The 66,617-nt window shown below is 63.5% G+C and overlaps 4 protein-coding genes across 5 annotated transcripts; all 4 read left to right on the top strand.

Moving 5' to 3' along the window:
* Positions 1 to 9,627: 9,627 nt before the first annotated feature.
* TH (tyrosine hydroxylase) lies at positions 9,628 to 17,035 on the top strand. Its single transcript, XM_027045900.2, has 13 exons — positions 9,628 to 9,747; positions 11,034 to 11,246; positions 12,303 to 12,477; positions 12,691 to 12,779; positions 13,194 to 13,261; positions 13,560 to 13,610; positions 14,019 to 14,164; positions 14,245 to 14,380; positions 14,518 to 14,587; positions 15,196 to 15,252; positions 15,495 to 15,590; positions 15,715 to 15,848; positions 16,668 to 17,035. The coding sequence occupies exons 1-13, from the start codon at positions 9,658 to 9,660 to the stop codon at positions 16,825 to 16,827; spliced, it is 1,485 nt and encodes a 494-aa protein (XP_026901701.1). The 5' UTR covers positions 9,628 to 9,657; the 3' UTR covers positions 16,828 to 17,035.
* Positions 17,036 to 19,223: 2,188 nt separating this feature from the next.
* INS (insulin) lies at positions 19,224 to 20,191 on the top strand. The gene is made up of 3 exons (XM_027045905.2): positions 19,224 to 19,325; positions 19,505 to 19,707; positions 19,986 to 20,191. The coding sequence occupies exons 2-3, from the start codon at positions 19,521 to 19,523 to the stop codon at positions 20,129 to 20,131; spliced, it is 333 nt and encodes a 110-aa protein (XP_026901706.1). The 5' UTR covers positions 19,224 to 19,325; positions 19,505 to 19,520; the 3' UTR covers positions 20,132 to 20,191.
* A 1,006-nt stretch (positions 20,192 to 21,197) lies between these two features.
* LOC128311722 (insulin-like) lies at positions 21,198 to 31,832 on the top strand. Its single transcript, XM_053202757.1, has 2 exons — positions 21,198 to 21,556; positions 31,595 to 31,832. Exons 1-2 carry the CDS (start codon positions 21,390 to 21,392, stop codon positions 31,803 to 31,805), a joined length of 378 nt encoding a protein of 125 aa, XP_053058732.1. The 5' UTR covers positions 21,198 to 21,389; the 3' UTR covers positions 31,806 to 31,832.
* Positions 31,833 to 39,083: 7,251 nt separating this feature from the next.
* Positions 39,084 to 49,970, top strand: IGF2 (insulin like growth factor 2). Of its 2 annotated transcripts, none has more exons than XM_027045902.2 (4): positions 39,084 to 39,260; positions 44,110 to 44,272; positions 46,114 to 46,265; positions 46,534 to 49,970. In XM_027045902.2, exons 1-4 carry the CDS (start codon positions 39,099 to 39,101, stop codon positions 46,771 to 46,773), a joined length of 717 nt encoding a protein of 238 aa, XP_026901703.1. In that variant the 5' UTR covers positions 39,084 to 39,098; the 3' UTR covers positions 46,774 to 49,970. The 2 variants fall into 2 exon arrangements, with proteins under 2 accessions (XP_026901703.1, XP_053058731.1); XM_053202756.1 differs by having other exon boundaries at positions 44,110 to 44,273; positions 46,106 to 46,265.
* The last annotated feature ends 16,647 nt before the right edge of the window (positions 49,971 to 66,617 follow it).

The following is a 66,617-nucleotide window of genomic DNA, read 5'->3' as shown; positions in this document are numbered from 1 at the left end:
ATTTGGAGAGGGCTGGCCAGCGGGCTGGCCGTCTCCGTGGCCCCCCTGGACTCCCCAGGGGCGTTGTCTGGTGCCCCCAAGCTCCCCTGGGGCCTCTGAAGCAGGTCGGGGTCAGTGTCCATTCCCACTGATGTCCAAAAATATCTGGGGATTTTGTTCATGGGGTCAGGGGAGGCCCTCCCCTGGAATCTGAAGGTGGAAGTGTGCAGGCAGAGGGAAGGGGGTGTTCTGGAAAGGCGTGGCGGGGCTGGTGGGCACTCTGGGCCCGTGCGCCCGATGGGGTCCTGCTGTCGCTAACAGGCACCGGGAGCCACTGGCGGTGCTTGAGCGAGAGTGTGACTGGGGCAGTGGAGTTTGGGGAGGTCACTAGGACACTAGTGTCGGAGGACATTGGCCAGGGAGAGACAGCGGAGCAGCTTGGAGGAGGCAAGACGCCCCCAGGCACGTCTCGGGGTCCCAGGCCACCGAGGGCATCTCACGGGCCCACAGCGTGCTCTGGTTGGTAACCCCAAATGCCTGTGTGGATGTGGAGGAGGAGAAAGACCCCGGGGCCACGGAGCCAATGTGCGGAATGGGGAGAATGAGGTGGATCGGGTGGGGGACACAAGTCCCAGCCACAGGGATCCCCACCCGGGAGAGGGCGAGGCCAGGAAAGGGGGACCAGGATGCTGGCCTGGAAGGTCACTGTCTGTGCACAGAGGAGGAACAGACCCAGGAGGAACGGGCCTGCCTGACCCAGTGGACAGTGGGGCAGGCGTTGGGGGGGGGGGCCGTCCTTCCAGAGGAGGCCATTTGAAGTTCCTGTGTCCCCCCCACCGCCCACCAGAACCCCTGAGATCCGGTCCTGCACGCCCCCAGCGCCGCCCCTAATCCCCCGCTTCCGACAGTGACTGCAAAGGTGGATTGAGTTTCTGCCGCTTTGTGCTCCAGAGCAAACGTCCTTGGGAAGGTAGGTGGTTGCCCGCCTGCAGCCGGCCCCCCAGACGAGCCCCCAGACAGTCTGAGCCCTGGGAGTCCCCAGCGTGGCCCTAGCCGGTCTGGACAGAGTCAAGCTTCTCACATTACGCCTCCCCCCGCAGAGAGGGGGGCACCGTCCCCCCCTCCGTCTTTAGGGGCGCCTGCTGTGTGTCAACGCTTGTCACCCTGACGGAGTTGCTCTGCCTTTTGTAACCCCTGACCTTTTGATAAACATCAAAACCTCAGCATCCGCCCCAGGAGGTTGCACGCCCCCCCCCCCCGCCGCGATATCCCCCTCCACGTCCACGGGGACACAGGGCTGCTCACCCCAATCCAGAAGATCCTGGCAAGCCTCCCGCCTGCCGTTTGTAAAAGGAAAGCAACAGGGCTGAGGTTGTGGAATTCTCATCCACTTAATGGTGAAGTCGGGGACTCCCCCCCAGGGCTGCGGGGGAGGTGGAGGAAGGCTGCCTTTCCCCCTCTAGCGGGCACCACTCGGGGTGGGGCTCCTAGACAAGGCCCAGGTGGCCAGGACCGTGACGGCAGAGGCTGACCGCCCGACCCTTCTGTGGCGAGAGTCTCTGTCACAGGGACAGGCGGGCCGGGCCCCGGGGGAGAGTCCTTGCGGAACGGGGCTGGCGTCCAGAGCCTAGGCAGAGGTCCTCCATCGGGGACAGAAGGCACAGTCCCCAAAGGGAGGGGGAGAGGAGGGGGGAAAAGGGACTGCTCTCGCAGGAGGAGGATGTGACCGGGAGCCTGAGAGGGTCAGGGAGGTTCCTCCTCACGCCCGTCACTTGGGCAAAACACGAAGGTGGTTCATGCGGACTGCTGGGGAAGCCTCGGAAACCAGGTGCTCCGCCTACCCAGAGGGAGCAGCCCCAGCAGCCCCAGGAAGGTGCCGGAGCTCCCACTTCTGCCCGATGAGCTCGGCCTGCAGGGCCAGGCCCCGGGGACCTGAGGGTTTCCGTGTGTGAGCATGTGCGCGCGTGTGTGTGTGTGTGTGTGTGCACGGGTGTGGGTGCAAACTAAACATTGGAACTAGAACGAGCGTGTGACCCCCAGTTCCTCTTCCAGGTATTTACCCAAAGAACTGAGAGCAGGGACTCGAGTGGGTATTTGCACACCCACGTTCACAGCAGCTGAAACACAGAAGTGACCCCGTGTCCACCGACGGACGAGTGGATGGACGTAGTCCGTCCGCTCCCTGGACTGTCGCTCAGTCCTGACAAGGAGGGACGTTCTGACACCTGCCACCACGTGGATGAACCCGGGGAACGTGATGCTCACGTGTGATCCCCTCACACGAGGTCCCTGGAGTCTCCAGGTTCCCGGAGACAGAGAGTGGATGGTGGGAGCCGGGGCTGGGGGAGAGGCTGGGGGTCCGTGTTTCACGGGGACAGAGCTTCTGTTGGGGAAGATGGAAAGTTCTGGAGACGGGGGGGGGGGGGGGGGTGGGGACGGCCGCACAACTGTATGAACGTGCTTAGTGCCACTGAGCTGTGTGCTTAAAAATGGATATATGGTGGGGCCGCCTGGGTGGCTCAGTCGGTTAAGCACCAACTTCAGCTCGGGTCATGATCTCATGGTTCGTGGGTCTGAGCCCCTTGTCGGGCTCTGTGCTGACAGCTCAGAGCCTGGAGCGGCTTCAGATTCTGGGTCTCCCTCTCTCTGCCCCTAACCCACTCGCAGCCTGTCTCCGTCTCTCTCTTAAAAATAAACATTCAAAAAAATGGACATATGATCATTTTTGTTATGTCTACTTTACCATGATTTTAAAAAATAAGGAATTATTTTTTCAAACCCAATAACACGAGCAGCACTTGGGATGGAAAACAGTTGCAGGTGGTGGGGGTGGGGTGGGGTGGGAGGGCAGCGAGGGCGTCCCGAGGGGCCTGTGGGGCACCCCTGCCCGGGGGGTGGGGTGGGCTTCGGGATGGAGCAGGCAGAGTGGCCAGAGCAGGTGTGAGGCCTGCGGGCAGCCGCTGGGAGCCAGGGCTGGCACGGTGCACCCCAACACTGTGGGCACCCCAGCACCCTGGCGTGCCACCACCACCCCCCCTGCCGAACGTCTCTCTTTGTTTCTTTAACAGGCACACAGGGCCCACTGCGCAGGGACTGGGGAAGCAGGGGGCGGATGTGCCCACAAAGACAAAGAGACAGAAGCCTGGAAGGTTCTGTCAATTACTAGGCTCTCGAAGCAGGGACCCGTCGTTTTCAAAGGGCGCCCCAGGAAATGCGTGTTGGGTGTGCGAGCGGGTGAATGTGTGAACAGGCTGGTGGATGGAGTGGTCGGCCTTTCCTGACCCCCACTGTGGGGGACGGGGGGTGGGGGTCAGGGACCTCAGCTTTGGTGGCTCCGCGGGACCTGCCCCTGGTGTGGGAACCGAGGCCCCGTCCAACAGCCACAGGAGAACCTCCACAAGCTCTCTGTCCAGCCCCCGGGGCTGGGGGTGGGGGGGGACATGGGGGCTGTGGCCGGTGGCGGAGGGAGGTGGGCCAGCCAGGACGAGTTTATTAAAAACAAGCTTGAGATCCAGGAGGGCCAGCTCACGTCAGCTGAGCTCCTCCCGGGCCCCGGAGTCATCAAAAATAAGTAATCGCGGATAAACCCTGTCTAAATATCACGGCGAGCGGGGTCAGCAGCGCGCAGCCTGGAAATGTCAGCGGGGGGCGGGGGCTCCTCTGAGCCCCGGGATTAGCCGAAGGCACCTGAAGTCATTGTGCCCCCGGCCCCTGCTGCCCGAGACCCGGGCCGGGAGGATTACAGCTGCCAGGGCCCCGCGGGGCCCGAGACTCGGTTTTCAGCCCCGCTGGCCCCTGGGGCAAGGATGCCTGCTGCAGGGGGAGGGGAGGCCGAGCAGGGGCAGGCCGAGCTTGGCCCAAGAGGGGGACACACGTTCGGGTCGGGCCCGGAGCTGGCTGCCCATGGAACGCCCCCGGCCGGGGCAGGCGACCAGGCTCCTCCTCCCGTGTGCTTGAGGCCGCCTGTTCTGTCTCAGCCTCAGTTTCCTCAGGTGTGCATGCTTGGTTCGGGGCCGGCGGAGCCCCCCCCGCAGTGGACAGGGAGCACCGGCCACCCCTCTCCGGGCCTCCCGTGTAACCGGTGCTCTGGTCCCCAGCTCTGGGCCTCTGGTGCCAGGGGGAGCAAAATGTCTCTCCAGAGGACAGATGAGGGAAAACACCGCGTCTCCTGCAGCTCGCGGGCCGGGACCTGTCGTTCCCCCAGGGGTGGGAATGGCCACCGAGGCCTCATCCCCAAAATGTCTGTGTGGGGACCGAGGGGGACCTCGGAGCAGCCCCCCCCCCCCCCACCTCCCTGAAACAAGACAGACAGCAGGCATGAGCCCAGCGGCCCCACAGGAAGGCCGGTGGTGAGAGCGGGCGGATGGGTCAGGACTCGGAGGCAGCCCTGGCCGCCAGCCCACTGCCCGAAGGAGGGTGCGGGAAGCACTGTTGAGGCACCTGTGGCCCCGGGATGTAGGTGGACAGGCCCCGCTGGGGGGCGCCCTGGAGGCCAGGCAGAGCCCAGGGAGGCCTCGAGGAAGCCACACTGGCTGGTCTGACGTCTAGCATCAGAGCAGAGCACGCCGTCCCCTCCCGGCCACCGCGCCTCTGCTAATGCAGCCGGGGCCTTGCAGGTGACAGTGAAGGGGAGGGGCGCCCAGAGCCGGCCCCCCCCCCCCCCCCCCCCCCGTCGGAGCGGCAGGGACGAGGGACCAGGCAGTTCTCACCGCCAGGCCCGGAGCTGCGGGGCCGTGGGTGGGGCGGGTGGCGGGGACGCGGGGGCTGGGGGCCACCCGGCCCTGCAATTGTATCTGATGGCTGTCAAAGTGCAGCTGCGTGAGTGAGTGACTAATGACAAGGGAGCTGTCCTCTTCCTGCACTTCAGGGGCTAATTTGTCAGCGATTGAGAGCCAGCGGGAGGGGCGGGGGAGGGGCCGGGCAGGCTGAGTCACCGCAGGGGTGGGGGCGGGGTGGGGGGTGCCTGGGGACGATGGGCACGGACCCCAGGGGACCAAGAGCACCTGGCGGGAACCCGGGGCCTCAGCCGTGGCAGAGTGAGGGTCTGGAGGGCCGTGGAGCCGGGAACCCCCCTGTGGATCACCCACCACGGCTGGTCAGGGCTTCCAAGGCCCGGCTGCCCGCCAAGTGCACACGTGAGCACACGGGCACCCAAAGGACACGCACGCGCACGTGTGCACACTCACACACAGACGAGTAAAGGCACAGCTGAGCCCTGACCACAGGCTGCACGCACAGCCAGGGGCCAGCGTCTCCAGGCCCCTGCATCTTCATGTCCCATTTGGGCCTCCAGGTGACAGGGCTGGAGTCCGATGTGAGGCCAGCATCCTGTCTTCGAACGCGCGTGAGCGTAAGGGGGTGCCATGAAAGTCGGGGTGCTCTGCGGGTCGGGAGACACTGCCCCTCCTCCCAGGGGGACGGCCTGTCATCAGGGGCTGCAGAGACCCCTTGCCGCCCGAGGCTGTCTGACTCTGAGGCCTCTGTGACCCTCCCCTCCCCCACCTTCTCCCTGCCTCTGCCCCCACGGGGCCCTCGGTCGCCTGGAAGGAACACCACCGCCCAGTCCCCTCGGCCTTCGCAAATCCTGCAGGCACTGCCTCCCTCCTTCTTGCGGGGTCTGGGTCTGGACCACATCTGGGTCGTGCCCTCTCTTCCGTGCCAGCAGAAGCCTAGCCCGAGCTGCCCCAGCCCCAGGCCCCCGTGGGACGGACCTTGGAGGGGGACCTTCGGGAAGGCGTGGAGAGCTTTTCCAGAGGCCCGAGGGCACCGATCCCTGGTGTCAGTGGAAGCTGGTGCTCCTCGTCCCCGTGTGGATGGGACCAGGGGCCGAGCCAGGATCCCTTTCCCACCCCCACAAAGGTGGGTTGCCAGCAAGGAAGTCTTCCTGGAGGAGGAGGCACAGACATTGGGCCTGAGGGCCTGGCGGGACTTGGCAAGGGGAAGGGAGCCAGGCGGCCCCAGGAGGGGGCGGGGCGCGGGAGACGTCCTGTTCCACTCATGTCTCCTCCTCCAGGTCTGACTTCCAAGTGCCCAATTATCCTGAGTGTGTCGGATCGACCCGTGGGGCGCCGGTTCTGGGTCCGGGCTGCCATACGCTCCCCGCACCCGCCCGCCCAGCTGCTCAGCTCCATCCGATGGCCTCGTTAGGGCTAATTGCTCTGACATTTCAGCTCTGATGGGCCGTGTGACAGGGCATCTTGGGTCTTCTTGCAGCTTGGGGGAAGGTGGGCGACTCCCTCCCTGCCCGTCTCCAGACGCAGGGGCCTGGGCGAGGCCAGAGGCAGGCGGCCGGGGCTGGGCCTCTGTCCTCCACGGGCTGGGTCGCACATCAGGGCCTACGCAGCTGCCCCGGGCAGGAGGGGGGGGAACATAGGCCTCACTGGCCCCAGCAGCCCCCGAGGACCCCAGGGCCCAGGCGTGGACTGAGTGTCCCCCAAATCCTCAGCGGGATGTGTGTGTGCCCGTGAAGGCCCGTGAGCAGGACACTGGTCCCAGCCTCAGGGGTCTGGACAAGGCTTCTCTGGAGTCATGGACGCCCTGGGTCCCGGGGCTGTGTGTGTGTGTGTGTGTGTGTGAGAGAGAGAGAGAGAGAGAGACAGCTGTGCACCTTTCCCGGACGCAGGTGACACCCCTGACAAAGCCCTTCTTGCTGCTCTCGCCGTGGAAGCAGCCCTCGACCTCCAGATTTCTGGAGAGCACGAGCCTCAGGCTGTGTGCATGTGGTTTTCCACGGTGGGGCAACAGGGCAAGGACCCCCAGAAGAGGTGCCACCTCGGTTTCCCTCCACAGCTCATGTCCGGCCTGTGGTCTGGGGAGGAGAGGAAGGGCGGGGGTCCCCCAGGGGCCCCGCGGTGTGCCCAGGGGCGTGGCCACGGAGCCGAGATTGAATGCCCCTGCCCCACGCCAGGCCGCCGGTCGATGCCAGGGGGCGGCACCCTGTCATTATGGGCTATGAAGTCCTCCGGAGGCCCAGGCACAAAGAGGTGGCTTCCAGAGGGAATATTGGCTCAGGGCTGTCTGGTCAGCAGGGCCCCATGCCCTCTCCTGTGCCCACCGCCTCTGCAGTGTTCGAAGCCCTGCCCTCTGTCCCTGGGGCGGGGACGGGTGGTCTCTGTCTGCCCTTTTGATTCCTGCCCTGTGGCCTGGGGACTGACACCACGGAATCCCTGAAAGGACGGTGTCTTGGGAGCTGGGAATCCCGGGCTCAAGACGCTGCCCGACCAGAGAAATCATGCGCCTGGGGCCTCAGTTTCCCCTCTGCAGAATGGGTCTACAGACTCCTCAATGGTCTGCCAGCAGGCGCTCCAGATCACCCTCTGAAGGCTTGAGCCTGGAAGGCCCCGGAGGCAGGGGGACCCATGGTCAGGCCGGAGAACACAGGGTGCTGAGTCAGGAAAGAAGCATTGGCCAGTGTGGACCTGGGGGCATGGAGGAGGGGTCCAGACCGGGCCCAGCATGGCCAGCCAGCCCCGGAGGGCGGCTGTGTGGGACAGGCTTCCCAGGATGGGCCGACATGCACACAGACAGACACCTAGTCAGGTGTAGCTGGAGGCCAGAGCAGGAGGGTGTCCACAGGCTTCTGCCCTCTGCCCACGGCCACCTGGCCCCAGGGAAGGATGCAGAAAGCTCAGCCCCCACAGAGAACTGGCATGCGGGCCCCCGATGGCTCAGGTAGGCGAAGGAATTAAAAAACAATATTTGTGTCAGCGGAAGACATTTGCCGAAAGGTTAAATCCACACTCAGCAAAGGTCCGCACGCCTCTTGCGCGGTATTTAACCCCTGCCCGCGCCCCCTGGGCAAACGGACGGGCCTGGACCACATCACTAAAGGGTCCCTAGCAGCCCACCCCAGAGGGGGCAGATGAGAGCCCTGGGGGGCCTCCTGGCGGCAGGGAGCCTGCCCAGGGTTTCAGGAGGCCTGGATGCCGGGTGGGACCCTGGGGGCTCAGGCGCAGCCACGGAAGCCTGCACCCTGGGGTGGAGCCTGACTCCCGCCCTCACTGCTGGGGTCTCGGGGCAAATTCTTCCACTGCCATCCAGGGCCTGTGTCCACCCCCTGTGGAAAGGCCTCCTCTGGGCCGGGCGTTAGAAGCAGAGGCCACTGAGATGTGTCCTTGAGCCCAGAGGCTAGGAGACCAGACAGGTGGGGGCCTACACCAGGTTCCAGGAGACGCAGTGGGGCCAAGCTGGTGGGCTTCCTGCCCTCAGTGTGTTTGTAGAGCAGGAGGCATGAGCCAGGAGGAGAGCAGAGCAGGGAGGTTAATACCAGAGGCAAGAAAGCATGGCCGTCGCAGGATGAATGGTGGCTGAGCCGGGTTTTGTGGGATGTGTAGGAGCTCGCCGGAAGAAGAAGGGGGTGAGTGTTTCAAGCTGGGCATCGTGGAGCCCCACGCCCTCCTGGAGCAGGAAGTGGGACTGGCCCAGGCTGAGAAGACCAGCGGGGGCGGTGGGAGCAGGCATTTCTCTTCACACTGACTGAGGCTTCAGGCTGCCTTGAGGGGGTGGTGGGGAGCCACAGACAGTTGTGAAGCAAGAGAATGACAAGGTCAGACCAGTGCGGGGAACGGGCCTGGAGGAGAGGGGGCGGCCGGCCACTGTGATGAAGAGTGGGTGGGTCCTGGGCTGAGGCGGAGGTGACCAGCGGGGGGGTTGACTGTAGAGGTCAGGAGGGGAGTCTAGGAAGTAAGTCTGCCTGGACCACCCACCTCCAGTGCACTGTCTCTGGAAGGGAGTGGCCGGGCAGTGGCCTCCCGGGGCGGGGGGGGGGGGGCTCCTCTCCCTCCACCCTGCCCTTCTAGGTGGGCTGTGGTCTAGACCCTCCCTGCTGAGCCCACAACGCCCAGGGCCAAGGGAGGCCGCCGTCCCGGCACGTTGATGTTGTGGGACTCACGCCGGACCGCAGCTGCAGAGAGGTGCCCTCCTGTCCCCTGGTCTCCAGGACGGTGGCACCTGTGATGGGGAGGGAGCAGTGGGCCGTGAGAGGGTGGGCTGCAGGCCGGGGGGGACAGGCCACAGAAACCACGGGGCAATCGATACAGACTTCCCTCACCCGGCTTCCCAGTGTCCTGACACTGGAGGGATGGGCCTTTCTGGAACACTCCAGGTATCACTGGCTGTGCCTGGGGATCCGGCCACAGGGACCTGGGACAAGGGACAGATGAGACTCCTGCTGGGACCCTGTTGGGAAATTTGGTGAAGAATCTTCGGGAAAAGCAGATTGCCTCCCGACATCCTTCCGAGGTTTAGGTCCGGATTTCTCGTCTTGGGGGTTTCTGGGCCACCTGCCACCGAGGTGCGGGGTTTCGTGTCACGGGCGCTCTTGGGGGGCCCGGAATGGCACCTCCCTGTGTACCAGCCAGTCCCCCCACTGGGCGTGTGGAGCTAAGGGGGCCCCAGCTGTCCCCAGCCCTGCAGAGCCCTCCCGCCGGAGCCGAGATGATTCAGAGCGCAGGCCGCTGCCCTGCCGGGTGCCTGCGGCAGGGACGCAATTAGATTTAATGGGACAGAGCCCTTTCTCCTGCGCGACTCGGCTCCCGCCCACCGCCTCCCTCAGGCGGCAGGAGGGGAGGCGAGGAGGTGGGAGGTGGGGGGCCCACAGGGGCCTTGACGTCAGCTCGGCCTATAAGAGGCCGCCTGGCGGAGGGCCGTGGAGGTGAGCCCCGGACGGACGCCCGCACCATGCCCACTCCCAACGCCGCCTCGCCGCAGGCCAAGGGCTTCCGCAGGGCCGTCTCCGAGCTGGACGCCAAGCAGGCCGAAGCCATCATGGTAAGAGGCCGGAATGGGCCGGAAGCGCAGGCGTGTCCCCCGAAGGCCGGCAGGGGCCTCAGACTCAGGGTGCCCACAAAGCTGTGGCCCCAGGCGTGGTGCGCGTGTGACCACGTCCCGGGCCCTGGCGGTGGCTCGTGGTGGGAGGTGCTGGGCCAACAGGCACGGACCCCGGTTCCGAGCCCCAGGGTGGTCGGGGCTCCAGGGCGATTTCCATCTGCCATGTCACCCGTCCCCCAGCCACGTGTCTGTGCCCGCGTGTGACCTCCTGTCTTGAATCCCACCTCCCCTGCCAGCAACCCCGGGCCCCCCTGGCCACCAGGATGGTCCCCAAGGCGTCAGCCACCACCCGAGGGCCCCCTGAGTTCGAGAGGTCTGTACTGGGGATTCTCACCGGGCCAGTACCTCCAGGACCCTCTCGGCCCGGAAGAGGGGCCTTCAGGGATGCCTCAGAACAGTCAGCTCCCCCAACGTTTCAAATAGGCTTTCGTGTTTCGACCTTTAAGGAAAATGGGCTTTGGGTTCTGGAAACGTGATTTGCAGGCGGCCACTGCACCCCCTCCCCCTGCCCCTTGCCCGGGTTCTCAGTGAGATGGCCTCCCCACCCAGGGAGGCCCGGGGACACCCCCAGCCCCCCCAGTTCTGTCCATCCCCCCGAGGTCAAGTGGGGACTCTCGAGGGGCTTCTCCTGCACCCTTACCACCACCAGAACCTTCCTGGAAGTTCAGCTCCAAGGGATGAGCCCCAGACATGCAGCTCCTCCCCCACGCAGGCCTGGGGGCTCTGGTCTTGGGGACAGGCTGCAGCCCCGGGCACCTGGGTCCAGACGAAGGGCTAACTTTGGCCACGTGTCCCTGTGCTGTGAGGAAGGGCCAGGAGGGGACCCTAAGGAGAGGTCATTCCGAGGGGCTGGCCTGGGGGGCCTCCCAGGAGCCAGATGTCACTTCCCTGCCCTCCCCAGCGCTCTGGCCGCTGTCTACCTCAGGGTCCTGAGTCACACCTCCTGTCGCCTCATCCCGTTAGGGCCTGGGGACAGAGGCAAGGCTGCCTGGGGGTGCCGTGGGCTCATCCTCCCGCTACTCTGTGGCCGCTCATCTTCCTGGCTGCCCCCTACCCCCCCCCCCCCCACCATCCGGTGGGGACATAGGCGAGGCCTGGCCTGCCGGTCCCTCCCAAGTGCACAGCCTGTGCTGTGGCACGGTGGGTCAGAGCCTGGGACCGGGGGTGGCCCAAGGGCAGGGGGGTGGCCCGAGGGCAGGGGGAGCTGGCGCGCTCTCTGCCCGTAGTCCCCGCGCTTCATTGGGCGACGGCAGAGCCTCATCGAGGACGCTCGCAAGGAGCGAGAGAAGGCAGAGGCCGCGGGGGCTGCCTCCTCGGAGCCCGGGGACCCCCTGGAGACCACAGTGTTCAAGGAGAAGGATGGAAAGGCCACGCTCAACTTGATCTTCACCCTGCGGGGCGCCAAAGCCTCACTGTCCCGGGCCGTGAAGGCGTTCGAGGTGAGGGCAGCAGGTGACTGGTGTGACCAGTGTGGCTGGTGCGGACCTGGCTGTTTCAGGGGCCAGCCCCGGCTGCCCAGGCCACTGAGGGCAGGGGGGAGAGGAGCCTTTGCTCCCCCAGAGCTCTGGAGACCCCGTGGCCCTCACGGTACCCCCCATGATCTCAGGAACTCCCTGAGCCTGAGCCCTTGGGCTGAGGCCACCAAGCCCCGCTGCCCCTCCCAGCCCCGCCCCCATCCGCTCACACATGGGGTGAGCGGGTGTGGCTCATGGCAGGGCGGCCTGGACAGTAGGGTCCCCTCATAGCCTGCCCCTGATGGGCTTTGGCTAACGTGACGGCCAATTGCATCAGGTGCTGTGAACACAGCAGGCCGGGTGGGACGCTGGCCCTTGGCAGAAATGCCCAAATGATATTACAGCTGGCCTGTTCCAGCTCCTAGACGCCGTGTGGCCTGAGGGCCCGTCGAGACCCGTGTGCCCTTGTTGCTGGGCAACGGGAGGTGGCAGTGGTGAGCAAGCCTTGCTGCCAGACCCCCAGGCTCTCAGCGGGCTTAGTCCGAGAGGGGGGCTGAGCCTCCTGGTCTGGTCACAGTGGGATCTAGGCCCACCCCCCCCGCCCCAGGCCCTGGGTGCGGCCGGTGGCCAGTGGGCCCAGATGAGACCACCAGGGATGGCGGGACCTTCTGACCAGTGGCTGGGGACTCAGGCTGCTTGGGTGTGGCTGAGGGACACATCACGTCACCCACAACACTGAGTTAAGGGGCTGCGGTGACGACTCCCATTACACACACTGGTCAAAATGCAATTCCCCAGCCACAGGCTCGGCCCAGGCCGCGTGTCCGACCTCAGTGTGGAGCACAGCATGGGCATCACTGGCGGCAAAGGTCTAGGCGGGGCCTCCGGGCAGAGCCCGGGGCGGTTCCTCCTTCCCCTCTCCGCCTTCCTCTCCCTTCCTGTGTCTGTCTCTCCCCGTCTCTCTCTCGGTCTCTCTCCATATCTCTGTCTCTCCCCGTCTCTGTCTCTCTCTCTCCATCTCTCTCTCCCTTGTTCCCTAAGACGTTTGAGGCTCAAATCCGGCACCTGGAGACCCGGCCGGCCCAGAGGCCGCGCGCAGGGGGCCCCCACCTGGAATACTTTGTGTGCTGTGAGGTGCCCAGCGCGGACCTGCCCGCCCTGCTCAGCTCTGTGCGCCGGGTGGCTGAGGACGTGCGGGGCGCCAGGGAGAACAAGGGTAAGGCTGCTTCCACTGCCCTTGAGGGCTACCCGTGACCTCGAGATGGGGGCAGAGAAGCTCCCGCAGGGGACCCCCGAGGTGACCGCACGTGCGGCCTGGGGGACCCCCTCCCCGCTGGCTCGGGCCTCCTGCCCCTCTGGGACCCCCGAGAAAGCCCCGGGGGAGGCCCGACGCTCACACAGGCCTGTGTCCCTTCCGTCCTCCTCGAAGTCTTCTGGTTCCCAAGGAAAGTTTCCGAGCTGGACAAGTGCCACCACCTGGTCACCAAGTTTGACCCTGACCTGGACTTGGGTCACCCGGTGAGCTGCCGCCTCCCGGGGCCTCCTGTGTCCCCATACTCGTGGCCAGGGTGGTGGGTGTGGGCCCACAGGCCAACCCTGGATGGGGAGCCTGTCTGCTGCCCAGCTCCTGGCCAAACCACCGAGGCCTGGCTAAGAGCAGCCGCCAGGCACCTGCCGGTGCCTCGGCCATAGTGGGGCTGGTGGGCAGGGAGGGGTGGTGAGCAGAGAAGGGGGCCAGCGAGCTGGGGGGGGTCGGTGGGCGGGGAGAGGGGTGACTGGTGGGGAGGGGCCCGGCTGGGCTGGAGGGTGCAGTGGGTGGGGAGAGGCGGGGCAGCAGGTGGGAGGGGGCGGTGGCAGGGAGGGAGGGGTCAGGTGGGGCGGGGCAGGGCGGGGCGGCGGGTGGCCTCCTGAGCGCGTCCACTGTGCGGGCAGGGTTTCTCCGACCAGGCGTACCGGCAGCGCAGGAAGCTGATCGCGGAGATAGCCTTCCAGTACAAGCAGTAAGGACCCCTGGGGCCTCAGCCCCAGGGACCCAGACCCTGTCCTGTAGCCTCACACTGGCACACCGGGGGAGGGGTGTCTTTGTGTCTTTGACCAACAGTGTCACTGTGGTCACTGGCCTGGGCCCCCAAGTCACGTCGAGGAAACCAGGCAGCTTGCTGAGGCCACATGGCCAGCTGGGCGTCCAGCCCCAAGCCCCCTCCTGTCTGCTCTCCACACGCCCTTTGCGAGGGGGCCCCGTTGACCTCCCCACACGCCCCCGAGGGGGCCCCGCTGACTGCACACCCCCCTCTGCAGTGGCGACCCCATTCCCCGTGTGGAGTACACGGCCGAGGAGATCGCCACCTGGTAAGACCCCGGTGCCCATCCCAGGGTGGAGGGGCAAGGAGGGCCAGGGGAAGACCCCCCCAAGTCCCCACGGGTGATGGCCAGGTGGGGAAAGGACTTCCCAAGGCCCTGATTGTCGGTCTAGAGGGACAAGCTGGTGGTGGGTCAGGCCGTCCCCACGGCCTCTGTCCCTTGGAACCCCCCACAGCCGTGGGCAAAGGCCCCCTCCCAGTGGCCAGGGTCTCCAGGGTCCAGCGAGAGGCCTGCAGTGGGGAACCCCCCCCCCGCCCCCACCGTGGAGCCTGCCGAAGGCAGAGCACAGTGAGGAGGGGAGGGGCCGGCATCCAGGTCGGGGGCAGGCCTGGCTGCCTGGGGACGTGGGGCACCACAGCCAGGCCTGAGACCCCCGCCTGAGACCCCCGCCTGCAGGAAGGAGGTCTACACCACCCTCAAGGGCCTCTACGTCACTCACGCCTGCCGGGAATACCTGGAGGCTTTCCAGCTGCTGGAGCGTTTCAGCGGGTACCGGGAGGACAGCATCCCTCAGCTGGAAGACGTGTCCCGCTTCCTGAAGGGTGCGCGGGCCGTGGGGAGAGGCGCGGAGGAGGGAGGCGCCCACCCTGCCCGGCGCCCTGACCAGCCGGGGTCCTTGCAGAGCGGACAGGCTTCCAGCTGCGGCCCGTGGCCGGCCTGCTGTCCGCCCGGGACTTCCTGGCCAGCCTGGCCTTCCGAGTGTTCCAGTGCACCCAGTACATCCGGCACGCCTCCTCGCCCATGCACTCCCCGGAGCCGTGAGTGTGCACCTGCACCGGGCCCTGCCCCTGCCGCCCAGCCTCCCCACGCGGGGCCGGCAGAGAGGGAGGGGGCCGGGGGCGGGCAGCCGGGCCCCTGGACCCCCCCAGCACCGCCCCTCTCCCCACCCCCACAGGGACTGCTGCCACGAGCTGCTGGGGCACGTGCCCATGCTGGCCGACCGCACCTTCGCTCAGTTCTCTCAGGTTTGCGCCCCCGGCCCCAGGCCGGGGACCCGCTGGGCTGAGGGCTGGGGGGCGTGCCGCCTGAGCCTCAGCACCCTGCCCGAGTCCCTCTGTGGCTGCACGGTGCCCGCTTGGGCCCATGAGGCCTCAGGGAGAGGCATCGTCCTGGAAGAGAGGGGTGGGTGAGCCGCACTGGCTGCACTTAGACCTGTTCTGGGCAAACCGCTTATAAAAATGAGGAGGCTTTGGCGGGCCTGGCGCAGCGGGCCGGTGGGCGGATTCCCACGGCCTGTGCTGCCACCTGCTGGCTGCTTCCTGAAGAGACGTCTTGGGCCCTTGATTGATCCCGGGAGGGTCCCTGCATCCCAGGAGGGCCCCCCACACCTGCATACCTATGGGGTCCTCTCCATCTTGGGAGGGGCCCCTGTATACCTGGAGGACCTTTGCATCTTGGGAAGATGCCCCATCCCAGGAGGCTCCCCGGATCCTGGGAGGGTCCCTGAATCCCCAGAGGGTCCTTGTGTCCTAGCTGGTGTCCAGGAGGCCCCTGGGGTGTCCTCGCCCCACGCAGGCGCCCGTGCAGTGTTGGGCCGAGCCTCTCCCCTCTCAGCCTCCCCTTTCCTCCACAGGACATCGGGCTCGCGTCCTTGGGGGCTTCCGACGAGGAGATTGAGAAGCTGTCCACGGTGGGCGCCTTCCCCTGCAGGGCCTTGGGGGGCTGGCCCCAGGGTGCCTGGCTTCAGGGCAGGGCCCCCCCACCTGGGCCTGGGCCCCCACTTCTGTCCGGGGAGTGTCCCCTTTATGCTGTAACCTCGCCAGAGTCTGGCCGGGCTCTGCCCTGGGTGGGGGGTGCCCCAGGCCCGAGGGTAGGTGGGCCGCGGTGTGTGGGCAGCGGCTACCTCTGCCAACGCTGTGCCCGTCCCGCCAGCTGTACTGGTTCACGGTGGAGTTCGGGCTGTGCAAGCAGAATGGGGAGGTGAAGGCCTACGGTGCTGGACTGCTGTCCTCCTACGGGGAGCTCCTGGTGAGGCCACCCCACCGGGGGACCCTGCCCCACCCGCATGGCCTCCAGGCCTTGGGAGGACCCCCGGGGAGGGGGACGCGGCGGGCCAGGGTGGGGGGCCCGTGACCCCGCGGCCTCCCCCCAGCACTCTCTGTCTGAGGAGCCCGAGATCCGGGCCTTCGACCCGGATGCTGCAGCCGTACAGCCTTACCAGGACCAGACTTACCAGCCTGTCTACTTCGTGTCCGAGAGTTTCAGCGACGCCAAGGACAAACTCAGGTGCCCAGGCCCCCCGGGTGCCCCAGACAGGGCCAGCCTGTGGCAGGCCCGGGCCCGTGAACCCACTGTGCACACCCTTCCCACAGTAGGACCCCAACCGAAAAGTCCAGGGAGGGAAAGAACTGCTGGTGGCCAGGTCAAGGCCACGTGTCGGGAGGCAGGGTGTGACCTTTGTCAGAAGGATGTGTGGGGCCCTTCCCAGCCTCTAAGCAGCTGGTGCCATGGGGTGGGACAGAGGAGAGGGGCAGGGGCAGCCGAAGGCCGGTGTGGAAAGCCTGGGGGGCCTGGAGGGGGCGGGCACTTCCGGGGAGGGGGGCTGAGGGCACGTGACCACTGGCGTCCGGGCAAGAGGGCAAAGCCTGAGATGCGTCCCGCCTGCTCATCCTTGGAGAGGGTCTTATTTTCGAGTCAGGGGAAACTGAGGCCCAGGGGCGCTGTGTTCAGAGTGGAGGTGGGGGGAGGGCTGGATCCCAGAAGCAAGCATAGGACCAGCAACAGAACTGGGGCTCTGCATAGCACACGGCCCGGGGAAGGCCGCCTGGAGGAGGTGTGGGGAGGGATGGGGGTCCGGCAGAGATCTGCCTGGAACAGGCCTGTCCCTCCCCTGTCCCTCCCCCTGCAGTAGGCTCGGTCCCCCATCTTGTCCGAGCAGTTGGTCACGCGGAGAGTTTTGGGGGGTGCAGGCAGCTCTCGCCCTGCGGGGATGAAGGAGGCCGTCTCCTGGGGGCCGCAGACTCTGCCCCTGCTCCTCCCCGTCTCCCCAGGGTCCCCTGAGTCCCCGCCAGGCGACCCAGGGTCCATACCCACTGCCCTCCCTAGGAACTATGCTTCCCGCATCCAGCGCCCCTTCTCCGTGAAGTTTGACCCGTACACGCTGGCCATCGACGTGCTGGACAGTCCCCATGCCATCCGGCGCTCCCTGCAGGGCGTCCAGGACGAGCTGCACACCCTCACCCATGCGCTGAGCGCCATCGGCTAGTACAGCGGGAGAGACCCTTCCCCCGCCTCCCCCGGCCCCTGCCCAAGCGAGCGGCTGGGTCCCCGGGCAGCCCCAGAGCCCGCTGGAGGCCGTCCCTGCTGGAGGCACCCCGCTGACCCCGCCCCGCTGCTTCCCCGCTCGGCCTGCGGGCGTCCTTGTCGCGCCAGTGACGCTGCGCGCTGCCCGCTCCCGATCTCAATAAAGGAGAGAACCCCTCTGAGCACCTCCCCGGCCTCCACGTCTGAGTGCTGGGCTCCGGGGCCGTGTGCTGGGGACCTCACACCCTGCTCCTGGCCTTGCTCTAGGGTTTCACCTCTGTACTCCGCCTTCTCCGAGACCTCGCCAGGCAGCCCAGGCCAGGCAGGAGACCCCTCTGTGCCTGGATGCCCGGCTCACCCCAGAAGACCAGCCTGTGCTGAGCATCCCCCCCCCACCCCGCCCAGGCAGCTCGGGAGGGCCGAGGGGGTCCTGGCTGAGCCTCTTCATCTCAGCACTGTGGCAGCATGGGGGTGGGGCCGGGGGGGGCCGTCCCTGGGGTGGGGGCAGGGCTCACAGCTGTGCGGTCGTTGGCGGGGGGGTGCGCTGTCCGAGGCAGGCCTGCAGGCCGGGCCTTTGCCACAAGCTTGGTGTCCCCCCTAGGAGGAGGACAGGGGCCCCACCCCCACAGAGCAGGGCCTGGGAATTGTCCCCAGAATGTATGTTGACGGAGTGCTCAGTTGAGCTGCTTCCCAGATGACCTCTCTGGGCCTGTGTCCCCGGCAACGCGCCTGGGGCTGGATTCCAAGCTCTACAAGTTGCCCCTCCGCTCACTCGAGGGGTCTGGACATGACCTTCCGGCTCGGACCCCCAGCATTCCCCACGGCTGGCCCAGCCCAGGGTGACCCCTCCCACCCCTACCCCTGGTCCTTGGAGAGAGCGGCCTGGGGGCTTCCCGGGAGACACCAGCCAGTCTCCCCAGGCCCTACTCACTCCTGGCGGCCACTCACCACCACACACCTCCAGGGCCCTCCCTGGCTTTGAGCTCTCGGGACAGCAGGCCTGGCAAACCCCGACTCATCTGTCAAAGGCCTCGAGGCAAAGCCCTCTGCCCCAAGCCCTCCGTGGGGGTCTGTCCGTCCCTCATCTGTGGCTTAAGCACCTTGTCTGTGCCCAGATCTCCCTTACCCCAGTGGGGCCATTTCTGACGGCCGTGAGCCCTGGGGAAGGGCTGAGGGCCAGCCCCGGCCCCCTCCAGCCCTACCGGCCCCTGGGCTGTGCCCTCTCACCTGGCTTTAGCTCCACCCACCCCCTGTCCTGCATAGTCCTCTCAAGAGACCCCCCCCCCCGACCTTCCCTGCTGTGTGGCGGCCTTGGGGGTCATAGCGGGCACCGCCTCAGCATGGCCTGGGCAGAAGTGGCAGTGGGGAAGGTGCCCGTGAGAGCGGGCATCCAGCCTGCAGAGAGTCCCGCATGGGGGGCGGGGCTGAGCTCGGAGCAGGTGGCCAGCCCCTTCGTGGTCCCGTGGCTGCTCCAGGGGTGCACAGCAGGACGTCCTGGGCAGGGGGTCTCGGTATTTCCCAGGCTGGAGAGTGGGGTCCATGCTGGGGGTGGGGGTGGGTGCAGGACATCCCCACCCCTCCTGTCCCTTTGGTCTGAGGCAAGAGGAGGAGGCAGGCTGAGCTCCTTTCTCAGCTGGAAAGGGCCCACAGACTCTGGGGTGCCCAGAGAGGGTTGCAGGTGGCAGGGGGAGGGGAGAGGGTCCTGGCCTGCCTCCTAGTCCTGTCCGGGGGGCTGGGGAGCACCAAGGGACCCAAACCGTGTGGCGGCCAACGGGGCTGATGGTCTGAAAAGGGTCAGCATGGGGAGACGGGCAGGGGCTCCAGAAACAGGGGTGGGCATCCAGAGGATACGTGGGTGGGTCATGTGGGGCCCCACACAGAGGCCTAGCCCCAGAGTCCACACGGTGGCTGGTCCCCAAGCTCAACTCTCCCTGTGGCACCCCAGGGTGCTGGGGGGGGGGGGTGGGTCTCAGCGAGGCTTCTATGCTGAGGTAGGGGTAGGGCCGTGAGCAGGGAGGGGATATTCCCCCATGCACCACTCAAGGGGCCCAGGAGGAAGACTGGAAACTGTGGCACGGGCCCAGGGTCCAGGCAGCATCCCCCTCCCCGGGGCCCCCGCTCCCCTGGACTAATGTGGAAAATGTGGCTCAGGCGAGGCCTGGGTGGGGCTCTGCTCCTGGGGAGACGTTGGCCCCCAGCTGTGAGCAGCCATCAGGCCCCTCGTTAAGACTCTAATGACCCCGTGGCCTGAGAGGTGCTGACGACCGAGGAGCTGTTCCCGCGGACCCAGCACCGGGGAAATGGTCCAGAAATTGCAGCCTCAGCCCCAGGCCATCTGCCACTGTCACCGGGGGGCCCCGATGGGCCAGGCGGTGGGGTCGGGAGCTATAAAGCCAGCGGGGCCCAGCAGCCAGCAGCCCCCCCCGGGACCACCTGCACCCTGACACGGACAGCAAGCAGGTCTGTCCCCACGGGCTCTCCGTCAGCTGAGTCCAGGGTGTCGGGGCCCCGGGCCCGGGCTCTCGAGCCGGCGGGAGGACGAGGGCTCCCAGCACAGAGCATCTGGGGGGCAAGCGCAGGGCGGGGGTCCTGGGTGTGGCGCGTGCCCCTCGCCGGCCTCAACCCTGCCCGTCCCCCAGGTCACTGTCCCCCGCCATGGCCCTGTGGACGCGCCTCCTGCCCCTGCTGGCGTTGCTGTCCCTCTGGACCCCTGCCCCGACCCGAGCCTTCGTCAACCAGCACCTGTGCGGCTCCCACCTGGTGGAGGCGCTGTACCTGGTGTGCGGGGAGCGCGGCTTCTTCTACACGCCCAAGGCCCGCCGGGAGGCAGAGGACCTTCAGGGTGAGCCCCCGCTGCCCCCGCTAACCCCACCCCGGCTTCCCACCTGGCGCCTCGGGGGAATCGGGCTGGAGTTTTAAAAAAGAAAAACCACATTTCCCCTGGTCACATCCCGAAAGGCCATCGTCGGGCACCAAGGGCCCCCGTGTGGGCTCCTGCCCTGGCCCTGCCCTGCGGCCTGGGAGCCTGCGGTGGGGTGGGCGCCCCACGGCCGTCACGTGGGCGGGCAGGCGGGAGGCTCGGTCTGTCCCTGAGCGGCCGTCCGCCTTACTGTCCCGCAGGGAAGGACGCGGAGCTGGGGGAGGCGCCTGGCGCGGGCGGCCTGCAGCCCTCGGCCCTGGAGGCGCCCCTGCAGAAGCGGGGCATCGTGGAGCAATGCTGTGCCAGTGTCTGCTCGCTGTACCAGCTGGAGCATTACTGCAACTAGAGGGCTCCCGGAGCCCGCCGCCCCTGAGCCCCAACCCGTCCAATAAACCCTTGAACGAGCCCCGCTCGCGTGGTCTGTGTGGCACGGGGGCTGAGGTGTTGGCCGGGGGCCGGGGCGGGGGGGGGGGCCCGCAGAGACCCCCTTCCTCCTCTGTCTACGCGAGTCCCTCCGCGCTTTCCCCACGCCCACCGGGCACGGGCAAGCTCCTGTCTGCCCGCCCCCTGCTGCCCTGGGCACCCTCCCCCCCCCGCCCCCATCCCTGGCTGCTTCAAGACAAGACAGAGAAGGGTTTGGGGGGCCCTGGGGGCCGGCTGGGAGCTGGGTCCCTTAATTCAAAAGCCTTGAGCTCTCAGGGCCCCCAGAGAGCTTTCCAAGGAAAGAGAATGAGAACATTCCAGCCGCTTCTCCCCACCTAGCCGTGCGGGCTCTACGTTTAGTGTTTTTTCTGATGGAAGCCCTTGGAAAGGTGGGTGGGGGAGGGGGTCCTGCAGGGGCAGGGGACAGAGAAGGGCACAAGAGGCTGTCCGGGGCTGGCCTTTCTCAGGGCCCCTCCACCACCCGGCTCTGGGCCGGACCGGGGCAGCTTCAGCCCCAGTGCAGACCGAGCCAGAGGAAGCCCTGGAGGAATCAGGAGAAGCCACACGGCACCCCTTGAGCTGACGGATGGACTCAGACCCCGCGGGCACTGGGCAGGGCCCTCAGACTTAGCGCGCAGCAGCATCCCGGCTGTGGCCCCCCAAGACTGCAGCCCACAGGGCCAGGGTCAGGGCCGGTCTCCCTGCCACCCTGTGGCCCTCCTCCTCCTGCTCAGCAGCCCCAGACCCGGCGCTCAGTCCCAGAAGTGCCATCGGGCCTAAGGATGAGGTCACTTGGGGGTCGGGTCTTCAGGGGTTCACACCCCTCCTCCTCCGGTGTGGGTCCGTTGGGCACACCGCCCAAGCCGCCACCTGGAATGCCAGGGAGCCTGGGGGCTGTCTGGGCTGGCTGTGGCCGGGGAGGTCAGCGGGTGACCCTGGCTGCACAAAAGCCTGGCCAGCCTGCCGGCCTCCCAAGCCAAACCAATCTGCACCTTTCCTAAGGCTCCGCCCGGGCCGGAGCTTGGGATGGCTGGGCCCTGGGGCCGGGCGCCCGGGCCCCCCGAGGCTGCAGACCGCTCAGAGGTGGCCTCAGAGCCCAAAGTAGATCCTCCTGCTGGGACCTGGCTGTCCGGCCAGCCTGCCCGCAGCCCCGGGGCTCCCTGCAGGGCCTCCCCCTCCCCATGACAACATCAACACCCCCAGAGCTGTGGCCGTCCCCAGCTAGCCCCGCCCCTGGAGCGGACGGCTGGACACTGGACCCGGAAGAGGAGGGGGGGGGACTGTGCATGGGAACAGCAGGTGGCCCCATCCACAGGGACAGAGGCAGGGGCGTCCTGCAGAAGTTGAGGTACGTAAGTGCCTGTGGCCTGGGCTGGGAGCGGCTGGGATTGGAAGTAGGCTGGTGGGGTCAGGGTGTCCTGGAGACAGCAGTTAGCTAAGCCTGTGTCCCCGCAAGACCCTGGAAAATGGCCCAGGTGTCCCCCCCACCCCCCACCTGCGGCCCACAGGTGCCGGAAAACTCTGTGGAGGGGAGCGCAGGAGCCCTTTAGGGCCCAGGGATACATGGGGCCATCCCAGCTGGGGGGGGACTCCCAGCATAGCTGGTCTTGGGTGTAGCTGGGGCCACAGGGGAGGGTCCACGTTCACGGGGTGGGAAAGACCGCCCGCCCGTGAGACCCGGTCGTGGTCGGAGGCCACCCTCGGCCCTGCTACCGGGGCAGGGCCCTCCTGGTGAGCCTTTCCCCCCAGCCCCCAGCCGGCCATGGCTGTGATCTTGGGAAGGTGCGTGGGACCCTCTCCAGAGCCCCTCCACAAACAGCTCATGGAGGCAGGGAGAAGGGAGGCAGGGAGATGCCCAAGGTCATCAGGGTCTCAGGTGGCAGAGGAGAGGTCAGACCCAGTCTCCTGCTTGGCACCACCCTGGGCACTGGACCTCAGATGCCCCTGCTCCTTGGGGACCCCAGGTCACCCCATGGCAGCCAAGCCCCAGGCCATGCCTCTGCCACCCCATCCGGGCCATGCTCCGCCCCTTCTGGGAAACAGGAGGACAATCGTCCCGTGTCCTCAGACCCTGCCTGCCCTTGGAACCCGGGCTTCCCTCGCCCATGGGGCTGGCGGTGTTGTTGGCCACACCCAGCCCTGTGTGTCACCTGGCATGGGGGGCAGGAGTCCAAATGCCCCCGAGCCCGGGGCAGCAGGGTGTGGAGGAGCAGTCCCCTGACCCTGCCGGGTCCCCCAGCCCCCTCACTCGGGGGCCAGGGCCTCCCGGGGATGTTGTAGCCCCCACACTTGCCGTCACGTCTGTTCTGTGTTTCGCCATCACAGTGCCATGTGGGGTGGGAGCTGTTGTGCCTGTGTTCTTGACGGGGAGACTGAGGCTGGAGCCAGGATGTCTGTCCCTCTGGTGCCCGCACGCTGAGGACATTCTGCCAGTGCAGCTGCCTCCGGCACCGATGAACGGGCACTTCCGCCTGGCCCTTGGGGCAGTATTTGCCTTCTCCTGTCGGCAGTAAATATTTACCGTCCTCACTGTTCTCCGGGCCTGAGCAGACCCTGAGGGGCAAGGGGGTGGGTGCAGGGATGCCAGGGTGGGTCCACTTGCTTTTGAAGGCCCGGTGCCTTGGGGGGAGGGGCGGTGGTGCGGTCCAGAGGGAGCGAGACCAGGAGCCAGTGACCTGAGCTCCTGGCAAGGCCCCCTGGCAGAGACCCGGCTGAGCCCTGGTGAGTCTCTGCATCCAGCGAGGCCGTGAGGGGAGATGCCTGTGTTCCCTTTGAGGGAGCCTGCCCTCGGGCCCGGGCACGGTGAGGCCCCCAGTGCAGGTGGCGTCCCTGGGCACCTAGGCACCTGTCCGAGCCAGGCAAGAGGGCCAGGGCGGCCATTCACAGATATGACCAGCAGAGGGCACCAAAGCCCCACTTTTGATGCATGCGACTCCCGCGGTCCAGGCCCGTGGTGCTCTCTGAAAGGATCTGTGTCTCCCAGTTCCTGCCATTGGGCACTCTCCGGGGCCTCGGGGAATGCCCGATGGGCGGGCCACCCAGGCTCTAGAGGCCTTGAGGTTTAGGAAGGAGACGGGCTGTGTAGTGTCTCAGGCCCCCAGTCTTTCTGGTCTAGGCTTCTCCGTGGGAGCAGCCGGACAAGGTACCAGGTCCCCAACATTCTGGGAAAGTCTCCAGGGTGATCCTGAGCCCCGATCCCCAGAAATGCAGAGCCTTGGGGTGGAAGGGAGGTCTTTGGGGGTGACTTCCTTCAGCCACCCCCTCACACACACACACACACAGTGTGGCTGAGCAAGCCGAGGTCAGCGGAGGGCCAGGCGCCCACCCAGCTGGAGCTCTTGCTGAGGGTCTGCAGGGCTCTGAGGGACTTGAGGCTGGGGGCTGGTGGGTGGCCGTCACTGTCAGGCCAGGTGGTCCCTCCCCGTGCTGGTACCACCTCAGTCCCCGTAGCCCGAAGGCTTACGTGAGGCAGGGGACTCGGGGACCCAGGGGGCCTCCGGAAGGGGTCCGGCCAGGCCAGGTTCCCTCCTTCCCGTGCCACCCCCTGTCCCCGCCGGCTGCTGGCAGGAGAGGGGTCAGTGCCAGAAAGAAAATTTTGGGGACAGAGGCAGACAGGGGTCTGGGAACCGCAGAGATAAACAGGGAGGTGGGGGCCTCCTGCCTCCCTCCCTCCACCCAGCACTATTGTTTCTGGGTTCTTCACAGGGACAGGGAGGCAGATTCCTTCGAACGTGGAGGCCGACCGAAGCGTCTCCCCATGTCCCCTGCAGCCTAGTCAGGCTGTGGTGGTGCAAGCAGCCCCACCCTGCCTCAGCCCAGACCTCCCACCTCCTGCCCGTGTGCAGTTGTGGGGGGACCGGTCCCAACGGTCTCCCTGGGTCTCCCCAGGAAGCTGGGCCTCGGGCCATAGGACAAGGTCACCCCATAGTCCCCACCCTTCAAGGCACTGGGCTGACCACATGGGGTCCTGGGGGCACCGCTGGGTCTGTGGCTACGCTGCACTTGGGATCCATCAGGCCGGGAGTGGACATAAGTCCTGTTCCCCCCAGCTCCCTGTACCCAGAGGGGCTCAGAATTTCTAGACCCAGAGGCCCACCCCCGGACCAGCCACACTCAGGGCTCCCCATCTGTGACCCCACGAGGCGTCCTTCCCCACCGTGCCTGTCTCTGGGCCTTGACAGGGAGGACAGTAGGGCCCCCAGCCTGAGCGGGGTGCAGGGGGGAGGGGGGGAGGGCTGGCCCCGCCCCCTCCAGCCCCATGTGGAAGAGGCTGCTGAGCCATCAGAACCTGGGGGGGAGGGGGCCACATTCGCCGGCCTCACTCTGACCCCCTTCCCAGCCCATCTGTGTTTTTGGAAAACAGAGCCCGCGCCCCAGCAGCCCTGCCAGCTTGTGGCTGTTCACGCTGGGACTCAGAGCCCCCCCTTTGTTCTTCAAAGGCCATCCTCACTTCATAGCTTGGCCCTGTTCCGGCCCAGCCTCCCGCGGGGCCACCTTGCCTGCCCCCCAACGCCCAAGGGAGGACCTTGGAAATTCTCTTCCTTCTTTAGACCTCAGGTTCTGAGCTGTGGCTCAGTCCCACGTGGATGCTCAGTGGGCAGCAAGAATGGGGCTGGGAGGAGTTGAATTTGGGAGGTCCTGGAGTAAAGCTGAGACTCTGAACCTGGAGCTCTGGCTTGCCCTGTCCTCCCTGACACTCTCTGACCCTCTATGGCCCTCCCTAATCCTCCCTGGCCCTCTGTGACCCACCACGACCCTCCCTGACCCTTCCTGGCCCCCCATGGCCCTCCATGGCTCTCTGTTATCCCCACTCTGGCCCTCTCCAACCCTCCCTGGCCCTCCCTGACCATCCCTGGCCCTCCCTGGCCCTCCCTGGCCCTCCCTGGCCCTCCCTGACTCTCCATGGTCCTTCCTGGCCCTCCGTGGCCCTCTGTAACCCCCCTGGCCCTCTCCAACCCTCCATGGCCTTCTCTGGCCCTACCTGCCTCTTCATGGCCCTCCGTAGCTCTCTCTGGCCCTCCATGGCCCTCCCTGGCTCTCCATGGTACACTCCTGAGATCTGCTCATCCTGTCTAAGGAGATCTTCAAGAGTCAGGGGTAGGGAAAAGGTGGAAAGGCCCTCTCCAGGGTCCAGAGGGTGGGTTGATCCTTGGTTGCTCTCTGGGGGTGCTTTCTGGACCCCAGCCCAGCTGTGGGAAAGGAAGTGGCAGAGAGGTCAGGCTCTGGTGGAAGTTAGCTCTAGTCACACAATCAGCTCATAACAGAAGGCAAGCTGGGAGGTTTCCTGGAGGAGGTGTCTTGTGCCCCTACAAAGGCATCTCAACCTTGAGGACAAGTCCATGTCAGGCTGTCGCTATGGGTGGAGCAAACCTAGGCCAGGGATGGCTGTGAGTCAGGTACAGCCCATGCCACTCTCTCTGGAGTCACAGTGACAGCTGTGTTCACACAGAACTGATGTTCCCCAGGCCCTTCTCCATGGCTGGGCATGCACTGGTCCCGGTCAAAAAGAAGGGACAGGCTAAGGTCTGGAGGACATGTGGGCACCTCCCCTCCCCTCTAGCGTCAGCGTGTCGGGGCCAGCTGGAGTGTCGACCTGGGCTGGTGCAAGGCTGAGGGGAGAGAGCTGGGAGGCCAGGCAGGGGTCGTAAGTCCTTGCTGTGCTGCTTGTGGCTGTGTGGCCTTGGGAAAGTTACCCTGAACGTCTCTGGGCCTCAGTTTCCTCATTTATCTGAGGGAAACCAGAGGAGACTGTCCCTGCCTTGGCTGCTGAAGGGTCCAGTGTGGTGGCAAGGCATGTGGTGGGGGTGGGGGGGTGGCGGGGAACCGGTCCCGGGGCCTGCTGCAGCAGTGATCAGCAGGCCTGTCCCGGACACCATCAGTTCCTTCCCCAGCAGGACAGACTTCTTCCAGACCGTGTTGCCACATGATGCACTGTCCCCCATGGGCCAGGTGTGGGGGGGAGGGGTCACAGAAGGCCAAGGCAGGGCTTCAGGCTTAGCGATCTGTCCCGACTCCGCTGCTTGCTCCCAGTGTCCAGCAAACTGCTTGTCTCTCTGGGACTCTGTGGCACAGACACAGTACCATGGATCTGGTTCTCCTCCCAGGATCGTGGGCAAGAGGAAGCTGACGCAGTCCCCACATTGTGGTCCATGGGCATGTGGGGGCCCTTGCCAGGAGGGCAAGCTTCCCAAGGGAGGAGACTCAGGGCTGGGGTCCTGGGGGGCCTACACGGAAAGGAGAATGAGGCCAGCTGAGAGAAATGGAGAAGGGAGAGCAAAGCCACCGTACAACCTGGGGACCTGTTGGCCCAAGACCCTCATGGGGGAGATATCTTTGCAGCTCCTGGGACTCCCCAGACTACCAGCCCTGCCCTGGCTGAGCTCCCTCTCCCCAAACTCCAGAGCCCTCTTGGGTAGTGACTTTTACCTGCAAGGGATAGACAGGCCTCTGGAGGCAGGTGTCCCAGCACTAGCCAGGCCCTGTGGCTTAGCTACCAATGGTCTAGGATGCATCTCCATACAGTCTCAAGAAAGAATATTCTAGTGCCAAGGGTTAGGGGAGTCAGGGACAAATACGCATTCACGTCGGGAGAGCAGAATAACGAGTGTTTATTAGCATTTACCCTGCACCAGATGCTGGTGTCTGGGCCTCTGTGCACCCCCACATGGGACCCATGAGGTTCAGAGGGTGAACCGACCTGCCCACATCCATTGGCAGAGCCAGGGCTTGAACTGGGTCAGCCTCCAAGCCTCCCTTAGCCATCCCTCTCCCCCATGTGAACACATAGCTGTGTGAGCAGTGCAACGTGGCCCCTGGGCCCTGTCAGGCTGGCTCCCCCAGGGCCCTTGTGATGTGACCTTGGGACTTCAAGGCTATGTGCAGCCCCCAGCAATCTCCCCTGGCCTGTCAGACTACCTGCTGCATGGACACGGCAGAGCCATATGGTATCCGACGGTGCCAGGCTCCTGGGACAAAATCTAGTGTGTTCAGAATGGGGCTCCGGGTTGTCTCAGTTCTGAGGTTTGGTAAAGTGACGTAGTTGCCCAAAAGGCTATTACTGATTTAAGGAAAGGTGGGTTTTCTGAGGCTGCGGCTGCACTTCTACAAGTAGCCACAAGGTGTCAGGCTCGGGCCAGGTTTGGAAAGCCCTGCTGGGAAGAGAGCTCAGACAGCAAAATTCAGCCCATCCCTGCTCATCCCAGGGTCTCTGCCTCTGGACGGGGTCCCAACATTCTTCCTGGAGCTTCTCAGTAATCGATCTGATTTTATTCTGATACGAATGTAATACAGGGCCCTCTAGTTTTCAGAACACAACAATGCTTCTGGAAGGTGGTGCACCTGTGGCTTTGGGCATCCACCTTGCCACATCCTTTGGTGTTGGGGAGTCCCCCAAATGGGGGGAATTCCCTTATGCCTCCCTCCACCACCTGTTCTGTAATGCCAGGATGGAGGTGGATAAGAGCCTCAGATCTGAGCACAAAAGGGTAGAGATCACCTGTACCCTGATGCTGTAGGGGGCTCCCTCCATAGACAGAAATATACCTTTGCCCCCCAGCCCTCTCCTCAGAGAGTCTCAAGTTGTAGTGTCTAAAACTGGTGGGCTCTTTCCGCTTTAATTCTAGAAGCGGCCGCCAGGTGTCAGCATGAGGCCGCTCAAGCAGCCGAGTGGAGGAAACCTGGCACTTGGGCTTCCTGGGGGGTGCTCCAGGACTCTCTTGAATAAGTGAGGACCTGGCCAGAGACCCAGGATGGGATGATCTTCTCCCAGGCCTAAAGGCAGGAGGGGCAATGAGGTTATTATTATGAGGTGTCCCTTCCTCCCTGCACTCCAAATTTGTCCCTTGTGTGTTCCCTTCCACTACCTGTATACCCTATAGGCCATGTGCTCTCCTTCCGCCAAGGAAAACAAGTGGAATGTAGGGTTGTGGGTCACAAGCCCCACACCCACTTCCCTGACCCCCAAAACCTCTAGTCTTGTCTCAGTGGTGCCATGGCTTAGCTAGTCCTCCAGGGGTCCTCCCCACCCAAAACCCTTTCCTCTGCTCCTTTCCTCTTGCTTGAGCATTCTGGGCTCCAAGATTTTGATAGACTAAAATAACCCTGCATGACTCTTTTTTGGGCCAGGCCTGAGATGGGACTCCAGATCAAGGCAGAATTCAGATTCAAGATACCGTTTGGGAGCTGGGAGTTTCCACGTTTTCAGGAGTTTGATCTGTGGGTTTGAAAGGCCACTTCCCTTTCAGCCTTTTAGCTGCCCACCTTCTCAGTCTGGTGAGCCTCCCATGAAATCCTCACGTCTGGCTTGAGGTCAGCTCTTCACTCTCCCTAGCCCCACATGTGGCTTGGCAAGTCCTGGCTAAGTTTTCCCATAAGAACCTGGCAATAGCCCCTTGAAACATCTGGGCATCTTGCAGCAGATAGCAGGGGACAGCACAGGATGCAAAGCCTTCAAGCCACAGAGCCCAAAGCAGAGTCAGAGCCCATACAAGCAGGTGACTGCTGCACCACAGGAACTGTGGACTGCTTCACACTGACTCCCTTCTATGTGCCCAGACCTGACTTAAGGCCCTTTAGCATTCCTTCGTCCCTCCCCATCCAAGAGCCCAGCAAAGAGTCCCTCCTGCCCTCTTCCCATGAGGTGGTGTGGCTCTGGGGCATCTGCATCCTTTGGGGCACAGCTGCCAGACCTGAGTACCCCCCTCAAGTCTCTCTTCCCCACCCAAAGTCTTATTCTCTCCATTGGATGTCCCTTCCCTTTGGCTAAGGAAGGGAGTTCAGGTGATGGCTTGAGAGAGAAAGGGAGAGGGAGAGTTAAACCCCAGCATGTGCCAGTAAGCTAGGTAAACTGGGGTGCAAGGGTACTGGGAGGATGGGAGTGGTGGCCTTCTGGGAAGTACAGACGTCTTTGCCTTTCAGCGAGTCTTTGCTCTGTGGTCTGCTCTCCCTGCAACCTTGGGAGAGAGGTTTAAATTCCCAGTGAGATTTAGTCCAGTCAGGGCAGCACATCTGCTGGGCCCTCCCCCAGCTGCTGATGGCTTTGAGGCTGTGCTTCGATTGGAGTTTCAGCCAGACTCAAAGGCTGTGAACCCAGCATCCCACCCAGGGTGTCCGTGATCAAGCAGGACTGGTGCTCAGAGCTGCCATCTGCCATCATGCATGCGGTGCAGGGGGGCCAATCGGGAGTAACTGGTGAAGGGAGGAAACTCCCAGACGAGTCCCCTGCCCTTGAAAGAAGGAGGGACATGACGACGTTGCACTGCAGCTGCCTTGGGAGCACCTGGAGAGAGGTTTTTCTGATCACTCTCGAACCCTGCTTCATTCTGCATATGGCCCATCGCCATTTTACCCGTGCCACGCCCACTGGCATTCCAGGGTGTCAAGTGACTGCCAGGTGTCAATCTCGGGAGGCCCCGCCCACTCTCCACCCCTCCAGATAGTCCCACCTCCTAGCTAAAGGGAGTACTTCCGGTTAATGTCCACGCCCACACACGCCTCTCCGTGGGGTTAGGGGGCTGGCCAAATCTCCACCCCCTAATGCATGTGCCCTGGCGTGAGAAGGTGCCACAGCCAGCTGCCCAGTGGCCTCAGCACCACTGAGTGGGCACAAAGCTACCCAATTTGGAGGGGCTCGTGGAAAGGCGTGGAGGGGACGAGGAGGTGAGGGGCAAAACTGTAATTTCAGTTGGCATTTGAGCAGGTGCCGTGGTCAGCGGTGGAGACCCTCTCCCGCTTCTAGGGGCTGTTAATATGCACACTCTAAAAGTGCCCTTCATCGTCTCTCCAGCCTCAGCCTCGTCCCCCACCTCCTCCTCCCCGTCAACCCGGCTGGAGGGTCTGGGCACCACAGCCAGAGCACCCCCTGCTTTGGCGGCGACTGCTAATATTGACCCGACCAGCAGATCATCGGCCGGGCAGTTTCAGCAGAGAGCTTTGGGCACCAGTGACTCCCCCGTCCTCTTCATCCACCGCCCGGGAGCTTCGGGGACTACGCAGCGACTAGAGTACAGGTGACCGGGCTTCCCTCCCTCTTGTTGCAGCCTCTCAGTGTGAGAGAAAAGCTGTATTCTAAGTGTTGAGGCACGGGTGGGCTGCGGGCTTGAGGCAGCTAAAAGTATCACCGTTTCGCAGGAGGGACACACCTCTGCTGCAGGAGGAAGGGTGAGGGCAAGCTTCCTAAGAACAGCCTCAACTTTGGAGGGTACAGGAAAGACAAGTGGGGAGGGGGCTTTTCCATAGGTCCCCACAGAGTCACAGAGGCTTTTGCAAGGAAAATAGGTTTTCCTTCACTAATCTGCCAGGCCAAGTGGGAGGGGCAGGAGTGGAGGGTAGGGCTGCCCTTCCCAGCAGGAGTGAACAGCTGTTTTTGCAAATGTAAAGGGCATGGCTTTTCTGTGTGAGAAATTTGTTCTTGCTGCACCACCACCGCTCCCACCCCCCTACCCCCCCCACCCCCCGCCTCCCAGTCCCAACCAAAGACAAACAGGACACTGTGCAGAGGGCTGGGGGCCCAAGATTTTGGAGCAGTTTTTTTATACCATTTTAAAAGCAAAGCACCCCCCTTCTCCCCACTCCCTACACCTCCTGACCATAACCAAAGAACCCCACTAAGTATTTGGAAAGGGGAGTGAGAAGGAAGAGGATGAAGGGCAATGCGGCTTGTACCCACGGCAGGATTAAAAGAGTAAAGCTTCTCTCTCCCTGCTGGCGGGCCCAGTTCTCCTGTTGCCTCTCTTGCCCACAGAACTGAGTGGTGGGGCAAGGGCAATTTCCCGGGGGAGTGCATGATTCTGTCCCCTCCATGTGGGGTCCCAGACTCCTCCATACACCCAGTGTGGTGTTTGTGGGGACAGATCTCATTTCCCCAGGGAAGCTCAGTGTCCCACTGTACCTCTCCAACCATCCAGGGGCTTTCTGAATACAGAGCTGTGCCCTTTGTTTTGTTCCTGACCCCCTCCTTCCTTCCACCCAATGTGGGAATGTTGGAGTTGGGGGGGGTCATATTGTGCATGGTGATCCCCCAAGGCATGCCTTTCGTGTGCAACCCCACCCCATGCCCAGGCACAAGTCCACACCAGCCAAGAAGGGGCAGGCCACCCAACAGAAGGGTCTCCTGCCTCTGTGGGCAAGCAACATTTTCAGGCTTGGCTGCTGGGAAGTCCAGCTTTAGGTGAACTGTGGGCCTCTTCCTCCTTCCCTTGTACTTTGAAAGAGGGGGAGCTAGGCAGCCATAAGGACAGGAAAGGAAGCTACTACCCAAAACCCTGGCAAGGTGACTTTCAGGCCTCCTCACTGAACAGCCAGGGGAGGAGGAGAGGACGGGGCTCCGGCTGGCAGAGGACTTGTCTTAAAAGGGTTCATCTCAGGAACACCTTTGTGTTTCCCCTAGGGGCCGAAGAGTCACTGCTGAGCTCCTTGAGGAGGAGGTGGATCCCAAGACCCAGGGCCCGGCATCTCACCCAGCTGAGCCCCCAGCCCAGGCTGCCCCCCAGCTGGAGCCACAGCCCGAGTCACAGCCAGCCAGCGCTGCTGGAGAACCCAGTCCAGAGGTGAGCTGCTGTGGCCTGTGGCCCAGGCGGTCCCCTCGTGCTCAGAACTGAGGCCTGTGGCCAGCCCCAGCCCCACAGAGGTGAGTGTCTTCAGACCCCCAGGGCTGTGCAGAGGTGTCCACGGGTTCAGCCCTCCAAGTGTCAGGGTCTGTGCCAGGGCCTTGTTTCCTTCAGTTCATGGAGCCCCTCTCCCCTCAGGCCCAGGGAAGCTGGGGTGTATTCAGAGTCACACCACAGGCATCTGTGAGTCAGGGGGTCTGCTCCTGGTGCCTGCCTGTCCCTTGGTGGCTCAGGTGTGGTTGCAGCAAGCCCCTTGCCATCTGGGCTCCACAGCCATCCTTGGAAGGGAGCTCCTGGAAGAAGAAGGGCAAGGGAGGTGGACAGGGCAGTCCATGGGAGCGGGCTGGGGGGGGGGGGGCAGACAAGGTGGGGACAGAATTGGAGGAAGGGGAAAGAAAACAGGGAGGGGAAGAGGGAAAACTCATCAGTTGTGAATCAGGAGACCCCAGGAAGGCTGGGCTCAGCTGGGGCACATGAGACCCAGGTCCTCCTTGACCTGGGCTGCTGGGCTGTGGGACCTCACACGAGTGGCTTGACCTCTCTGGGTCCCTATTTGTCAAAGTGGGTGGCAGTCGCAGACCTCCTGACTGCTCAGTTGTGAGAAGAAAGGGAGGTAGTGGCCCAAGGACAGCAGGGGCACTGCAGTGAGGCGGAGGGCCTTAGAGCACCGGTGTCAGGATTCCATTGTGTTCAGCCGGAGGGGCTTCCTGTGTGTGTGTTCGAGTGGGGGTTGGTGGGGGGGGACTAGAAAGCCCTGGGGCCAGAGTGCCTGGGACACTTCTGGAGCAAGCTCCGTGGTGGTGGCCACAGCGGTTCACAGTTCACTGACAAGGTACTGGGGTGGGGGCACACGCTGAGCTGCCCTGGAGGGGTGCTCTGCGCCAGGGTCTTGGGGAGCTTTGGAAGTGGGGGTGGGGCGGGTGATTGTTCTTGCGCTGGACCCACAAGTCACAGAGGCCACCCTTCAGAGCCCTCAGGGAGGGACCTAGCAGGTGACCCCCTTCTAGGCTGGTTTACCCATCTGAGAGAGAGGCCAAGAACATTCTTTTAAAGGGGTCTTTATTCCAGACGCTACATAAAACAGTACAATAGGGGCCTTGCCTGGGTCCTTCCCCAGTGTGCCAGTGCTCAGCCCCCTCCCCTGCGCCCCCCACCCGACCCCTACCTACTTTTCGGCTTTTGGTTTATTGATCTGTGGCCTGTGGTGTCTTGTGCCCTGGGCAGCTCGTGCTGTCGAGTCCTGGTGGTTCCGGGTGGACCCGCTGGGTCCCTGGTCCTCCACTTCCAGCTGGGGCTGTGCCGGCTGTGTCCCTCCCGGAGTTCAGAGCAGGGCCTGGGCCTCGGCAGCTGGCGGCGGGTGCCCTGCGGTGGGCGAGGGAGGGAGGGGTGCTCGGGGGACCCTCAGAGAATGGAGCAGGGTTTGTAGATTGCTGGGCTCGGACCCAGGGAGCAGGAGCGGCCAGCCTGGAGCCAGAGCTGTGGGAGAGAGCAGGGGAAGGAGAAAGGCTGCCTGCTGGGAGCAGGGGAGCAGGGGAGCCGGGAGGAGGGAGGCGGGAGCGAGCGCAGCCCAGCCGCAGGCCTGGCGTGTAGAGGCCAGGATCAGTGGGTCGGTCCGAATCGTGGGGGATGATGATTCTCCCTGGAGCGTGGGTTTGCGATCTGCAGGGGAGGCTTGTGCTGCCCTGGTGCTGGAGCAGGGCAGCGGGGGGTGGGGGTGGGTGGGGTAGGGCTGAAGTTGCGCCAGCCAAGCTCTGGGCAAAAGGGACCCCAGCCCCACAAGGGGCCTGAGCTGCAGCTCCCTTCCTACTGTGGAGGGCCGGAAGTCGGGGAGAGCCTGACACTAGTCCTGGCCAGGGGCGGCCAGTGCCTTTTTTGAGCCCTAGGGTGACCCGGATCTGCCCCCTTCAAGCCTGCCCCTCTAGCCACACTTTTGACTAAATAAGGCGAGGGTTCAGCAGGCAGCCCCACGGGGGGGAGGGAGAGCATGTGCGCTCCCCCCTTGCCCTGATGGCTCAGTCTGGCACCCCAAAGTGGCCTCAGCCGTCCTACCTCCAAGGTCCAGGCAGCAGCTGAAGGGCACATCTCCGAACTTCTCCAAGCTTCTCCTGGCTTCTCCAGGGCCGGCGCCTGTGTGGGCAGAAGGCAGGGGAGGGACCCACTGATCAGCCGCTGGCGTGATTGCCCCCCAGGCACCCCCAGCCAGGGGGAAAGCCCACACTTTGAAAAGGGGCTCTCACCTCAGCACACGCCGCCCCCCACTCCCAGCCCCTGGGGAAGCAGGCCTGGAGGAAAGGTGGAGAACCCAGAGCAGAGCCAACGGGGGGGGGGGGGGGGGGGTGGCTAAATTCGTCCATAAGCAGAGGCCCTCCAAAGGATCCAAAATCTGTTCTGGGCTCCCAGGGACCCCGTTCCTCACCCCCCCAATTTCACAGGTCTTTACGCAGTGGGGAGTGACTTCAAGGCACCTGAAGCTCCCTTCTCACCCTCCCTCGATCCCCAGGCACACCCGCCCAGGCCAGAAAGCCGGGGACACGGGAGGCTGCGAACGGAGGCTGGCGGAGAGGGGAGGGGGCGGTGATGGGTGGGGGGAGACAGGCCAGATGTTCTTGGAATGGGACACGGGGTGATTGATGTGGACTGGAATTTGAAGGGGGAACATTCCCCACGTGCCTGGGGCTCTGGGTGGAAAACGGACTGTTTTTCATGGGGGGGGGGGGTGTCCCTGTCCTGCCAAACTAATGTGGAGGACTGCCTCAGCCCTGACTGGGTCCCCACACCTGTCCAGTGGCGTTAACCCCTGCCCTCCCAGAATGTCAGGCTTTGAGCTGCTCCCCTCTAACTGGGGTCCTTCTGTGGGGTGACTTTGGGTACAAGCGATGCTGTCCCAGCCCCAGGATCCCCACCATTCCTCTGTCCCCAGCAATGCCTTTCTCCTCGCAGCTCCTCACCCCTCAGGTACCCCCCAGGGTCGCTGTCCCCCACCCTCAAGATCGCCCAGTTCCCAGGGGGTGGCCGTGTTCCTGCCACCAGCGCCCTGCGCCTGCGTCGGGTTCAGTACTGGCTTTTAAGCAATGGACTTTCCCGGCAGGGAGAGAGAGACTTCGCGTGCAAATGCTCTTTGAGAAAACGAAAGGACACCCCTGGCACCCTGGCCACCGTGCGGTCCTGCCCCGTCCCTCCTCCCCATGCCGGCTCTTCTCTTGCTCCTCATTCCCTCCCCTCTTTCGAGTTACCCAAGCGAATGGGCTTCGCCGTCGTTTGGGGACCGGGAAAGGCGGGAGCGGCGCTCGCGGAGCGCCCCGGCGCGCGGGGGGTGGCCGTCTGGGGTGCTCCAGGGCCCCCAAGCCGAGCCGGGGACGAGCTTGCCCGCGGCGGCGGCCCGGCCGCGGCTTCGCCTAGGCTCGCAGCGCGGGAGCGCGTGGGGCGCGGCGGCGACGGGGAGCGCGGGGCCGTCCTCGGAGGCGGCCGGGCAGGGAGCCCGGGGCCCCGGGAGCGCCGGGGAGCCGCGCCCGGGTTCCTCCCTCCCTCCCGACGCCCGCTCCGCCGGGCCGCCGCCGCAGGCGCGCTCACCGCGCCAGAAGGCAGAAGAGAGAGAAGCAACGTTCCTTCCGGGGCGCGCGCCCCGGGGGGCCCGGCGCTACCTGCCCGCGCCCGCGCCCCCCGGGGAGGGCGCCCCTGCTCCGCGCGCGAGCCCCCAGACGCGGGGGAGCGCCGGCGGCGCGCCGCCTGCCCGGCACCCGGGGCTCCGCCGCTGCGAGGCAGCCCTCCACTTCCGGGGTCCCCAGTCACCAAGCGACTTCCCTGCTCCCACCAAACGCGGGCATCATTATTTTTTTTCCCCTGGGATCCTCCAAATTTCAGGCTTGCTCCCAGGCCCTCCGAATGCATCCAGCATTTCCCCAGGTCACAAGAATTTTCTTGGACATCCATTTCCGGGGACCTGGAAACACGAGCCCCGGCTGCGTTCCCCCAGATTCACCTAGTGGCCTGGATCCCCAAACTCATTGGGCATTTTCTCCCAGGCTCTTAACAGTTTTGTACACGCTGCTCCGACCCTACCGATCCGCACACCGCCAATGCGGATCCCCCCAAATTTACACATTACCCCCAGGTCCTGTGGTCGTGCTGACCCGTTTGCCTGGCTCCCCAGAAGGTGGACAGTGTTTTTGTGGCACTTAGGCATCGTCTCCAAAACAAGTGAAGCCCTTCCCCTGTGTCTCCATAATTTTGCACGTGAAATTCGGGGTCTCCCAAGCATTCTGTCCCTGCTCTGCTCCCCGACACCGAAGCCCTGTTCCCCCGGTTCACCACAGTTTGGGATCTTCTCCGCCGAGTTCCACAAATTTACTGGCACCAGCCTGGGTTCCCTACATTGTACACAAAGACTCCCAGGTTCCCCCAGCACCACGAGCAATCTCCCCAGAACCCTCAGAGTTTGAACGTGGCTTTCTATTCTTTCACTAAAATGTAGGCATTACACCCAAAGGACACCAAGCCCTGTTCTGAACCGCAGACAGTCTGCTCTTTTTTCGTGCCTTCCACAAAGTTCAGAGGTTGATTTCTGATCCCCAGAACTCATTGACCAATTTGTGTGTGTGTTGGGGGGTGCCATGAAAGATGTGGGAGCGTTTGTTTACAGGGCTCTCCAAGCTCCCTGGCCACTAATCAGGTCCCTTACAGTTTAGACACTGTCACCCAGGCCCCGAAAGCACACTGAGCAATTACCCGAGATGTGCTTCTTGGTGACTGTGGTTTATGCAGGTTCCCCTGGGTCCCACCGTGCACAAAACAGACGCTCGCACAAAGCCCATGTCTCCTTATACCGGGCTCTGTTGGGTGTTCCCAGGAACCAAATATTCTGAATATTTTCTCTGCATCATAAGATTTTGAGTATTAAAAAAAAAAATTCCCTGTATCCCACTGGCTCACTGACAAAAGTCCAGATTTTCTAAAATTCAGACAGTGGTCTCAAATCCCAGGATGACACTGGACCCTTTTCCTGTTCCCTTATATTTGGACATGCTGGGTTCTCCTCTCAAATATTACTTATTGCCTTCCAGGCCCGTAAACACAGGCCCCAAAATTTCTTGGGCCCCAAAGCATCTTGGGCACCCACAAAGTCACCCAAAATGTAAGCAATGTTTCCTGGGTCTCTCACACACTGAAAACTCCTCATAGGTCACCAGTTTTGGACACTGATTTTCTAGGCCTCAGGACCTACGAACTCGTAATCTTTTCCCTTAAAGCTTAGATATTGATCCCCAATTTTCCTGAGGACTCTGAGTAACTCCTCTGGATCCCCAGATTCAAAAATTAGTTTTCTGGGGCCTCCAAATTGAGACATGTCTCCCAGCCCTCCAAGATAAATTGGGACTTTCCCCCCGCTTCCACAAAACAACTGAGCCCTTTTTGGACACTGATTTTTGAGTCCCCTGAATTTACGACCCTTGCCCCAGGTCCCCGTAAATTTAGGCAGCTTCCCATGGGCTCCCCAAAATGAAAATGTCCAGGGATCAAAAAATATCCTAGAAATCCCAGGTCTTATGGGCCTGTGTCCTACAAGCTTCCTGGCTACTCACCAGGGTCCCTGAAATTTAGATCTCTGCCTCCATTGGACAATTCCCATGGATCCCCAAAACTTGGGCCATTGTAGACAGTGCCCAAGAAAACAGTATATTTTTTCCCTGTTCATCAGAAATAAACTAATTGAAATCAAATAGAAAATTAAAATATAAAGGGACATCGATTTTCTGGATTTCCCAGGTGTACTGATCACACCCCAGTTTCCCCCCACATTTAGACAGTACTTCTCGGGTCCCTACAGGACAGTGGGAATTCTCCTGAAAGCCATGACAATTATGGAGTTCACCTCCTTGGCCTCGCAGGCATCCAGGCCACTAACCTGCATTCGTCAACTGTGGAAGCAATTCTGTATTTCCCGTCACCACACTGAGACTTTGCCTAGCCCCCCCAAAGCGTGTTCAGTGTTTCACTTCCCCCAATTTTAGATAACGTGCCTCTTAGGTCCCCCCTGCGTTTCGCGTTGAGAATTTTCCCAGAGTCACCCCAAAACCTACCTCCCACAAATTAGCGTAGGGTTCCCCCCAAGCTTGCTGACCAAGACGCTAGGGCCCCCACATGTTTGACTCCGATTCCGTGGCCCCCGCGAGCCCTGAGCAACTTCCCCTGATCCACCAGACTTCGACCCTGTATCTGGAGTCTCAAATTTAGTCATTGATTACAGCTCCCCACATCAAGGGAGCCTCCCTCGGGTCTCCTACGTCGGGGTACTGGGGCCTTCGGCCGCAAACCACACGGAGCTCTGACTTGCCTTCCGATATCTGGGCATTGTTCCCGGCCCGCCCGCAGCCCCTCGGCAGCTTTCTCGGCCCCGCTCGCGGCGGGGCACGAGTTTCAGGCCTCTCTTCGTCTCCTACGAAAGCCCCCGAGCTGCTCGGATTTGGGAGATTTCTGTCTGCGTTCCCCCAACACACTTGGCCCTGCAGCGTATCCGCCGGGACGTGGGCAGTGCTTCTCCCGCGTCCAGGAAAACGACTGGGCATTGCCCCCAGTTTCCCCCAAATTTGGGCATTGTCCCCGGGTCTTCCAACGGACTGGGCGTTGCCCCCGGACATTGGGGACTGCCCCCGGGGTCTCGCTCACCTTCAGCAGCGTCCACCGCCGCCTCAGAGCGCTCGCTTTGCTGCCTCAGCTCCTTCTGCGCCCGCGGACGCAGCCTCCAGCCGCCAGCCTTGCGGTGAGCTCCCCGCCGCCTCCGCGGCCCCGGCCCGGCTCCCCTCCCAGCCCCGCCACTGTCCCGCCGGGGCCGCCGCTCGCCGGGCGGGCGCAGGAGCCCGCTGAGGGCTTGCGGCTCGGCGGCCGCGCTTGCTGCTGGGGCCGCGCGCCCCGAAACCCACGCCGCTTTCGTTTGCTTTTCGCAAAGCTCACGACCGTGGGGGGAAGGGGCCGTGGCGGCCCCCAGTTGGGGAGGGCCTGGCGCTGGGTCGCAGGGACGCCGTGGAGAGGCGCACCCCGCTCTGGCGGCGCGGCGCCTCCAAGTCCGCCAGGCAGGGGACTCGGGGAGGCGCGCGCGGAGCGCGGGCGAGTGATTGATGGCGGAGCGAGGGGGCGAGCCGGCGCGGGCTTCCGCCGGCGGCGGCCCCTTCCCCTCGGAGAGGCGCGGGTGGCCGGGGGCGCCGAGGGGCGGGCGGGACGCCGGGGCTTGTGCGTGGTTTTGACTTGGTAAAAATCACGACTTCTTACGTCGTCCAAACTCTCCAGGAGATGGTTTCCCCAGACCCCCAAATTATCGTGGTGGCCCCCGGGACCGAACCCGAGTCTACGCAAGTCCAACGCACTGAGGACGGGGGAACCATTCTCCGGATATTTTGGGTGGGCCCCAAAGGCGAGCTGCTTAGACGAACCCCGGTGAGCTCGGTCATGCAGGTAGGATTGGAGCGCCGCTTCCCGCCCTGCTCTTCCGTCCCCGGCCAGGCGCGGCCTCGGTCGGCCCCATCGGCCGGCGCTCCCCGGGAACCGCACCTGGCGGCCGCCGCAGCTGCACCCCGGCTCCGCGCGGCACCGGGGGGCGCTCAGGTTCTGGCTGCGGCGACTCCAGGAGCCGCGCCTGCTCGGGCAGGTGGCGGCCGCGCGCCATGCCCAAGCCCCGGGCTTCCTCCCTCCCCTGCAGCTCCCCGCGGGACTCAGGGACCCCCCGACCGGGCGCCGCCAAACCACCTGCGTCCTCCTCACTCTGGACCGCGCGCGCCCGCCGCGTAGCCCCCGGCCGCCGCTAGGGCTCGGGACACCGCCCACCCCTCTCGCTTCGCGCCCCCCGCGTGCGCGAACCTAGAGACCCCTAGGAATCTAGAGATCCCGGGAACCCGAGCGTCCCCCCTCCCCCCGCCCCTCCCCCCCCTCCCCCCCCCCCACACTTCAGAACGGGAGACTCGGGACTCGGGATTTCTTTCGCATTCTGCCGCTCCCCGCCCCCAGCCCAATCTGGCCCCGAGCACCCCACAGCACCCCCCCCCACCGTCGCCCCCGGGCCGGGGGCCCCCAGCCCGCGGCCCACCCACCACCCCCCCACCCCACCCCCAGCTCGACTTGCGGGGGCGGTCCGGGGGGCGGGGCCAGCGCCCCTCGGGCGCCCATTGGCGCGGGCGCGGGGCCAGCGGGGCCCGAGCGGGCGCCGCGCCGCGGGGTGGCGCGGCTATAAGAGCCGGGCGTTGGCGCCCGCAGTTCGCCTGCTCTCCGGCGGAGCTGCGTGAGGCCAGGCAGGCCCCCGGCCCCCCCCTTCCGGCCGCCCCCGCCTCCTGGCCCACGCCCGCCCGCGCTCGGCCCGCCAGCGCCTCCACCCGGCCGGCGGCCCCGCGTCTTCGCCGCCCGCCGACACGCTGCTGACTCCCGCCTCGGGCGCCGTCGGCGGGGCCGCGCTCCGCCGGGCCTGCGGATCCCCGCCGCCTCCTCTTCCATCTACCTCAACGCCCGCCCCCGCTTCGCCCGAGGAGGCGGTCCCCCCCGCAGGCAGTCCGGCTCGCAGGCCGCCGGCGTTGTCACCCCCCCCCGCGCTGTCCCCCAGCCCTCCCCGGCGCGCGGCCGGCCGCTCCCCCCTCCTCGCCGCGTCCCGAGCGGCTCGGCGCAGCCACCGCCACCGCCACCCCACCCCCGGGCCCGGGCTCGCGACGGCCGAGGGCTCCGTCGGCCCAATCCGAGCTGGGCGCCCGCGGCCCGGGCGCCCTTCCGCTCCGCCCCCCTCCGCACCTTCCCCGGCCCTCGACGTCGCGCCCTGCCCCGGCTTCTCTGTGCTCCCCGGCCCCCTCTCCGGCCTCTGGCCCCGGCGCCCGCTCTCCGCTCTCCCGCAGCCTGCCCTTCGCTCCCTCCCGTCCCCCCCGGCTCCTTGCCTCCGACTCCCTCCCCCTCCACGCCCGCCCTCTCGCCTCGCCGTCCCGAAGCGGATTAATTATACGCTTTCTGTTTCTCTCCGCGCTGTTCTCCCCCGCTGCGAGCCTGCCCGCCTCTCGCTGTCCTCTCTCCCTCTCTCGCCCTCTCTTCGGCCCCCCCCTTTCACGTTCTCTCTGTGTCTCTCTCTATCTCTGCCCCCCTCTATCCTTGATACAACAGCTGACCTCATTTCCCGATACCCTTTCCCCCCCTAAAAGTACAACATCTGGCCCGCCCCAGCCCGCGGACAGCCCGCCCTCCCCAGACGATCAGACGAGTCCCCCCCCCAAAAAAAAGCCATCCCCCCGTTCTGCCCCGTCGCACATTCGGCCCCCGCGACTCGGCCAGAGCGGCGCTGGCACAGGAGTGTCCGGCAGGAGGGCCAGCGCCCGCTGCTCGGTTTGCGATACGCAGCAGGGAGGTGGGCCGCAGCTGTGCCGGCTTCCAGGTAAGCGGCGTGCGGGCCGGCCGGGCCGGGCCGGGGGCCCCGGCGGGCCCCGGGCGGGGGTGGGGGGGAGGGGAGGAGGCCGCGGGTCCGGCTCCCCGTGGCGAAGCCCGCGCTCTCCCCAGCGCCGCGGAGGAGGGGCGGGGGTGGGGTGGGGGGGGCTGGCTGGGGGCTTCGGGAAGTGCCCAGGGAGGTGCGAGCTGTCTGCAGAGGCGACTTCCTGGTCGGCTTGTGGGTGCAGCGGGGTGTTGCTGAAAGCCTGCGATTTGGGCCGTGCGGGGGCGGGCCGTGTCCCCCAGGGTGCCGGGTAACGAGGAGGGGCGCGAGCCTCAGAAACCCACCCTGGTATGTTGACGCCGTGCCAGCAAGACCGAAGGAGGAAAACGGGGTGGGCGGGGCCAGGATGGAACAGGGGGCGAGTTGGCAAAAGGCTCACACCCGGCGCCACATTTGCAGTTGACCCCCTCCTCCCCACGCGCGGGTGCACCCCCCCCCCCCACACACACAGCCCCCTCCCTGTCCCTGTCCCTGTCCCCAACGTTTCCACCAGGGAATCTGGGGAGAGGGGCCGGTGGGAGGCTCCGAAGGGCAAGAGCGTACAGTCTGGAGAGGGTAGCTGCCCCTGCCCAGTGGGGTAGATGGAACTTTCCATGCAAGGGGGTGTAGAGCAGCCCCCCTGCCTCCCCTTCCCCCCACTGCCTGGCGCCTAGAGGGGCTGGGGGTGCAGGAGGAGACCCCCACCCCCACCCCCACCCCGGGGTACTTTGCTGAGGGATGGTCCGGAGCAAGTTGTTGGGGGTGCGGGAGAGAAGGGACTGGCTGGGAAGAGGGAGGGGGCGGGAGCAAAGGGGGCGGGGGGAGTGGTCAGCAGGGAGAGGGGTGGGGGGTAGGGTGGAGCCGGGGCTGGGAGGAGCCGGCTCAGACATAAAAGCCAAAGCACTGACCAGCCTGCAAACTGGACATTAGCTTCTCCTGTGAGGCAGTCCTTCCAGCCTCCTCCTCCTCCTCCTCCTCCAGCCCCAGCGAGCCTCCTGTCCAGCTGCAGGTAACCGGGGCTGTTGAGCGAGGACCCCCGCTGCCCTCTCGCTCCGGCCCGCCCTGCCCTGCCCTGCCCGCCCCCGCTGACGGGGGGGCCTCGGGCCTCAGCCCCTCAGCCCCTCAGCCCCTCCTCTCCGCCTCTGCCGTCCTCCTGGCCCCTGGCCTCCCTCCTCCCCGCCACCGCTGGCTCACCTGGCCCAGAGGGCACGCCTCTCACCCGGCCTCTGCTCTCCCCAGTGCCGGCCGGGACCCCTCACTGGAGTGGCTGGCTTGCAGAGGGTGCAGCTGTGGCTCGCTCGGAAGGCGCCCAGTCACTAGCTGGCCAGATTGTTCTTAGAATTTGGAAGGGGGCAGCGGCGGGGGAGCAGCTTGGGAGATTGGCTGGGGCCCGGTCCAAGGCGGGAGGAGGTGAGGGGGGGCACACTTCACACCCCCCTGTGGAGCTGGCCTCTGCTCTTTAGCCGAGTTGAAGCGGGACTGTGCTCCCTTCTTGGTTGCCTCCTCTCCTGCACGATTTATGGCACCAGAAATTCCCTGGGCCTAGCGTGCAGCGGCCTCGCTCCAGGCTGGGAAGGGGCATGCTGCGTGGTGGCCCCCCCACCCCCCCGCCCCGCCCCGGGCCCACCGGGTGTGGAGCCTGGGAGGGGCACATCCGGGCAGGCTGCCCAGCCCCCGGCTTGGGTAGCCTCAGGGTGCCAGTGGGCTCGGAGGCACTGGGCCGTGACTGTCGCCCCAGAAGGGGCTTGTACCTGGGCCTGTGGAGGGCTTCCAGGGGCTACCTGCCTGTGGTTGGGAGGGGGGGGCTTCCACTTTCTGGAGGGGGCAGGGGCAGCTTGCTGGGTCTAAAAGAGAACCTGAGGCCCCCTCCCAAGCCCTCCCAAGCCTTAAGGGGCCTGGTTAACCCTGGCCCCGGGGCCTTGCAGCCACACAGCCCGTGCAGGGGGTGTGTCCCGAGACGTGCTTCTCGGTCCCGACTGGGCCCCAAGGACCTGGTGTCCAGCTTCCAGCTGGCCTGACTTGTTCTCTCCAGCTCCCTGGGTGGGGTTTGGTACCTCAGTGGGGAGAGGGTCTGATGAACCCACAGGGTCCTTGAGGTGCCTGGCCCTGGAGGGTGGGTGTGATGCCAGGCCCGGAGAGGAGGCCTGGGGCCTTTTTGTGTGTTTTGGGGTGCCCAGGGCAGGCTGGAGTGGGGGACTGGGCGATTCAGGAGAATGAGGCCCCCGGAAGTGTGGCTGGCACTGCATAGTAACCACTGGATCCTCGACCTGAGCTTTGCTCGGTCCCCGGGGTGGGGGTGGGGGGGTGGCTGGGAGGGTGGAAGAGGCTGTGGGGGAGGGGGAAGGGGTGGGATTGGCACAGCAGGACCCCTGCTGCTTGGGGGGGGGGGCGGTCCTCTGGGATGCACACAGCTCTGAGGTGGGGTGGGGCCGTCTGCCATCTTGGCTGATGCGGGGAGGCCGGCAGAGTGGCCACTGCCCTGCGCTGGTCCCGCCCCCCCATGACTTCATAGGACAGAGGCCAGGTTCAGTGTCCAGCCCTGTCCCCTGCGGCTCTGGGGTGTGGCTGAGCCCCTGCGGTGGTGACGGCGGGGGCCATCATCCCCTCGTGAAACTTGGTGCCCATCAAAGATGTGCTTCACACACATCCGCTCAAACCTGGGGCGACTGCGCACCCAGCCTGGGCAGGAGAGCACGCGTTCTCTCTGTCATTAGAGCGGCCACGTTTAGGACATGGCGATCTAAAGCCGTAACCGAACTTGGAATCAGGAGGTGGCTGGGCTGGTGTCTCCCAGAGGCCCCGGCCTGGCGGGGCAGCGGGAGTGGCCTCCGGCCCTGGACTTGGCTCATGGCCTCCTCTCTCCGCCCCTAGATGCCGATGGGGGTCCCAATGGGGAAGTCGATGCTGGTGTTGCTCACCTTCTTGGCCTTGGCCTCGTGCTGCTTTGCTGCTTACCGCCCCAGTGAGACCCTGTGCGGCGGGGAGCTGGTGGACACCCTCCAGTTTGTCTGTGGGGACCGCGGCTTTTACTTCAGTAAGTAGCCCAGTGCGCGTTGGGGCGGGGGTGGGGGGGGCGCACCCAGCAGGTGCTCTATAAATGCTGGAGTCCTCTCTCCCGTCTCCCAGACGCCCATGGACACCTCCTGGGATACCTGGTGTGGGTGGCCAGGCACAGGGAAGCTACTGAGACTCCATGAGCACAGTTGGGACCCTGGAGTCCGCATTTATTGGGCACCTGCAGTGAGCATGGGTGGTGCCCACACCCCTGACCTTCCTGTGACAGGATGAAAAGTAGAATGCTCTCCTCCCAGGCAGGGTGGGATCTAGGTGGGGGCCAGGCCGTAGCAGGTGCGGGTGGGGTGCAGGGTGGGCTGGAGGCAGACCCCAGTCCTGGCAGGGAGGCGGACTTTCCCTCACTGCTTCTTCCTGACCTGCTCTTGGGCGGGCTGTGGGCACAAAAGTTTCCCACACATCTGGGGGTGGGGGGTGCGTCTGCCATGTAGATGGTGGGCAGGTATTTGTGGATTACCTGATTTAGCGTTTGGTAGAACGGATCGGAGACCCCTAAAAACCAAAGCGTGTGTTGCATGCTCCATGGGCTGGGGGGGTTGCCGAGCTCCCCCCACCCCAGGCTTGCAGGAGAGGAGATGAGGCCCTGCCTACAAGACATTGGGGGGCGGGGCGGGGCATCCGCCTGAGGGGTGGGCCTCAGCGTGGGCTTTGGCTGTTTCTTGGGCTTCTCTCTTTCCATGTCCATCCTGGGGCTGGGTTTTCCCCTAGAGCGCTGCTTTTCCTTGCCCCGGGCCCTGGGTGGGCCCCCCCCCCCCCCCCCCGTTGGAGGTGACCTCTTCCTCAGGGGCGTGGGCCATTGCCCTCCCCTCCCAGAAAGCTGGGCCTCAGGGGAGCATTTATCTGGATAGGGGGAGGGACTGCAGAGCAGACCCAGGCTGACCCTGAAGGTGGGGAGCGCGAGCTCCCTGCTGCGGGCTCAGCCACCTCTGTTCCCAACAGGAGCCCAGACGCGGGTGGGGGTGGGGGAGGTAAGATGGTGAGGACCCTGGTGGTCACACCTGGCCCTGCTGCTCCCCAAGCGGCAGCCCCCTCTGCAGCCTCTACTTACCCAGCGGTGGAACGGGCCGCACAGACGCCAGCCTTGGTCTCTCCAAGCTTCTCTTTGAAAAACACTCCTGCTTCTCCATGCTTTGGAAGCCCAGTCCACCCCGGCCTGGCCTGTGCCCCCCACCCCGCCCTGGCACCTGCCTCGTTTTGGGGGCAGGAAGTGGTGCTGTGTAGGGTCTGGTGCCCAGGGAGTGAGGCCCCTGCAAGGAGGGCTGGGCCGAGCCCCCACCCAGTGGGACCTCCTCCCCACTGGCGCCCGTCCTCCCCCCCCCTCCACCTCCCCCTCCAAGGCGAGGGCCCGGACTTTTCCTTGCAGCTGACCTTGGAGCCCAAGCAGCGGAGGGGCGGGGACGACGGGAGGAAAGGGGGGCGTGGTTTCATGCAGGTCCTCACTCCTCCCCTCCCGTCTTCCCCTTCTTCTCCCATGCCTGCCTCGGCGTCTCGAGGGCTACGGGCCACCCAGGGTCCTGCTCTGTTCAGGGAGGACACTTGCGTCCCAGCGTGGCCTTCAGGACGGGACCCTGCGCCCCGCATCGTGGGGGGGCGGCTGGGCCCCTAACGGGCTCACGCCTGCGCACTTTCCCCACCTCCCTGGGCGGTGGACCCTGGAGGCCGTGCCCACCGTCCGTGCGAGGAGGGAGGCACCGCGAGGCCAGGGGGCTGGCGCCCTGCCTCCCCGGGGCCAGCGCCCCCTTGCCCGGCTGCGGTGAACTCGGTGCTCAAGGGCGGCTCTCGTTCCCCCTGTGGGACTTCCAGGCAGGCCGGCGAGCCGCGTGAACCGCCGCAGCAGCCGTGGCATCGTGGAAGAGTGTTGCTTCCGCAGCTGTGACCTGGCCCTCCTGGAGACCTACTGCGCCGCCCCCGCCAAGTCCGAGAGGGACGTGTCGACCCCTCCGACCGTGCTTCCGGTAGGCACGGGCCGCTGCTGCTGCGGGGGGGCGGTGGTGGGGACCCTGCTCTCCTGCCCTCCTTCTGGGGGGACCGGGGCTCCGCCAGCTCCTGGGCTCGCGGGTCCCCCACGCCGAGGACCCCGGCCCGGAGCCGGCCGTCCAGCCGTTCCCCGTGGGCAGGCGAGCCCCCTCCCCGTGTGAGGCCGCTGAGGGGTCCCCGGGGGAGGGCAGGAGCTAGGGAGCGGGGGCCCCCTTGACTGGTCCTCCCCTCCCCCCCCACTCCCAGGACAACTTCCCCAGATACCCCGTGGGCAAGTTCTTCCAATATGACAGCTGGAAGCAATCGGCCCAGCGCCTGCGCAGGGGCCTGCCTGCCCTCCTGCGCGCCCGCCGGGGTCGCATGCTCGCCAAGGAGCTCGAGGCGTTCAGAGAGGCCAAGCGTCACCGTCCCCTGATCGCCCTGCCCACCCATGACCCCGCCGCCCACGGGGGCGCCTCTCTGGAGGCGTCCGCCAATCGGAAGTGAGCCAAACTGTCGTAATTCTGCAGAATGGCACCGTCCACCTGGTGCCCTCCTCCTGACTGGGGGCCGTGTTCCATCGGGTCCCGCCTCCGACATCTCCCGGTACCATTTTCCCTCCGCGGGCTCCCCCACCCCCAGCCCCCGTGCCCCAACCTCCCCATGTCAGGCTCTTCTCTCCTTGGCCTTCTCCATCCGGCCAAGGGGAATGGTAGTAACACCTCTAAAACTATACAAACTCAATTGGCGTTACGTATCCCCCCAAATTATCCCCAAAGCACACGACAAAATACTAGACTATGAAGCCCTGAATGACACACACACGCATGCACATCAGTCCCCTTAAAACGAATTGGCTTTTTAGAAACACCAGAACAGTAATTTGGCTTAAAAAAAAAAAACCAAAAGAAACCCTAAAAATATCAATTGGCTAAAAAAATACTAAAACCAAATTGACTTAAAAATGATTGGCATCATGAAAGAATCAGGCACCCCCCTTCCCTCTCTTCCCCAGGGACCTCGAGTCAGATTGGCCGCGGCTCGGGCCCCTGACCGACCAGGAGAGGGGAAGGGACCCCAGATCTGCAGCAGGCACGTCCTTGCTCTCCAGCCAGCTCTGGCCCTCCACAGGGAGCATTGGCCACCCTATGACAGCACAGCCCCTTCGCTCTGTTTTCCATCCCCGAAAATCACCGTGGAGCTGGTTGGGGGTTCCCAGTAAGACCGAAGGAGGGCAGAACAGAACATGAAAACCAAAATTTGTGAAAATAAGCTTTAATTGGCCCAAACCCCCATACACCCGAAAGTCAACCCTCCCCAAACCCACACACCCCAAATTCTCACATCTCAATCCCCGCTCTAAAAAACAGGCATCCCTGCAGACACCCCCCTACATGCACACACACACACTCTCACACATGCACAGCCCTCACACATTCTCATGTACATGCACACATACACACACACTCTCATGCACACACAGCCCCTCACGCACGCACACCCTCACACGCACACACGCACACAGACGAGTGAACCCAGCCCGGTGCAGGTCGGACCACGTTCTGCCTCGGCCCCTTCTCTAAGCCGTTTGGTGATGAGGTTTTCATGGGCTGCTCTCCCCTCTGGACCCCTGGGATGCACTCCTCGGGTGAGAGAGGGTGTGTCCCAGGCCTAGGTGGGCGACCCCTCTGTCTGAGGTGATGGAGGTGCCTTTGCCCACGACCCCCGTGGTGTGAGCCCCGAAGCCCCCCGGGCCCCACCGGCATCCATGCCCCCTCCCACCGTGTGGCGCAAGGAACGGGTTTGGTGGCACTGGAGGTGGCTATAGCTGAACGAGACGTGCCTTACAAAGTAGCCTGACCCCCTCGGTGTGCTCCGGTGAGAAAGACCTGGGGACCCCCCAGCACACCTAGGGACCATCTTTGCGGGTCCTCTGGGGGCCTCTCAGAAATGGGGGCTCCCAGGAGGCCGGCAACGATGGTGGGGAGTGTGGGAAGTCTGGCGGTTGGAGGGGCGGGTGGGGGGCAGTGGGGGCTGGGTGGGGGGATGCTCTGGAGCAGGAGGTGGTCCTGCGGGGTTTGGAGTAGCGGAGTCAGGAGTGACAAGGAGATTTGCAGAATTACGGATTGAATTAGGAGCCCAAATTGTCGCCAATTGATCTGTACCCCCCTTTAATTGGTTTCTCCTGGGGCTTTTTTCCTTTTTTTTTTTTTTTTTTGACCCCTCCTTAGCTTTTTACGCGCTCACACACCAAATTAATCTTACTCCCCGTCCCACGTAACAGGGGGGCAGTGACCAAGCAACGACGCACGAAGCCACCATCACCACCTCTGCGGCTGAGCCGCACGTCCTGCTCCCCGCCATTTAGCGCCCCGATTCGGTTTTTGTTTTAATCTGTCCCTGTCGCTTGGGTTGAGTGGAGAGAGTGGGCCTCCGTGGGGCGCTGGCCACTGCGCCCCACGGAGAAGCCGGAGGGGAAGGGAGCGGGCCGCTGCCCGGCCTGGCCTCTGGGGACGGTGGCTGGTCCCCTGAGGTCCTGAGGGGCGGAGGAGGGACGGGGAGGTGTCTCCTCGGTGTCAGGAAGGTGCTCGGAGGCCACCAGGAAGAGGGGGCCCCTGGCTGGCTCAGGCCGGCTGGGGGGGAAGGGGTTGCAGGTGTGTGAGTCGAGGGGCTCCATCAGGCTGGAGCAGGTGGCCGCCTTCCTTGCACTTGGGGAGCCCTCCCCCCACCCCTCGGTGACACCTTGCCCACCTCCTCAGTGCCCTGTCTTGTCCCCAGGAGGCTCCGAGCTCTGCAGGGCATCCTAGGGGCCAGGCAGGGTGAGGTCGGGGAGCTGGGGAGGTCAGGAGGGTGCAGGCCCCGCGGAGCAGGAGAGCAGGCGGAAAGGTCCATCAGCCGGGGTTGCTTGGGCCCCGAGGCCCGCGGGTCTGGTGATACCGAAGCAGCCACCACCTCGGTGCCTAGGGCTGTGGCAGGGACCCGGGTGGCTGGGAGGCTTACCTCACCCCCGCTTCTGCCCCCAGTGCAGCCCCCCCTGCACGACAGCCCGACTAGCATTCTAGAGGCCCGAGGCTTCTGGGCCCTGGCGACGGGGCTGGCACGACCCTGGGGGCGGTCCGTGCCAGTCCACTCGAGGCACAGAGGGCCCTTTGGCAGGCGTCCGGGGACTGGGCCATTCGGACCATTGGATGGAAACCCAAAGAGCCAAATCGTCGTAACTGGGACCCAGATTGGCCTGAGATCCAAAAAGACGCGGAGGCACCCTAAATTGTCTGCCCATCCTGCCGGACGCCCAGCCCACCCAGTGTTACATTCTGCCTCCTTTGGGATGGGTGCTCCGGGACGTCTGCCAACGCTCCTCTGTGTCCCCCTGTGAGCAGCTCTCCGAGGGTCCTCAGCCATCCTGACCCGGGCCCCCCTCTGACTTCCTGAGCCCCTGCTTGTGGCTGTCCATCTTTTCTCCCCCCCTCAACTGTCTTCAGCAGGACCCCCTCTTGGGTCCCCCCCCCCCGTGCCATCACCTGAAGACCCCCACGTGCCGAGCACCGAATGTCATCTCGCCCGCTGCCCTGGTCCATCTGGCAGTGGCTGGTGCAGGCCTCCACTCGCCCCCTTTAACATGCTGATATTTCTGGCAAAACTCATTGCTTGGGTTTTGTCTTTAACGTTTACTGCTTGCAATCCCAATAAAGCATTCAAATTTATCTTGTTCTGAGTTCTCTGTTCTTTCACCGGCGCACGGGGTCCGGGGGTGGGGAGGGGCAGGGAGGGAGGCCCCTGGGGGTGCGGGCGCCCCTCTGCTCCCTCACGGCACAAACGGCAGGTCGGGGTGGCCTGGAAGCCTGTGCGCTTTCGGCGGGGACCAGGGCCATCTGCGTGGGGCCAGGGGCCTGGGACAATCTCAGGAGCCCGGTCCTCGAAGACGGGGTGCCCCTGCTGCAAAAAGGGGCTCTGAGGGGAGGGTTTCCAGGAGCCACTGAGGAGAAGGGAAGTGCCTTCAGTGCCAACCCCAGGGGCCTCTTCCAGCCTGGGGGTGGGTGCTGGGGGCCCACTGGGTTCCAAAAAGTTCTGGAAACTAGCTGTTGCCGGAGATGGGGTTTCATGTCACCTGCCCGGCCAGCTGCACGCACACGGGCAGGCTCACACTCTCCCTGAGACAGAGGCCACAGCAGGAGCTCCTCCTCAGACCTGCACCATGTCCCCGATTGCCCTGGCCACTGGCCTTTAGGGTCCCTGGGCTGGAGAGAAGGTGGCAGAGCTGGCATCTGTGATGCTCGAGGCCTCAGCTGGTCGCCTCCCTGCCCGCCCCCCAAGCCCTGGGTCCAAAGGTGTGCCATTGTGGGCAGTGGGACCAGGAAGCATTCCGCCGGCAGACCCGGGGCTCTCGGGCCTGTCTGGGTGGGGGGAAGGCCTCCCGCCCTGAACCCCACCCTTCTTCCCGTCTCTGGTGTTTCCTGGCCTGGTGCTGGGCCGTAACAGGCTCACAGCCAGTCCTCCAAGGTCTCGAGTGGCATCCACACAGGCGGCTGTGGTGCCCACGCTCACTGAGAGTTCCAAGCCGGGGGACCCGGGGGCCGCCTGGAGGAGGCAGGACCGGCCTCCCAGGATGAGGAAAGAGCAAGTTGGATGGGGACACTGGGCCCACCTTGGGGGCTGACGGGGGTGAGGCTGGGGGACCAGGTGAGCAGAGGGCCCAGGGCCCAGCAGTACAGGCACACCCTGCAGTGAACGGCCCTGCCCAGTTCTGCCCACTCCTGAGACCAGGTCAGAGCCCAGCTCCCACCCGCCCCCGAAGATTCACTCCAACCCTGCCCGGTTCCCCTCCTGGGACCCTCGGGGCACTGGGCTCAGGGTCTCTCCTCCTCCCAGCTCTGGCAGCCCGCACCCTCTCCAGCTGCCCCCCCCCCCACCGCCGCCACACCCCAGGCCCTGCCTTGCTGCCTCCTGTCCCTCACTGCAGCCCAGCCCACCTGCACCCCTCCCTGCACTGGCTCTCCCCGAGACCCCCGTGACCTCCCTTGAGCTCCCGGCAGCTTTCCTGGGTTAGCCCAGACCCCACTCCACCGCCAGGGCTGATGCTGCCCCCACCCCAATCGGCTTGGCCCGCTGAGCCCCAGGCGTTCTGGGCTGCCCAGTTCTGCTTCTCTCCCCTCCCTCTGCTCTGTCAACTCTCCGCTCATCCCTGGGGCCTCATTCATTCATTCATTCGTTCACACACGAGGGTGAGCACTCCCGTTTGCAGGGCTCCCCGAGGCTCAGGGTCATGGAGAGAGACGTTGGGGTCTCATGGAGAAAGTTATTTTGGAGTGCAGGCCTGGAGGAGGTGGGGAGCATGGGGTTCTTCTGGAAGAAGGGGTGGAGAGGGGCCTGGGGAGTCCGGGGTTAGGGACGGAGGCTAGGCTGCAGCAGGAAGAGGGGTCAGTGTGAGAGACGAGGTCAGGGCCAGAGCCAGGGCACCGCAGGCCATTGTCACCCGTTCAGCAAACGGTTTACGGATTCCTACAGTGGTGCACTGAATGCTGTTCCCCGCAAAAGACGACGTGTCTACATCCTGAGCCCTGGAGCCCGTGAATGTGACCTTATTTGGAAAGAGGGTCTTTGCAGGTGTCAGCGGAGGATGAGCTCCTCCGGGACTCAGGGTGAGCCTCAGTCCAACCACAGGTGTCCGTGTGAGAGAAGAGAGGGGCGGGCAGGCGGCGAGGGTGGCCCCGAGAGCCCGGGAGCTGCGGTGGGGGGGTCTCGGCCCTGGGACACTGACCGGAGAAGCTGACTTGGGACTCTGGCCTCCAGAATCGGGAGAGAGCGGATTCCGTCCTTCGAGCTGCCCGGTTTGTGGTCACTTAGGAAAATTACATGAGGAGACACCTGCCCGACTGGGTCCGTGTCCCAAGTGCTGAGGACGCTGCGGGGAGCGGAGTGGTGGCGGGGCCCATCCCAGAGGCGCCCCCAGCCCGCAGCCCCGGCGCCCCAGGCCGTGCCCGAGCGCCTCCCTCCAGACCGCTGGCGCTCAGCTCCGCTCCCCACCTCCGTGGAGCCCAGGTGGTCCTTTACAACACGAGGCCGGGCCCGCGGAGGCCAACAGATCCCCGTGATGGCCCCCGCATCTGGGCGAACTCACTGGCGTGTTCCCGCCCCGGGGCCCTGGCACACGCTCCCTGCGGACACCTGCCCGGTCACTCTTCTCACGCTAAGCTCTGCGGCATCGCGCCCACCCAGGGAGGCCTGTCCTCAGCGCTCTCTCACGAGGGCCATCCCTGCTTGCATGTCCCCCACCTGCACCCCGGATGCAGAGGGTGACGCCGGGCCCCGGCCCTCAGGGTCGGAAGGAGGGGTGCCGTTTGCTAAGCTGGACACACGGACTTCCTTTCTGGGCTGCTGCCACCCACTCGGGCCTCCGTCTGGCATTCTCCCCGAGCTGCAAAATGGCTCCTGCCGGGGCCTGTTCAGCTCCCTCCATGTCCTGCGGCCCCCTGACCCCGTGTGCTCGTGGCCACCGCTCGCCCAGCCCGGGGTCCCCTGCCCTCCTCCTGACCCCGTATCCAGTCGGTGGACAAGGCCCACGGCTCCACCAGCCTCTGGACACCACTGCCGTCCAGCTCTAGTGTCCTGTGCGGCCACTCTCCCCTTAGGACCCCGCATGGCTCCCGTGGGCCACTGGGTAGAGTGCAAACCCCAGGCCAAGCTTCAGTTCCTCAGCCCCAGAGTGAACCTCCCACCCCCTCCCGGGCTTCTCCTGTACACGTGCTAGCTGCTCTCTCCTGGGCCCTCTGGTATCTGCTCTTACCCTGGTAACCACACCCCTACAGCACACCCTCCGTTGCTCGGTGCAGCCCCCCCACCTCCACCGCCCCAGATGAGCAGGGAGGCAGGTGCACTGCCGTGCCCGCCCGCGGAGGGGGGGGGGGGTCCTCCTGAGCTCGCCCGCCGGCCAGGCGGCCTCAGCGCCGAGCTGGCCAGCAGGGCCCCGGGTCGTGCCACGAAAGTCTCCATCACAGCCGCCTTTGGGGGCCCCTCGCCCGGCTGCTCTCCCTCTCCTTCCTGGAGGCCTCCCCGCCTTGGACCGCCCGCCTGGCTCTGGCCCCTGGGCCTCATCCCCAACAACCTGTGTCCGCCCGCGCGGCTGGTCTCGGCTCGCAGGGTCCCCGCTCCTCCCTGCCTGGGCCCGGCACACGACCGGTGCTCCCTCACAGGTGTGCCCGGGTCAGGGGGCCACAGAGCCAGCCACGCGGGCCCTGGTGGGCGGCGGCCTCAGGCTTCCTAGCGCAGCCCCCAGCCTCTCTCCCTGCTCCCAGCCCCAGCCAGCCCAGGCCTCAGCCGGCCAGGAACCAAAGAGAAAATGCCTGTTTATGCCAGTTACGCCGAAAGCAAAACAGTTTGTGGTTTGTGACCCAAATTTTTTGCCTTTTTTTTCATAACATAACAAAGCTCAAGACAACTCCCTCCCCCCCCACCCCCCCCCCCCCCCCCCCAGGCAGACAGAAACGATCTGTTTACACTGGCCGCAAAACATTCCTGGCCCGCCAGCCCGGCCCTCTCCCCCAGGCCGTGCCCTCAGCACTGAGCGGTTGAAGGGGTGCAGGGGCCTGCTGAGGGGGAGGCAGGAGGGGGCCACGGGCTGTGGCGGGTCAGGGTGCTTGTCCGTGTAGCTGGACCGGGGAGGAGGCCTACATGTATCACCACACCGTCCCCTCCAAGGCTCCCCTACCCGCGTCTGCCCTGAGCCCCCTGGTCCCTGGGTCGCCACCCACTTGCCTGCCTGCCTTCCAACCCATTCCTTCCTGTCCCAGTGCCCAAGGCCCACATCCCCTGGCCCGGCTTGGCCACGAAGCCCACGAGGGGTGGGCACATGCCCTGCCCAGGGAGCTGGCATCCCACCCTGGTGTAGGTGGGGCAGGTGTAAACCCTGTGATCCCAGCCCAGAGTCAGGGAGAGCAAGGTGGGGCGCCTTCCCCCGCCCCCCAGGACTCGGTGGGGCCAGGCTCACGCTGGATCCCAGGAGTGGTAGCCAGGCGGGACTTCGAGGTACCCTGGCCAGGAGGAGGGACCGGGCCCCTTTCCCATTCAGACCGTCCCCAGGCCTGTCATGGTTCTCTGGGGACTCGCACCCTCCCTGCAGCCTCACTGCCCCTCCTCTTGCCCACTCGTCTTCCCATCACCGCTCCTTTCTGTCTTGGCTCCTTGCTGCACCCCTGCACTGGCTCCTGCCTCATGCGGGGTGCTGTGGAGCCAGAGCCTAAGAAGAGGGAATCCCTGGGCCAAGGGCACCAGTGTTCTAGGGGGGCACACACACAGACTCACTAGTGGGGGCGAGGCAAAGGTGCCCCAGGGACGCCCACACCTGAGGAAGACCACCAGACTGCCTCGAATGGTATGTAGGAGCTGGAAGGGCATTGTGGGTGGAGGGAACAGCATGGACAGTTTGGGAACTAGCTGCCCTTCTGAGAGAACAAGGCACAGGTGTAGGTGCATGGAGAGGGACACGAAGGTGCGTGGTGCGGCCACGCTCTCAGGGCCCTGAATGCCGAGCCAAGAAGATGAACTTGACCTTGAGAGAGCTGTGGGCAGCAGGGAAGGCTTTTCAAGGGCAGAGTGAGCCACTCAGATGCGCATTCTAGAAAGATGGACCAAACGTGGGGCGAACTGAAGCCCGAGGGTTAGCAGGGGGCACAGAGGGCAGAGCAGGGTGGGGAGCCACGTCAGCCGGGAAGGCCCTGCACAGTGCGCCCTGGCGGTGGTAGGTCGGGGCGGGCAGCTCACCCATCCCGTCCCTCCCCCAACCCCAGTGGGCAGGTCCCAGCTCCGCAGTGTGGGGGCGGGGGTGGAGGCAGGGGACGCATCCTGCTGCAGGCCCTGGGCGCAATCCTCCGTTCTGCTCTTATGGGGCTGGCGGCCCCCACCCCCTCGCCTGGCCAGAGCATCATTTTGGAAGGTCTGTACCTCTGTCTCCCTCTCCCCTCAGATCAGGAACAGATGTGTCTCTGGAGCAGGAATTCTAGCTATTTGGTTAACCAGTCACTCAAAGGAGTTTCTGATAAGGAGATTTGGTTCTCAGCAGAGCCAGTGAGGGGGAGGAGCCAGGACAAGGACTCCCCCACCTTCCTTGCCCCAGGGGCCTGGGATGCTCCCAGCCAGGGTGTCCCCGCCAGCTGGGCAGCTCTGGGGAACACTGGCTGCTCCTGTGGGGCTGAAGTGTCCCGGCAGGTGGGGTGGGCTGAGGCTGCCACGACATCTCCCACCCCACCCCCAGCCTGGGTGCAGCCAAGCTCCACCCTCCACGGCACCAGCAGGAGAGTCCCGCTGCCTCCCTGCCCTCCATCTTTCCTTCGTCGTTTCCCCAGCAAACAAGGCCCCAGAGCCATGGAGATGAGGCAGGGTCCCTGCCTGCCCTCAGGACAATCAGACCGTCACAGTGAAGGAGGAGCACTGAGGACAAAGGTGGTGCCTTTTCAAAGTCCTTAAAGACGCAGGCTGGGGAACCACCACTGGGGGCTCCTCACCTCGGGCCCTGGTCCTCCTCCCCTCTAGGCTGCCCCCAAAACAGCAGCTGACTCCCTGCTTAGGCAGGCCCTAAAGCGGACCATCCCTGCTTGGACCTTGGGGGTGGCACCCCCCAGAATTATTCACTCAGATCTGCCAGTTTGGGTCCCTGGTTCCCCAGAACCCAGCACAGCATCTGATCCTGTTCTATTCCATTCACAGCCGCAGACTGCTGGGGCCACTCTGATCCCTTATTTGGTCTTCTAGCACTTAAGCAATGGGATCTTATCTCCCAGCCATGGACCCCAGTATCTAGCCCAGTACCTGGCACAGAATAGAGACTCAGAATAGGGTTCCATGAGTGCAGAGATGGATGAAAGGGTAGATGGGTAGATGTATGGATGGGTGTATGTATGTGTGTATGTATGGATGGATGGGCTGATGGAGGGGTAAGTAGCGGTATAGAAGGCTATACATATGGATGGATATGTAGATGGGGACAAGACAAGTGCAGGGAAACAAATATCTACCTGTGTTGTCGCTTGAGATTGTCCTAGCGGGGAATAAGGGAGGAGAACAGAGAGACTGAAATTTATTGAATGCGTATCCTCATAGAAACTCTATGTGCTGATTCCGATCGTAATATATCCTGCTTTTGGAGTCTGGAACGTAATGTGGGTTGAAAGATATTTGTTGATTGAATGGAATTTAAAGGTCTTGTTTAAGCGAACACATATCTGGAAATTGTCTCTAGAGGATCTAAAAAATCTGAACACGTAGATAAACAGATCGCCGACCGAAAGTCACAAAATCTTACCCTAGGAAAAGGCACAGGGCCCAGAGAGTTTTATAGGCAAGTTTATTTTTTATGCTCAAGATCATTCTTATACAAGATGTTTCTAGAAGGGTAGATGGACACAATTCCAATTCATCCTCTGTGTCCGTATAATCCTGATGCCAAGGTCTGATCATGATAGCTCAAAAAGAGGAAACACCACAGACCAAGCTCACATGTGAAGATGGATGCAAAATTGTAAATAAAAGAATCAGCAAATTAAATCCAGCAGTGTATTGAATTAAAGTAATAATACACCATGACCAACCAGAGTTTACTTCCAAGAACGCAAGGCTGACTCAACATTAAGAAATCCCCTAATATCATCCTGCTAATAGGCCAAAAGAAGAAAAACCATATGATAAGATTGATAGGCGCCAAAAACATATTTCATAAAATCTAACATGCGTTCCCAGTTATAAAATGTGTTTAATAGGCTAGGAATAAAAAGAAACTGCCTTAAGATGAAAGAATACTTATTGCCACCCTGCCACCCTCTATCTCGCCCTGCATCCCGTCATCCTCTGAGATGACTGTCTTCGTCAACCTCGAACATTCCTGCAGCAGAATTCAATAGACGCTTCCTTCTTCATTGGATGTGGGCCCTCAAGAGCATCTGCTGCTGCGGACCCTTCCCCCACCCCCATCCTGAAACTCCTCTTGGTTCCAAGTATGGAGTATGTTTCCCATATGGACTGTTTCTAACAAATCAGCCCTCCTGCAGATAACAACCTTAAACTCTGGACAACAAACAAACAAACAACAAAACTACCCAATGGCTCTAGAGAGTTACCAAAAGTAGTCGTTTGGGGAAGGGTGGTCATAATATGGTGTAGACATCTCAAGTCCCAGTAGAAATCCTGCCATCTTTCTGGATGGAGGGGCCAGGAGAAGGAGCCTGGGGCCATTGAGGTCACTGGAGACTGAGATGGGAATCCCCAAAAGAATCAGACAAGGGAACATCTCAAATTCTGCCCAGGTTGCTGGCATGGGCAGACTGAAAGCAGCCTGGAATGAGATTTGAGCCACCTCTTACCGCGAGTGAGACAGAGTTTGCAGACGGAGCCTCCTCAAGCCAATAACTGATACGCATACATCGGCACTCTTCGGAGAAATGCCACACACCCACGGTCTGCACAGCAAGACGTTCACAGATCCCAGGGCACAGTCCAGAATTACACGGCATATGTGAGGGTCAGCAGCATGTACTTCCCTCCCGGAGGAAAAGGCAATTAACCAAGGCCAAGTCTGAGGACCGGAGGTCAGAATTATCAGACAGAGACTTGCAAGGAGGTGTCAGAACTGTACCCAGGAAGACAAAGCGAAACACAGTCACAATGAATGAAGACAGGAGATTTGGGGAGACAAAGAGCAGATACTAAAAATATCCCAATGGATGATGAGGGCTGAAAAATACAATCTCCGATATAAAGAAAAACTACCAGATGAGATTAGTATCGGAACAGAGATGACCACAGAAAAAGCCTGTGAACTTGAAGAAAGGTCAGTAGAAGTCACTTAACATGAAGAAGAGAGAAGAAACATGAGAACACAGAACAGAGACTCGAGGTCATATGGATGGTGTCAAACATCTAACACAGGTCACTGGGGTCTCAGAAGGGCAGGGGTGGGAGAATGGGAAGAAAAAATATTGAAGAAATAAAGACTAAAAATTTCCTACATCGATTAAAAACTCAACACATTTGGGGCACCTGGGTAGCTCAGTCGGTTGGAACACATTTGGGGCACCTGGGTGGCTCAGTGCATGACCTTGCAGTTCATGGGTTCAAGCCCCGCATCTGGCTCTGTGCTGACAGCTCAAAGCTTGGAGCCTGCTTCAGGGTCTGTGTCTCCCTCTCTCTCTGTCTCTGCTCTGCCTACACTCTGTCTCTGTCTCTCTCTCTCTCTCTCTCTCTCTCTCGCAAAAATAAATAAACATTAAAAAAAAATTTAAAAAAAAACACATTCAAAAAGTTCAGTGAAACCGGGGGTGCCTGGGTGGCTCAGTCGGTTGAGTGTCTGACTCTTGATTTTGGCTCAGGTCATGATCTCATGGATTTGTGAGTTCGAGCCCTGAGTCAGGCTCGGAGCTGGCCGTGCAGAGCCTGCTTGGGATTCTCTCCCTCTCTGCCCCTCCCCTGCTCACATGCTTTCTCTCTCTTTCAAAATAAATAAATAGACTTAAAAAAGCAAATTGAAAAAAAAGAGGTTCAGTGAAAACCAACTTGGATCAATTGGAAGAAAATCAGGTTTAGGCATGTCTATGTCAAGTTGATGGAGATGTAAATTAAATTGTTTTTGTGTTTTTTTTTTAATTTGAGAGAGAAAGAGAGAGAGCGCGGGGGCTCGAACCCATGAACCGTGAGATCATGACCTGAGCCCAAAACAAGAGTCAGAGGCTTAACTGACTGAGCCCCCCAGGCACCCCATGGAGATGGAAATTAAGAAGGGAAATCTTGAAAGGAGAAAACAAGTCTTTGTCCCATAGGAACCAAAGAACTGAATATCAACTACTTCTCACCGGAAACCAAACCACGGGGCCCCACAGACAACGGAAGACATTCTTTACTCCACATGCTTTCCCCTCGGCTCCTGTGGCCACGGGTCCAGTTTCCTTGTCTTTTTGCTGTTTTGGTGTTTGTTCTGTTTTGTTTGTTTTGTTGTCTCCCTTTCGTCCAGTGTTGCTGTGTTTTTTCCCCGACCTGGGTATCTTCTCCCCTCCCTTTCTTGGGCTCCTGCACTGGCCGAGGGCCTCTGGGCCACAGCTCCAGTGATCACACCCATCCCCAAAACCCCCGAACGTGGACCCCTGACTCCACTGGCCCGTGGTTGGGAGCGTGGAGCCCACGTCTGCCCGGTTCCAGGTGTGGGCTTCCCCCCAGGCTCCCCATCTCAAGGAATGACTGTCCCCGCCGTGTGGCTGCTCCAGCCAGAGCTCTGGGCGTTGGAAACCCCCACCTCTCTGACCTCACGCCTCCCGACGTCCGTCGTGTGGTCAGTCTTACTCAGTACGTGGCAGCCTTCACCCAGAAGTTTCTACCGGTTGGGGGCCACTCCGTGCCCCCTGAGGACATCTGTGCTAGCATTCACTCCCCAGACGAGGAGACCCTGTCCCCATCTTACAGATGGTCACCCGAGAAGGGCAGACACCCATCGACGGCCGTCAGTGGTTCCCCATTGCCCTGCATCAGGCATGCGCTGGGCATCGCCGTGCACGCTGGCAAGCTGCCTGTCCCCGGGAGCTCACCGTCTGCAGGGAGAGACTGACAGCTAACAAGGCGTTTAATGAGCCGATTACATAATTACAGGCTGCAGAGAATAACAGGGCTCACGGGCGGCCGCGACTACCCTCCCCACGCCCCTGAGGCTGAGGGGCGGGCTCGGTCCTCCTGACACCCTGGGCCGAGGCGAGACATGTTTGTGGGCCCGTCTCTTCGGGCCAGCCCCGGACTCGGCTCGGACCAGGGACAGGTGCAGGAGGCAGCTTCACTCCCTTCCTGCCCCCGGCCGGGCAGCCTCAGAGATGGGCCCCCAGTCGCAAGTCCAGGGTCAGCAAGTCTCCCCTGGTGCTGTCCTGAGGCCAGGGGACAGCTGTCCCCAAGCCAGGCCCCCCAGGCACCAGCCCTGCACCCCTCCGTGGGCCAACCTGCAATTCCAGGGCAGGCCTGTGGGCCTCTGTGATTGGGGGATGAGTTCAGCTCTCCAGCCCCCACTGGGCGAGCCTCACTTCCAATCCTGGGCGACATCCTGCCATGGGCACAGAGGTGAACAGAACCCGGTTCTCCTGGGTCCTCCCGGACCCCTCTCGTGCCAAGTGAGAATTACCATCACATTTCCCCAGCTCATGGCGTAGAGGGGGCCGGGGGCTGCTCCCGCAGCCCTCTGGGCACACCCTCCTGGATAATCTCAACCTCCTGGGACGCAGGCTCTGCGAGGTCCAGAGGAGACCAAGTCAGGAGCAGGAGAGCCGGGAAACTCCGGGTCACTCAAGGCGCCCGGCTGGGAGATGCTCTGGCCCCTCCACCCCCAGGAAATGGCGCCAGCAGCTCGGAGGCAGTGGGAGGGAGGCGCGTGTCCCCGCACCCAGGCTCCCCTCTCCTCTGTGTCACGGGGCAGGCAGGTCTCCGCCAGGGTCGCGGAGGTGGCGCCTGGGCCAGGCTGGCCCTTCCGTGCCGGCTGCGGGTCGAGGCAGGGCCACATCTGTTCCCGGGGCTGGACCAGGGCCCTCCCACCGGGGCTGGGCCCCATCTGCTTGCATCACACAGGTCGGGGCCTGCGTGTCTGGGAGATGCCCTGCAGCTCGGCGACGAGGGGCGAGCCCTGTGCGTGTTCCCGTCCCGCGGGTGGCGGACGTCGGCCGGCACTGCCTGGCAAGAACCGCTTCCAGGCCCGGCTGGACGCCAGCTCCCCGGACCAGAAGGGGGCTGCCGTGGGGTGGAGCCTTCGACCCCTCTCCAGGCCTGGGGGCTCCCCGCTGGAGAGCACCACCCTGGGGCCTCCCAGTCAGACCCCTGGGGGGCTCAGGACCCTTAATCCTGGTAATTCCTGCCCACTGTGAGCTCCATGGAAACTCCTCCTGCCTGCCTGGGATTTGAGGTCTAATTCCCAGTGACATTTTAGGAAGCCGGTGACGGCACGCTGGGCATGGGCAGCAGCCTGGGGCGGGTCCGTCGCCACACGGAGCCACCCCCCCCCCCCACCCCGCCTGTAATTAGCAGAGAGACGAAGGCTTTGCTCTCAGCGGTTCACCAGGGGGTCAGGAGAATTCCCGGAACCCACGGGGTCCCACTGCTGCCAGGGCTGAGGTATGGGGTTTATGGGACAGCAACAGGCCCGCGAGGGGGACCTCAGGAGGCACTGCCAGCCCCGATAACGAGGAGATAGGTGGCTGGCAAAGCTGAGGGAGTCCTGGGGCCGGGGTGGGGGGGCTCCCGGGGGACATTCACACACTAGTTGGGGGCACCCGAGACGGTTCGGGCTGCTGAAGGAGCTCTAGGTGCCTCTAGGCCAGGCCAGTCAGGGAGGACTCCCTGGAAGAGGAGAGAGCCAGAAGGAGACTTGAATTGGGAGGAGGGTGCGGTGGGGACAGAGAAGGAGGCAGCTTTCCCACCGGGACGGCTTACACAGGGAGGTCGGCTGGGCTGGGTTCAGGGCCAGGGCTGGAGCGGGGTCCCCTCAGGCCGTGGGGTGTGCTCGGAGCAGGAGCCCCGGGGCTAGGGCCTAGGCCGCAGCCGGTTGCACTTGGGATTGTCCTTGAGGAAGCTCAGGCCTTATGGTTCCACGAGCTCTCCCTGGGCCAGCAGGACGCCTTCCGTGTCCTGCGCGGGATGCACGCACTGGCCACACGGGACAGATACTAGCCCGCCGCAGCCTCGGCGAAGAGCGGCGATCCCACGGCCTGGAGGAAAGCGGCTGGCGGACTTTGTCCTCAGGGGTCACACTGCAGGTGCCAAGCGAAAAGCAGGACTTCGGGGAGCTGGTGCCTTGGAACCAGAAGACGGACCAGCGCGTTTCCCTGCATTAAGCCCTTCCCGTGGAACGCTTCCAGATTGGCAGACAGGTCACAAAGGTGGCGGGGCGGGGGGTGGGGGTGGGTGCTCCTGAACCCCGGTGCCCCCTGCCGACACCTCCAGCCATCACGGGGCTGGCGCGGGTCCGCGATCCAGCTTCCGCCCCGCTGGGATGTCACCGTGTATCCGTGCTCGGGCTCCTTCTGTTCGAGTCCCGGGCACCACGCTGCGCTCGCCCGTCCTCACAGCGCCCGGGGGCGGGGGGCCCCGTCGTGGGGCCACACGTCCCAGGTTGCATGTCTCCCTAAAGGAACCGCCACGTGTGGAGGTTTGGTGTCGCATCAGAGACAAAATCCGCGCGCGTCTGAGAAGGCCGTGGCAACGCATACGCCTCCTCCCGGCAGCCGCCGGCTCGGACTCTCGGTGCGCGGGGACCGCAGGCCGCGGCGCCGATGCTCGGCCGGGGTCGGTCTCCGGTTTGCCACAGAGATTTGCGAAGTGTGGAGCAATGCCACTCTTCCTACCAATTTGCTTTTGTTTGGAAACTGTAGTTGTTTTGTGTAAAAAAAATAATTTACGCAGTTTATGATTATTGTTGTGACTTTTAACGTATGTAAAATGGTTTTTGTAACTTCTAAAATGTAACTATGAATGGTCAAGCCCGTGTCTTAGTTTTAACTTCTTTGTGGTGAATCCGAGTAGCGACAACCCTACAACCCACAAGCTCTTTGGGGTCCCCAATAATGCTGAGGAACGTAAAGGGGTCCCAAGGCAAGGATGACGGACAACAGACGTCACAGAGCCTGGGCTTGGGTGCAGCCAGGTCTGAGTTCAATCCCTGGCATGTCGCTTAGGTTTTCTGTGCCTCGGTTTCCCTGGGTGCTAGGCAGATACGGTAGGAGCGGGGTTCACACGGGGTGGGGATTGTAAACAGTGGGCGTTCCGTAAAGGAGCTGGTGGCAAGTGCATCACAGAACGGTCACAAAGAGCCCTCCGACGAGGATGAGACTGGCTTAGGTTTCTAGGAAAATCGTAGGGCATTTACGGAGAATTTCCTTAAACCCCTCCCCTGCCACGCGGGCACAGTCCCCTGTTATTAACATCCTGCATTAGCTGCGAGTGAGGACGAAGGGTGATACACATTCACCAAAGTCCACCGCTGATGTCCAGGGTCCCTCTCCGTACTGTCTCCTCCGACTGGCTTCTCTCACTTAGTAACACACGTTTACATCTCCTCCGTGACTTTTCATGGCTCGGTAGCCCACTTCTTACTGACGTGGAGCCCTGTCCCGGCCCCCGATGCCCCACACTTTATCCGTCTACCTACAGAAGGGCGTCTCCGCTGTTTGCAAGGTCTGGCAGTTGTGAGTAAAGCTGCCGGAAACATCCGTGTGCAGGGTTCCGTGTGGACATACGTTTTCCCTCTAACCTCCTTTCTCATTACCGACGGGCTACCCCAGAATGGTTTTTAAGGTGTTCCCTCTTTGTCCCTTTGTCGAAAGGGCTTCTTGGGTCATAAGCTGTTGTAGATTCATCACGTTCTCTTCTCTGAAGTTTTAGGCTATTTGCACAAACCGGTGGGTCCATTTTACCAGATTTCGTTTCCCAACCCCTCCCGTGCTAGACCTCAGCCCTCTGTCAGCGCCGTGGGGCTTTCGTAGGGTGTCCCTAGGACATGCTCTCACATCTGACTGGCTACACCGCTTTCTGACCTTCTGTTTGAGAACATCCCTGTTATTTGACCCTGGTTTTAAAGACCCTCGTCGGGGCGCCTGGATGGTTCGGTCGGTTAAGCGTCCGACTTCAGCTCAGGTCGTGATCTCACGGTTTGTGGGTTTGAGCCTCGAGTCAGGCTCTGTGCTGACAGCTTAGAGCCTGGAGCCTGCTTCGGATTCTGTGTCTCCCCTCCACCCCTCCCCAGCTCACTCTCCCTCTCTCTCTCTCTCTCTCTCAAAAATAAATAAACATTAAAAAATAAAAATAAATAAAATAATAAAGACCCCTGTCTCCGGAATCTGACTGAGAGAGATTGCTCTTCCCCCAGTATCACCAGGGTGGAATCAGGGTCCCCAGCCCAGGGAGATTTAGGGTGCCCCACCAGGCTCTGACCCCGAGATTTGAGAAGGGGGTCGGGCATCTAACTAACGGGCGGCCAGGTGCTCTGGTGAGGGCACAGGGGCCATCGTACCCCTCAGCCTGTTAGCAGATCCAGAAGCCCTGCTCCCCGGCTCGGGGCCTTCTGGAAGCCGCAGGAACCCCTCTCTCCACAAGTGAGCCTGGAGGTCCCAGTGGCTCACCAGCCTTGCCTGGGCCTGGAGGGGACCCTGGCTCTCAGGCCCCCACAGGACTTGCCCTGAGCTGTGGGGTCTATGAGCCTCAAGGCCGAATCTCTTGTTGGAATGGCCTCGTTTGTGTTTGAACCTTTGAATCGAGGGGTAACAGACATCTGGAGATGAGCCCGGCCTCACGCTCGTGTGGCACCGGCCCCTGACCCAGATTCAGAACCTCCGCCAGGGGCTGCGATGGCACATCTATTCGGTTGTCCCCACTCGGCCGCTTCAGAACCACCTGGTCCTCCACGTTGGAGCTCCTGCCACATGCTGAGCCTTGAGCGAGGTGCGTCCGACAGGCCCCAGCACCTCCGCCTGGCATGCTGTCCCTGCCACGGGGACCCCAGCCCATGTTTCCGCGGGGCTTTGAGAGGGGCTGCGGGGACAGTCAGCCTTTCGGGGACCTATGCTGGCTCTGCAGACTGCGAATCCCGCCACACTTGCCGGCACGAGGAGCCCCTGCGTAAAGCTCTGGGGCGGGAGGCGGCTGAGCCCCCGCAGCAGCCCGTGGGCCGTGTGCCAAGAGCCCACCTTCGTCGGACACAGCGGGGTGCCCCCCCCGCCAGGCCCGAGGCCGGGGCCCCACTGCCGGCTTCCTTCAAAACCTGGGCAGCCCACCCAGCCGCACGGGGACCCCAGCCCAGCCCCTGCTCGTGGGCAGAACCAGCTGCTTCCTGTTTGTGTCCGCGATCCGGCTGTTTTCCTGCACGGCGGTCGCGGGTCGAAGCGCCCAGTGAGCGGGGCGCCCCCGGTCCTTGTGGGGCCCGCTGTTCCGACCAGAAACGAATCGCTTTGTTTTCTCAGTTTGGGTTTTGCAGTTTAATAAAAAGAGAAAGAAGGAAAGAAAGAAGGAAGGAAAGAAAGAAGGAAAGAAAGAAGGAAAGAAAGAAAGAAGAAAGAAAGAAGGAAAGAAAGAAGGAAAGAAAGAAAGAAGGAAAGAAAGAAGGAAAGAAAGAAGAAAGAAAGAAAGAAGAAAGAAAGAAAGAAAGAAAGAAAGAAAGAAAGAAAGAGAGAAAGAAAGAAAGAAAGAAAGAAAATGATCCCGCTCAGCTCCGGCCCCCCAGCCCTGAAGGCGTCGCTTTCGAATGCTCTGCAGTGCCAGCCAGGGGCTCCTGGGGGAGGGCAGTGGGGCCATGGTGGCCGGCTGTGCCCGGGGCCGGGCTGGCATCGCCCCTCGGGGAAGCTCGCTCAGGACAAGGCCAGGAGGAGCCGCCCCTCAGTCCTGCTGCATGGCCAGCAGGGCCCCAAGCCACAGGTCAGCACTGGGGAGCAGGGCCCCCATGCCAGGCCAACCGAGGGAGGGGTAGACCCCCACGGCCCTCAGCAGGGGCAGGAGCGACCTCGGGATGCCCCTCCCCCATCACCTCTCCCTTCCTCTCCCAGGGGCTTGAGCCCAGGAAGGCTGGGGGATGGACCCCTGGTGCCCCCGCTCTTCCCCAGCATGCATCTCTCAGAGGCCTTGGCCTCTGGGCCTGGGGTCGTGTGTCCTCGCTGAGGGGCTTCTCATGGCTGGGAAGCAGGGGAGGGGCTGCACAGATGCCTTTCTCCACCTTCCACTGATGTCGCGGCCTCCCACCCGAGGACCCCGGTCTCACCTGTCCTTGTGATTGGTGCATCTGTATCCTAGTGGGGCTGGGGGAAGAGCAGGCAGGTGGCAGCGAGTGTAGACTTCTCATCCAAGACAGGGGGCACCTAGTGCCCCCGAAGCTGGCCTGTGCTCCCAGCACTTGGTGCATGGGCTCGCCCGGAGGTGGGGGGAAATGAGCCCCTCTCTGGCATAGAGGTGGGGTGGGAGGGGCGCTAGTGGAGGGGGGTCAGGAGGAATCAGAAGACGGGGGTTGGGATGCGGGGGGCTTAGACAAGAGAGCGAGGAGAGAGGGGCCCGAGGAGTCCTGGAGCCCTGGCCGCAGGCCAGACAAGCTCCCTGGGTGCCAGGAGCAGGGGCGGCTGGCCTAGCTGCATGGCATACCGCTACCCTCACCAACACGCCCACACCCCCTGGGTACCCCATGTGGCCTCGTTCTCTCTCATCGCCGGACAGCCAGCTGGGGACCCCATGCACATGCAGTGTAACTGGGCGGGGGCGGGGAGGGCAAAGCCAAGAGGCCAGAAGGCATGTGACGGGGACCCAGCCCTGTGCTGGCCATTTACTGAGCCAATGAGGAGGTGCAGTGCAGCCCAGGGATACTGGGGCTGAGC

The sequence above is a fragment of the Acinonyx jubatus genome, chromosome D1 (assembly GCF_027475565.1).
Source record: "Acinonyx jubatus isolate Ajub_Pintada_27869175 chromosome D1, VMU_Ajub_asm_v1.0, whole genome shotgun sequence".
NCBI classification, from domain to species: domain Eukaryota; kingdom Metazoa; phylum Chordata; class Mammalia; order Carnivora; family Felidae; genus Acinonyx; species Acinonyx jubatus.
Note: the sequence above shows the minus strand (reverse complement) of the source record. Positions and strands in the feature narration are given on the sequence as shown.

What these genes read in the sequence shown, in the direction of transcription:
- TH (XM_027045900.2), top strand. Translation starts at nt 9,658, where the DNA reads ATGCCCACTCCCAACGCCGCCTCGCCGCAGGCCAAGGGCTTCCGCAGG. An exon ending in AGCAGGCCGAAGCCATCATG is followed by an intron (nt 9,748 to 11,033) that starts GTAAGAGGCCGG and finishes CTCTGCCCGTAG; the next exon opens with TCCCCGCGCTTCATTGGGCG. An exon ending in GACGCCAAGGACAAACTCAG is followed by an intron (nt 15,849 to 16,667) that starts GTGCCCAGGCCC and finishes TGCCCTCCCTAG; the next exon opens with GAACTATGCTTCCCGCATCC.
- INS (XM_027045905.2), top strand. Translation starts at nt 19,521, where the DNA reads ATGGCCCTGTGGACGCGCCTCCTGCCCCTGCTGGCGTTGCTGTCCCTC. An exon ending in GGAGGCAGAGGACCTTCAGG is followed by an intron (nt 19,708 to 19,985) that starts GTGAGCCCCCGC and finishes ACTGTCCCGCAG; the next exon opens with GGAAGGACGCGGAGCTGGGG.
- LOC128311722 (XM_053202757.1), top strand. Translation starts at nt 21,390, where the DNA reads ATGACAACATCAACACCCCCAGAGCTGTGGCCGTCCCCAGCTAGCCCC. An exon ending in GGCGTCCTGCAGAAGTTGAG is followed by an intron (nt 21,557 to 31,594) that starts GTACGTAAGTGC and finishes TGTTTCCCCTAG; the next exon opens with GGGCCGAAGAGTCACTGCTG.
- IGF2 (XM_053202756.1), top strand. Translation starts at nt 39,099, where the DNA reads ATGGTTTCCCCAGACCCCCAAATTATCGTGGTGGCCCCCGGGACCGAA. An exon ending in GACCGCGGCTTTTACTTCAG is followed by an intron (nt 44,274 to 46,105) that starts TAAGTAGCCCAG and finishes TCCCCCTGTGGG; the next exon opens with ACTTCCAGGCAGGCCGGCGA. An exon ending in CCCCTCCGACCGTGCTTCCG is followed by an intron (nt 46,266 to 46,533) that starts GTAGGCACGGGC and finishes CCCCACTCCCAG; the next exon opens with GACAACTTCCCCAGATACCC.